Source organism: Zootoca vivipara, chromosome 7 (assembly GCF_963506605.1).
Source record: "Zootoca vivipara chromosome 7, rZooViv1.1, whole genome shotgun sequence".
NCBI classification, from domain to species: domain Eukaryota; kingdom Metazoa; phylum Chordata; class Lepidosauria; order Squamata; family Lacertidae; genus Zootoca; species Zootoca vivipara.
The window spans coordinates 42999503-43071088 of record NC_083282.1 but is presented as its reverse complement, the minus strand read 5'-3'; the positions used below and the strand labels follow the sequence as shown (position 1 = coordinate 43071088).

At 42.6% G+C, this 71586-nt stretch overlaps 3 protein-coding genes across 7 annotated transcripts in view; 1 reads left to right on the top strand and 2 right to left on the bottom strand.

The window, feature by feature from the left end:
* TAL1 (TAL bHLH transcription factor 1, erythroid differentiation factor) overlaps nt 1-9141 on the bottom strand; it is a 25305-nt gene extending 16164 nt beyond the window's left edge. The window contains exons 1-2 of the mRNA XM_060277473.1: nt 9069-9141; nt 1-93 (exon numbers count right to left, since the gene is read on the bottom strand). The exon at nt 1-93 is cut by the window's left edge and continues 516 nt beyond it. Coding sequence (XP_060133456.1) covers nt 1-93; nt 9069-9082 — 107 coding nt within the window. The 5' untranslated portion in view covers nt 9083-9141. The remainder of the gene's footprint in view (nt 94-9068) is intronic.
* A 2943-nt stretch (nt 9142-12084) lies between these two features.
* STIL (STIL centriolar assembly protein) lies at nt 12085-31694 on the bottom strand. Of its 5 annotated transcripts, none has more exons than XM_035122551.2 (17): nt 31334-31694; nt 28985-29053; nt 27618-27722; nt 26671-26786; nt 25671-25858; nt 25002-25249; nt 24689-24772; nt 24404-24490; nt 23636-23783; nt 22740-22849; nt 22524-22623; nt 20479-21549; nt 19594-19756; nt 18667-18883; nt 16974-17166; nt 15721-15977; nt 12085-14806 (listed from the first exon to the last, which is right to left on the bottom strand). In XM_035122551.2, the coding sequence occupies exons 2-17, from the start codon at nt 29017-29019 to the stop codon at nt 14005-14007; spliced, it is 3924 nt and encodes a 1307-aa protein (XP_034978442.1). In that variant the 5' UTR covers nt 29020-29053; nt 31334-31694; the 3' UTR covers nt 12085-14004. The 5 variants fall into 5 exon arrangements, with proteins under 5 accessions (XP_034978442.1, XP_034978441.1, XP_060132902.1 ...); XM_035122550.2 differs by having other exon boundaries at nt 22512-22623; nt 31334-31693; XM_060276919.1 differs by having other exon boundaries at nt 22512-22623; nt 31434-31693.
* Nucleotides 31695-32645: 951 nt separating this feature from the next.
* CMPK1 (cytidine/uridine monophosphate kinase 1) lies at nt 32646-45300 on the top strand. Its single transcript, XM_035122556.2, has 6 exons — nt 32646-32964; nt 37405-37551; nt 39000-39152; nt 39992-40068; nt 40153-40249; nt 41737-45300. The coding sequence occupies exons 1-6, from the start codon at nt 32773-32775 to the stop codon at nt 41776-41778; spliced, it is 708 nt and encodes a 235-aa protein (XP_034978447.1). The 5' UTR covers nt 32646-32772; the 3' UTR covers nt 41779-45300.
* Nucleotides 45301-71586: the final 26286 nt, after the last annotated feature.

Below are 71586 nucleotides of genomic sequence, written 5' to 3'. Positions count from 1 at the left end.
CCCAAATCCGGCTCGCCGACGCCCTCCGCTGCGGCTCCGGCTCCGTGCGCGGCATCCCGCGGCGGGTCACTGGGGGGCCTCTCCATCAGCATCCTGGGGAGAAAGAGGGAGAGGAGAGCCGTGAGGGAGGGAGGGGCGCGCAGGGAGGGGGGCCGGGGGAGGGGAGGGAAAGGAGGAGAAAGGGAAAGTGGAGGAAGAGGAAGGAAGGAGGAAGATGAAACGGGAAGGGAGACGAGGGAGGAAAATTGCGCGCAGGGTGAAGAAAGGAGAAGGGCGAACGAGACGAGCTTCCAACCCAAAAAAAGGGCTGGGAGGAAGACTGGGAGGAGGAAGGATCGGGAAAGAAAGCGACGCCTTCCCCGCCCGCGACGTCGCCCGCTTGTCATTGGCAGCGCAGCGGGCGCCCAGAGGGGTTGGGCACCGGTGCAGGGCCGCTCAGCAGCCGCGGAGGACAGTTGCGCGGCTGGCAGGGCGCGCCACGTAGAGCGCGCGGCCCTTGTGTGGCCCGGTGGCCGGGCAAGCTCGGGCGGGGACACCCACGCGGATCTAAGACGGGGGAAGAGGGCAGAGCAAAGGGGGTCCCTCCCCCAACCTACGGCTCTGAGACTTCCCTGCGCCCCAGAAAAGCGAAGGTATTTTCTCTTCAACCTGCCCTCCATCCTCTTGCGGAAAACTCTTTGCCAGCCCTGCCCATATCTCGTTTCTGCTTTTTAATTCCACACACGCACCCTTCGGACTTCGTGGCAATCGGACGCGCATACCGCGCAAAGGTCTTGCGCGGGTGCGTTTCCTAAGAGAGTGCGGGTGGTCTCGGGGAAGTCATTCTAACAGTTATGAGGTGGGTGGGGAGAGCGGCCGGAGAATCAGATATCTACCATTTGGTGGAAGAGGAGGACGGTGGCAGAGTGACAATGTCAACCAAAAGAGGAGGAGTTGTGCAGTGGAGAGAAGGAGACGAAGACGAGGGGAAGCCAGCATAGCATCTTTGTTGCTGAAAGAAAAAGAAAATCGCCACCGTTCGCTGAGGCAGCCTGCTCCGAAGAGAAACTTTTTCATTCCACATTAATGCCAGGGATAATTGGGGGGGGGGGAGTGTAATAAGAAATTTTATCACAATGGAAGAGTGAACAGGAAGGAAGGAAGGAAGGAATTCACCTATCTGTAATAACCTCTAATAAGCAGCGCTGTAACTGGATTTCCATCTCCTTTTTTATTTATTCTACCGATCCAAAATGTTAAAAAAAAATGAAAACTCGGGTGTTTCTTGAGTGAATCGCAGTGCTAATGTATTCTGTTATGGTGTATTTGCGGATATCAGCTTTTAAATTAACTTTGCATAGCCATATCGATGCCTTCAGCTAATAATACTTTGGGGGGCTAAGTGTCCTGAGTGTCTAGCCGACACTTGCCTTGCCTTCCTCGCTGCAACCAATCGCGAAATAAAGGCACTTTCCAAAAGTCGGTTGCGCTCAGGCTCTGAGAACAGAGCCAGATTTGTTAACCTCCAAGCGCTCCACAAATACTGTAGATGAATTATCCCGATCCGGCGTGCGCTCCAAAGCTGCTGCGCGCGCGCACGCACACACAGCGCCAGTTAAATTCGAATATTTGGGCTTCACGACACATTTAAACTCGAATTCTCCCGATTACATCAATAGGCCTTTCTCCAAGTAAATCTTCCGATCGGCGATAGTATTGTGATCAGCGGAACCAAACGCGTCTCAGATCCAACTCTTCTGGCCGCCGCCAACACAGTTTTATTATAACGAACGGAGGCCCTCCCCCTCGATCGCTTTGCAGCCATCAGATTTCTGGGGGTCGCGATTAACTCTAAGGCTATTTGGCGGTACAGACCGCTGCGAGGGTGGGGAATGGCTTCCGGTTTGATCCAGAAACGCCAAACAACACGAAGCGAAGCTGTCTATGAGATATAAGCCCAAACTCGGTTTTTCCAACTATCTCCATAATACTTGCAAGGGAGTAGCCGTGCTGATATCTTGACACCTCTCCCCTCAGCTTAAATACTTGGGGGGGGGTTGTTGTTTTTTTAAGACCAGGTAGCCCTTTCAGATGGCAATCCGATATGCACTAAATTGGAAGCAAGTCCCACGAGAATTAGGGGTGCTATCTTCCGAATATACACCCCTACTAGAACCGTCGTCCACCCCCCCTGCACACACACACACACACACACACACACACACACACATTTCGCTGGGGTGATTTTCCCTCTGAGTCCAACGAGATTGGTTCCCGAGGACCGAATGAAATATGTTCAGGATTTCAGCTTCAAACCGGCGGTCCTGGTTAGTTAGTGAATGGGTTGGTAAGGTTTCGTTTAAGCAAGCAGTGATCAGGGCTCCCGTTTAAAGGAAGTACAAAACAAAGCACGAAGAAATACGTAGAGGCGTTTGAAACGCAATACAGTATATATTGGGGCTGATTGGCGATGGGGCCTAGAGAAATCCATATTTTATGGAGTTTCGTTTAAATCGCTTAAATGCAGCGGGATTATTCCCGTCCGGCTTTCTCCGCTGAGCTGCAGGCTGTTGATTTCACGCCTCGAGTATAAATCCGGTCAGCGCCTCGCTCGGCTGCATAGAAAAACCGAGGCTTAAATTGGTTGCTGGCGAACTGAAACCACAACAGCCCCCGGGGATCAGCCGAGGAGTTGTTTCTGCCCACCCAGCGGGGCTCTCCTCCGAAGGAAGAGCAGCGCCGAACAGCGCAAGGCGCTAGTCCGCAACATTGGCATGTCGAAAGGCAAGCAAGGCCAGCGGCTGCTGCCGGGAGCCCAAGACCGTTAAGGACGGGTGGCCTAACCCAACTCCTACGCTTGTTGGACCTCCAAGGTCAAAACGCCACACTGAGTTTCTCGAGTACATAAAGAAGGATTATCAACGCCTTGGCTACTAGTGCATAGGGTCTTAATAATAATAATAATAATAATAATAATAAAATTATTATTAATACCCCGTAAGGATAGCATGGAGAACGTGTGGGTAGAATACCTAGCATTCAGACCTGCCCGACTGTCCCCAGACTTACGCTGCAGCCCGTAAGCTCGGTAGTATTTTATCATTTATCTCAACGATTGTTATAGCGCTTGATTGCGGTTGTCTCTGTGTGCAGGAGACCTAACTTACCATAAAAAGGTGAAAGCGAGTTAAAAGTATAAAATCATAATTCAGTTAGAAAGCCTGCAGGAATAACGACGATAATCTTCAGTAAGTTCAGGGGTGGAAGGACTTGTTTGGCCTCAGCTGGGAGGGAGGCTCAGGAAGGTGCACAAAATTAGGCCCCTCAACGTTGAAGGCAGGAGGACTCTTTGTGGTTACAAGTTGTGCATCATCCCAGCCACCGGGGACCCCCCCCCCCCAAACAGTGATTTCCCTGAAGACCTCAGTGGTCCAGCAGGGATATAATGGATCTGGCGATCCATGATACCTCTGGACCGACCGAAGTTGATAAGGGCCTTGGGAATTAATACAAAGACCATGAACCTGACTCAGCAGCGAATATGACAAGTGGCTTATGTATGCGATTGCCGCTTTGCTGCTCGGAATTAATCAGTTTGTATGCTGTGGCAGCAAAGCATCATTTAAACCAAGGGATCTGAAGCCGATTTCAATGCTTTGTGTAGGCAGACGGACCTGCCCAAGCCCGGCCCAACCCTACCAGTGAAGGCTTTGCCGTTGTTTCCCAAGGACCACGCCACCAACAATGTCCTAAACGCCCGCGACACCAGCAGGATTTCATTGTTGTCAAAATCTCCGTTTGGGACCGGGGCTTTCCTCTCCATTCCTTCGGGCTCTGCCGGGATGGGTTGGAAGGAAGAGGGAGATCTTTGGATGGCAGCTTTGGAGACAGTAGAGGGCTGGAGGGGGGCGTCGTGGAGAAGGAGGAAAGCGCCATCAGAATAGCACGACTCTATCTTTGACCAGTCACGACCCCTCCCCTGCCTTCAACTGCGTCGGCGGCAGCACCCACCCAATCCGGCCGTCTCCTTCCTCCTTTTAATTGGACTTTCTGATACTGTACTGTCAGATGTTAAGCAGCGGCAGCCCCTCGCCTCTTGCCTCCACAAAGCCCCTCTCATTGTCAAGGCCGCCTCTCCTCCTCTTACCTCGAGGGGGCTTTCATTTAGGGAGGGGCTAGCCCAGGAAGCTGCCTCCTGCCATGGCTTAGCCTTAAGCAGAGGAAGAAGCATCTCGGATCAGTAGGGATCCGTCCCGGATATGGGGCCGAGGAAGTGGGGTGCGAGAGAGATATTTAGATCTGGACAGGGTAGGGGAGCATATTTAACTTGAAAGCCAGAGGAAAATGGGTGTCTGTGCAAATGGGTCATAACATAATATTTCACATCAATGCTCACATCCTAAACGCATTCTCGGTCTGAAATAAGTACAATTGATTTTGATGGGGTTAGTTTCGAAGGAAATGTTAAGGTTCGCAGGCTGGTTTCGATTTCCGGTTCATGCGTCAATTATCACGTGTATGTGAGAAGTGCCGTTCCTACCAGTAACCACAGGAGTCCAGCAGGAATGGGGGAAGCTTCACCCCCACCTCTCCATTCCCCACTTACAATCTTGTCTCAAAGAAGCCAATCTCACCAATGAGAGAGAAGTCATCTACCACTGGTATGCTTAGCCTGGTAAGGGAGACTGAGAGGAGATATGATAGCCATCTTCAAATATCTAAAGGGCTGTCACATGGAAGATAGAGCAAGCTTGTTTTCTCCTGCTCCGGAGGCTAGGGCCCGAACCAATTGCTTCCAGCTACAAGATTCCGACTAAACACCAGAAATAACTTTCTGACAGTAAGAGCTGTTCGACAGTTGAACAGACTCCCACGAGAGGTGGTGGACTCTCCTTCATTGGAGGTTTTTAAGCAGAGGTTGGGTGGCCATCTGCCATGTATGATCTAGTTGAGATTCCTGGATTTAAGGAGGCTGGACTAGTTGACCCTCAGTGTCCCTTCCAACTCTACAATTCTATGATTCCATGACAATTTAATTTCGCTTTATGTACTCCTAAATATTTGCCGAATCACATTTTGAGATGGGAAAAGTCTAAAGGAACGGGATAGCTTCTATCTCTTTACCACCCCCTCCTTCTAATTGAGTATGCTTTTGCAGGCAAAAAAAAAACCCTACCCACAATTTTCTTATTATTATTTGTAGCTTCAGGCCTGGTGAAGATTCCTGTGCGACTCAGAAGCTTGTTTTTTGTACCCTGCCTTTTGTATTCGCTCTTGGGCGCAAAGGAAACGAACGTTTTCTTTCCTTCGACGCTTCCTTTCCATTGTATTGTTGTGGGGGAGAGGTGTGGGGCGGGAGGCTCTTCCTCTTAGAAGGAAGCCGCGATCCCTGCATTAGTTGTTCGCTCTGCTCCTGACACAAGCCCTGGATCTCCAGGAGCTTTGAGTCTATCCAGCAAGGGAACTGCGGGAGAAGCAAGCGGCCAGCAAATTGCAGATAAGTGGCGGGGAAAGTCCGGCGCACGTCAGGATCTGAAGGAGTGAGCTGCGTTTGGGGTTTTGTTGTAGCTACGCACGCTGTATCCAGAAAGAAATGTATGAAACGCGAAAATTCGTGTGTGTGTGTGTGTGTGTGTTTTGGGGATGGGGAGAGAAGTCTTCGAGAGAAGTGGATTACACGCACACACCATACTGAATTCACCGTCAGCGTATGCGCTGCTACAAAATCGAGAGATGGCCAGGAGACTCAAGTTTGTGGAGGAAGATGACGTCTGTTAAAGGTTATCTGCGGAGCTTTCATTTCAGAGGCAGTCTACCCCAACGGGATGTCAGAACAAAAGGCAAGAGAGCGGTATTCTCTCCGCTTGCCTTTTATTCTAACAATAAGTTACCAGTGCTAAATTTAATTATGTAAAATTTACATGCCCGGGCTGCTTTTAAAAGACAAAATAAAAGAGTTACAAAAGATCATTAAGACATAATAAGGATGGCATAGGACACCATTTAAAGCTTAAATTAAATTAAACGAGAGTTGTAAACTAGAGAGGTATCCAGCTGCATTAACAATTTATTTATTATTGGGCTTATTAGTCTTTCTTACAGACTATAAACTCAAAACAACTTACAATGTACAGTAATCGGAAAACTAAAACCAATATAAAGTTTCAAAACAACAACGACACCGATATACATTAAAAGCATTCTAACACAACTGACCACAATAGCTAAAAGTCTCCAGGCTAAAGGGGGGGCACGTTCGTGATTGGCTCCTAAAAGCAGCCAGTGATCGCATCAGGCGCAATTCCCTGGAGAGAGCGTGGTGGGAGCCATCACTGAAAAGGTCTTCTTGTTGTCACTCTGCAGACCTAATTCAGAGGGGGCGAAAGAGCTCCCGTGATGATCATAGGGCTGGGGTTGGTTCACCTGGGGAGAGGCGGTCCCTGAGGCACTGGGGTCCCGAGTAGCACAAGGCTTTATACCGTAGGTCGAAACCAGCACTTTGAATTGAGCTGGGAAACTAATTGGCAGCCAGTGCAGTCGTGTCCGAATTAGCTTTATACGTTCAGACCATCTTGCACCGGTCAGCAATGCGGCCGCGGAATTGTGGTTTCCGAACTGTCTTCAAAGGCAGCCCCAGGTATAATGCATTGCAATAATCTAGCCTAAATATGCATACTTCTGATATATTCTGCGGCATCTGTCTGGCCACAGTTGCAGAGAGGCTGCTGAGCCGATGGGCTTGTAAAGGTCATTCTATTCTTAAGCATAGCTTAGCAGCCTTGAGGGGCCGTGGACGTCCTCTCCTACAAAGTTATCACACATTTCAAGCAAGATGTGGGTTTCACCATCAGGACATCGTGAGGCCTGCTTGTGTGTTTACCTGACCTGTCTGTCAATAAATAAAGGGCGGAAGCGCGAGTGGAAACGTCTACAGCAGGCATAGGCAAACTCGGCCCTCCAGATGTTTTGGGACTACAACTCCCATCATCCCTTACCACTGGTCCTATTAGCTAGGGATGATGGGAGTTGTAGTCCCAAAACATATGGAGGGCCGAGTTTGTCTATGCCTGGTCTACAGGGAGGAAGCCTCAGTACAGGCTTCTACACGATCTGGATTTTTTTTTTGCGTGTAAACCAATACACGCAGAGGGAAGGGGGAGGAGCTGCTTGGTAAGGCCCCGCCCCCCGAGGTAGACCTATGCGACCTTTCTACATTCCCACACAAACGTGTTCTTTCTTTCTGTCTGTCTGTCAATCTATCTATTATCTAAATGCAATGTAATCTTTTTCTATCAGTTCCTAAGCGCAGGTGCCATAATTGTGGTGTGCATATTTTGATGCAAATATATCACTTTTCTGCCGTACTGTGTGACTCACAACGCTCCCAGTATTAGGCAGATGATAGTCTATTTTATTTATTATTTGTACCACGAGGAATTAGAGGGTTGTATGCACCAGCCTGCTGGCTGCAGGAAACAGCACGAAAAAAGAAAAAGAAAGGAAGCATTTGAGCATTTGAGCAGGCTAGCGCCTCGCCTTGGTTTATAGGGCTATAATATTCAGAAATATTCGTATGGGGGAGGGGGGAGTTTTTAAATTTTATTTTAAGGAACCCGTTTTACAGGAAATGTTCAGAATCGGAATTCATAAAAGACGAAGAAGGGAGCGGGGCGCGACAAATTCCAGTTCGAAATATGTTACATTTTCAGCCTTCCTCTGTTTTTTATGCACACGTGCATTAGCTGAATAACACGGTAGATCTTGGCAGCATCTGAATTGGGAGAAACGAAATCCCCACCCTCTGAAATATTGCCCGTCTGCAAGTAGGTTCTATTTTAAGTTAATAAATAATAATCATAATTGCACTGCACCAAATGAGCTTTCTTAAAGAATCCACCTTGTCTGTTCCCAAACCTTTAGCTTTCTCGCGAAAAGCAGGGGACAACAACGCACAGAGGGCCGCCCAAGCCTTCTCTTCGCGGCCTGTTAGGCTGCCACGCACTTCGGTATCCGCTTAAGAGAGATTCTGCGCCTTCTCAGACAGGCCGCCTACACATCTTTCCTGGACGCTTCCCATCACTATCCCATTAATACCTCGCACCTCTCCGCGCAAAATACGCATTTCATTTCCACCCCTGCAAATCCAAGTATCTCGGGGGAAAGAAATGGCGACGAGAAGCGGGAAACGAGTCTGAATTCTGGGATCTGAGCACCCGAATCCGCCGGCTAACTCGGTTTGCCGCCTGCGGAGTGGCTTGGCTTCTTTTGTTTACCCACCACCGTAGACATGTCCCCCGCCTTAAAATACCGGGCCAAGCCTGAGCTTCTTAGTGCTGGTTATATACAGTAACAGGGATAAAGTCCAGCTGCAGTCTTCTGTACACGCGTGCCGGCAAGCAGACGTGCAGAGAATGCGGGACCTGGTTCGCATGGAGCCACCCCGCCTCCCGCTTCCACCTTATTCCGCATTTGCGTCTGGACTCACAGCAGGCCGTTTGCTGGGTGGAAATGGGCTCCAGCACAAAGAAAAATAGAGAATTTTAATAATAATAATAATAATAATAATAATAATAATAATAATAATAATAATAATAACAACTCCCAGATAGCAAAAGCAGCCGAAGAGCAGCTGCCCTGACGGATAGCTGCCTTGTTTCGTTAGCTAACCTGAGAACATCCAGGGGTTTTGCAGTGGGAAGGCGAGGCAGCGAGCGGGCAAAGAAATAAAGTGAAAATACACGTCCATATAAATTTATATTTCTTTCATCCTGCTTTCCTCCCTTCCTCAGTGTGTATATGGGCGTGTGTGTGTGTGCGCGCACATATATGTATATGCACACGTGCGCACGAGAGCGATCTCAGAGTCTGGGAATGGCGCAGGGATATATATATATTTCTGTTTGTTTCTATTACTTCTCTGACCGCCTCCTATCCTTCTTCTCTGTTTGAGGCAAGGCTTCCTAATCCGGGCCCAGTGGCAGGCTGGCTGAGGAGCGAAGATACCCCCCCAAAAACATACACGCACGCACAAAATAACCCGCGAAAAAACAATATCGAGCGCGTCAAGATCGTCTCTCTCTTTTACTCACCATTTGCTTTTCATTGGTGAAAATGACTGGAGCCATTTTGTGGCCTATTCATGGCGGATGGATGCAATTTTTTCCCCTCTCCCCCTTTTCCTTTCCCCCCGCCTCCCTCTACCGTAAAAAAAAAAGAAAGAAAAAGAAAAAAGATAAAGAAAAAAAAGGAGAAAAGAGAAAGAGAGTGTTGGGTGGCTTCGCAGCGCCGGGATCTCATTCCCACATCACGTCCAGTTTCCTATTTAGTATGGAGAGCGGAACACCGGAGCAATGTGGCCAAGAGAGATAAGGCGCTGGCAGTGGCCCGCCTGCCCTGATAAGCCCCTAAACCCATTATTTATGAAATGATTCATTATTATTTGGCAATTTTATCGAAGGAAAGCGGAAAATTATTGCAGGGATATGCAGAGAGGGGGACTTTGGAATGCATGCCGGATTGCTTTTTTAGACGGGTGTGTGTGTGCGCGTGCAGGGGCGCGGGGGCGCGCGTTCAGATGCGCTTTAAAAAGAGAAACAGAAAAAAAAACCCGTGGGAGGGAAGAGGAGGAATAAAATATTCGCCAGGACTGCCCACATTTGAATAACGATATTTTCTTTCAGCTTTCTTGGTGGTTACGATTCTCCCCCACTGGCTTCCTCTGCGTGCCCCCCCCCCTCGCCCGCACGCCTCCACCGCACACCCGGCATTAAATATGGAACACCTACTCGGCTCTTAATTTAATTTAATGAGCCAAAAGAAAATGGATCGAGATACTGAAAAGGGGGAGAAGTGTGCGAGCGTGTAACTAAATGGCTGAGGGGAGTAGCATGTCTGGGTAAACAAAGGGAATGGATATAAAAAATCCTTCCCTAGCCAATAAATAAAGAAATAAATAAAATGTGTGGGCATAAACTAGCGATATTTGCTGGTTTAATTTGATATTCGACGGAGCGAAGTGGAGCCAATTAAGGAAATCAGAGGTGGGGGTGCTGTTTAGGAATAAAAGCCCATTGAAGTGCGCAGTTATGGTTATTTTTTAATAACCCGTCAAATATGTAACCTTTTCATGGGCAGGAGATAGGCTAATATTCCGGAGGGGGGCATTAAGGCGCTCAGTTGGGCAAGGGACTCAGAACCATCACTGGAGATAGATGCAGAATTGAGTTGGCGGAGCTAAGATCCATAAAGTTCAGAGGCGCTGGTGGATGGAGGAAAAACAAATAGAGCCTTTTTATTCCAGCCTATCCTCTCGGATCCTAAGCACGTATTAGCAGGATGTGCGTCCCATTCATTTTAACAGAGCATCGATGAGCAATAAATGTCACATTTCCAAACCAAATTTCGTCTCCTTTCAATAGAGTCGTATGTGTGCCAGCAGGCGCGTTCTCATTTGCATCGAACTACTGTAGGCGAAAAGCACTCAGGGCTGATTTCAGAATGGATAGGTTTGATCTTCTTAGAGTCCCATGGACTGCAAGAAGATCAAACCCACCCATTCTTAAGGAAATCAGCCCTGAGTGCGTCACTGGAAGGACAGAACCTGAAGCTGAGGCTCCAATACTTTGGCCACCTCATGAGAAGAGAAGACAGATTGGGGGCACTAGGAGAAGGGGACGACAGATGGTTGGACAGTGTCGAAGCTACCAACATGAGTTTAACATGAGTTTAACCAAAACTGCGGGAGGCAGTGGAATACAACATATATTGTTACTTAGCTTCTAGCGGGGTAGTCTTCTGACGCAAAAAGCAATGAATATTATTGTGGCACCTTAAAGACGAGCGCATTGGTTGTGGCATAAGGCTTGGTGGAGTCCAGTCCACTTCATCAGATCAGATACACCCAGTCCATTAAAGCTTTTGCTATAATGCGTGGTCTTTATGACCTTATCTGCGGTAGTCCCTCCTTTTTGGAATGCTCCCCAGGGAAGCACGCCTCCCCAACTTTGCTATCATGTTTTTATCATGTGTTATTGTAGATCTCAGACATTAAGAGATCTTTAACATAAAATTACAAAAGCAAAAACATTGGATTGGATAGCTTAGTTGATAAGAGCATGAGACTCTTAATGTCAGAGACGTGGGTTCAAGCCCCACATTGGGCAAATGATCCCTGCATTACAGGGGGTTGGGCTATATGACCCTCCTTCCAACTCTACAATTCTATGATGACATACTAAAAATGAGAACAAAAAGAAGCCAACAATCTCTCCTCCCACTTCTATCGTATCTTTCTGAAAGTGGCTGACCAAAAGGGGAGAGAACTGGAAGACTCAGCAGCGATGAGCAACCATTAAACGCGGGAGTCGGTCTGTCTGTCAGTCATCCAGACATCAAGGGGGAACTAGGGCTTCGTGATCCAGGCAAATACAAAGAGCCCGATCAGCAGATTAGGCCCGCTTCCCTTAGACGCGAGGATTTCCCTAATGATGCTGCTTCAAGGGAACTCAGCCGCCGCCTGACGTTTCGAAGCACATCCGTCTCTAAACCAAGGTTCCAAGATCGAAGGAAGGAGGCCGAGGAAGAGCTTCCCCCCAGGGAGGCAGGCCGCTCACGACGCTGCTGGGAAGCCAGGAAGATCAGCCCCAGAGCAGTCACGACTTGTCCGCCAGGCCTGTCCTGCACGCTGCATCCGGGAAACACGAGCGCCACTTCCTCTCGCCAGAGAGGAGAGAAAACGAAGGCAGCAGAAGGAAGCGATCGCAGGATGGGGATAAATTAAGAGTCACGTCTCGCACTCCTTAACCCGGCACAGATCCTAAGAGAGTTCCATTTAGGCTGGAGGGGTGTCTGCGCTCCCATATGACATCGCCACAATGGGCAAAAGTAGTGCTCCGAGTATGTGCAGAGTGCTGCAGCCTTGTCCCTGAAAAGCCACATTTAGGCACTCCCAGGGCTTGACTGCACCACCTTGAGCTGCAATATATCTTGTTATACAGAAGGAACCAGCTGGCACATGGTGACTTGCAGATCACCGTAACTGTGAACTAGTATAGTATGCAATCATATTTCAGCTTTAAGATGCAGAGGCAGTGTGTGTGTGTGTGTGTGTCCTGTCAGCATATCTACAAGAAACCATCAATGCAATTCTAAGCTTATTCATCAGTAGTTAAACACTTGACATCTTATAGCATCTTAACTGAATTCCACTCAAAACTTCCCTTTGGCAGGGTCTACTCTACAAGCTCCCATTGCACTCTTCAAAACACTTGCTACATATTTCTTGGGGGACAGGAAGTATGCAAGAAAAAGGCAATAAGGCATCTAAGAACAGCACAGATTGGGGTAGAGAAGCAGGCCATCTCAGTGCCAGAAGAGATGGCAAACAGCAGCAGTCTCAATGGAAAAAGCATCTCTCACATCCCTCAACCATAGACAACTTTCTCATGCATCAATATAGTCTCAGCCATAATAGGGCTGGATCTCAGGTGCGTAAACGTTGCCAGAGACTTCAGTCCTTTTCACATACATGCTCCCCATATAAAAGGGGCAACCTCACTTTTTGCACTATGGAACACAGCTTGGAATTGCAGGGCCAGTGGTAGTAGTAAAAGAAAATAGAAAAAGAGAAAGCAAGGTTCTTTTACACAACACCTTAGATAAGGTATTTCTTCATTGTCACATAAAATAAACATTTTAAATACAGTACGAGGGAATACAGAGGAAGATGAGAATTAAGTTGCTATAACAAAAATGAATGTGAAAAGTGCATGAAGGAAAGGAACAGTAAAATACAAAGAGGTGGTGGTAAAGCTTATGGAACCGATTTTGCAGAAAAGGGGGGAAGTTATACCTCTGCAGCCAATGTCTGTATTTAGCTTGAGGAAAGCTGAAGTATGGAACTCCCTGCTAGAGGGAAATTGCTGTAGCAAAGAACTCAGCAATTTCCAGAGGGACTGGATATCAATAGTTGACAGCTAATTATGTCAAACTCCACCTATTTTTTTTGGCTTGTTCTGGCTCTGCCAATTTGTGCCTAGTGGGCTTCAGTAATTTTCAGCTTTCTCAAGTGGCCCTAGGAATAGGAAAGTTTGAGAATCCTGTTTTAGGCAATTACTAAGAGTCGTAATTTTTGCTAAGCTAATATAATGGATCTCCCCACCACATTCAGCAGTCCCCACTCTGCATATACCAGCAAAAATATTATGAAGTGAGGGACATCACTGTGCATAATGATATTATTCCATTTTTTATTGGAATAAATAATATAAAACAGGCTAAAGGACCTTAGGCCTTCATGGAAGATAATGAATTAAGACTATTATGGTAACACACAAAGAAATAAAATAAACCAAATTTAATTTTAAAAAACCCTGAGTATAACAAGTCTGCATATTACAAGAGTCAAGTACATTTTATTTAGACATTCAAAAAATGTTAATGATTTCAAACACAAATAACAGATAAGCAGTTCAGCCATTTATCCAGCATTTGTTCTTCATGTTCATGCTATAAGACAAAAAACAAGGATGACATTGGCTGACCTTGTTTTTGTTTCATGATCATAGTAAACATTATGAAATTTTTATTTCAAATTTGTGTAAGAATCGGGGTTGTCTAATGAAGTGCATTACTCCAATGCTTGAATGGACTCAAAAAAGGTTAATGGTTTAAACTGAGTAACCAAAATAATCTCATCCTAAACCCTCTTTCCACTTCAGCATTAAGTTGCCAAAGTCCATTTTACAATATTCATACACATTTTAAAAAGTATATCCCATTACATATGTATTTGCTGACCATTAAGAGCATACACATCAATACACATAAAGGTGCAAATATTTATATTTGAGATGACAGTCAAGCCATCATACCAGACACACATTGAACCCTTTCCTCCCATTTAGTTTATTGCCAAAAGCACTTGAAAAGAGTTGGTGACTTCTTGATTAAATTGAACTACAGAAAACTGGTTCAACTTGTATTGAAAAGTCCTGCAAGGAGTTGGCTGCCAATAAATCAGACAGGTTAAAATAACTTGGGTAACTGTCTGAGCTTTTGTACATCAAGGAAAGTACCCACTGAATTCATGTTGTCCACTTGCTTTAAATTATCTATAGGAGCTTGATGAGTTTCAGATACAATTTGATTATCTAGATTCTCTTTGTCAGCATGCTGAGTAAACTCTGCTTTTCCAGGTAGAAGTTTCATTTGGGGGTTAAAGTCTTTAAAAAATGGATGTGAACTCTCATCTGACTGGTGAAGGATTCGAAGTGGAATGACTGCATTTGTAACATTTCTTAATATGGGGCCCTCTGGATTAGATAGTTCAGATTCATGACGTGCTGGATTAACAGAAAGTCTCTCACTTGCTCTTTTGTAGGGGTCTTTCTGGCAGCTAAAGCCATCTAAAAGAGGGTTTAAATTGAGTTGCAGAACCGGTTTTATGTTCTTTCCTCTACTGTAGTCAGTCTGTTCTTCCTCTTCATCATCACTGCCATCACTGCTTTGCAATAGTCCATACCTTTTCATGTACTTCTTGGTTGCAAACGACATATTGCTTGGGGAAATTAAGCCAAAGCCCACCAAAGTCTTATCAGTATTAGTGTGCAAGAGAGTCTGTACAGATGAAGCCATAGAATTTTTTTGGCTTGAGTGACTCAGAGAAAGCTGTGACAGTTGACTTTCACTTAGGTACTTGAGTGCAATAGCATTTGCTTCCATACTGAGATCTACTCCATTGGGAGTTAAGCCACTCATGCCAACATTAGCAAAAGAGATGTAGTTTAGACCTGGGACTACAGCTTCAGGATTAATACAGGCCAATATACTAGAAGAAAACAAAGAAAAACAAGTTATTTTAACTTTATGCAAGTAAGTATACCTAATTGTAGCCATCAGGTCAAATGTCAATGTACTTTTAAAGATAGGCCATCCTACTAGCTAAGGAGCTGACGACAGTATCTAAGGCTTAGGTTGACAAGTCAGTCTTTGGAAACCTAGTTCTGTCCTACAGATATAGTAGCTGCTAACTATGGCTTACTAACTCAGACAACATTGATAAATGCTTTTTGGGTCCATTGGAAACAGACTGCATGCCAATTCAAACTGCCAAGGCTTGTATCCAATGCTAATCCTACACAGAGTAGAAGCATTCAAATTAATGAACCTAAGTTACTCATGCTATTAAGTCACTAATTTTAATGGGTCCACTCCGAGTAGGACCGGGATTGGTGAACCATAGGTCCTACTCAGTGACCCATAGGTCAACTCTGACAGGTGGAAGGGCTTCTCTCTCCTGCTTTAGATTATGCTCTTTCCAAAATGCCGAGTTACATGATACATAAGTGTATCTATGCATATTTTAGGATACAATGCACTTAGAAATGCATATTTAGAAAGAGAAAAACCAAAATCTTCATGCAGATTAAAACAACTTTAGATTATTGTGGGGTTGAGCCTAAATAGACCTCTGAACATACACATGTGACACTAACAAGCATGAAAAGGACACCAACATGAATTGACTGATCTATACATCCCTACCCACAAAAGTCAATATTTTTGGCCCTTTGGAGTATGGATATGGGAAGCCCTCCAGATGATGTCTACAACTCCCATCATTTCTGAACACTGACTGTGCTGTTGAAGAATATCCGATTCCCATCCCTGCTTTAGAGGAATGAAGCCATTTATAAGCTCAGTCAGACTTTTTTGTTCTTTTATTTAGAGCAATCTTTCTACCTGGCATTCTCTACTTTGTGTGCATTGTTTATCATCTTGTCAGGAGAGTCAAATTTTACTCCAAGGTTCCTCAGCTGTTTCAAGGTTGCATTCAGAACAATATCTTTATCACTTAGGAGTGGATCAGGATTGACTGAGCCTCTTCTTTCTGTCTTGCTCATTTTTGAAGTTGTGGTACATTCACTGCTGGTACTGTCCTTTTGTACTGAGGAACTGTTTTCTTCAGAAGACTCCTTCAAGAAGTGGTTCACTTGACCCTAAGGAAATGTAGGAAGGAAGGTACAGAGAACTGTAGAAAAAGCTAATCAAAGCTATAGGATACTAGCTGTCTCATACTTAGCATGCTTGGGAATAGTTTTGTATATCAAATATTCACAGATCAGAACTTATTTCATGATTAAACTTCATTTTAGATACTCAGAGTGACATCTGACTAAGTCATACTCAGAGTAGGCAAAGTACAACTTAGATATCACCCCCAGTCATTGCAATCTTAATTTTTTGTTGTGCCACATACTATTTGAATTAAAAGATGTATGAATTACATCTTGAAAAACTATTCTGGCATGTAAAATATCAGAAATGCCTACTATGGACTATAAAACAAAACATGAAGGCTCAAGAAACAGTTGGACAACACAAATCTGTTTTTTAAAAACTGCTTTTTTTTAAATGAAGCCTGGTAGCTTCTCTGCTAATACCACTAAGAAGCATAGGGTTAAGGAATGATACCGTGTTTCTCATATTATAAGTCATGTCTTATATTAATTTTTTCCTGAAAAAAACACAGCATGACTTATTTTCAAGGGATGTCTTATTTTTTAATTAAGTACCAGTACCGGTATCTGTACAGACCACAGACCTGCTCCCACCGGGTCTTCGCGCGCGGCAGGCAGAGGCTGCAGCCGGGTCCTGGGGCTGCGCGCGCGGCAGGCAGAGGCTGCAGCCGGGTCCTGGGGCTGCGCGCGCGGCAGGCAGAGGCTGCAGCCGGGTCCCGGGTGTCCACGCGCGGTGCGCAAAGACTACAGCCGGGTTCTGGGGCTGCACGCGCTGCGCGCTGAGGCTGCAGCCAGGTCTCGGGGGTTAATGCGGCAGCAGCAACCCTTCTTTGCCACAGACCTTCTTCCACCACCCGGCACGGCTTATTTTCGAGGTATGCCTTATATTTTTCCACCTCAGGAAAATCCTGCCATGCCTTATTTTGTAGGGATGCCTTAAAATATGAGAAACACGGTACATTGAAGCTAACTTACCAATATATCCTGATAAAACTTCTGGTCATCTGGTGGGGCATTTGGAAGGTAAGTGATAACATGCTCAGTATTTTGTTCATTAGCTGCTACCAAATGACTGTCAGCTTTCTCTGATGGGCTGGTCTGCATGCACATGCTAACACTTTCATTCACTGATGAAATTGGGGGAAGTCCTGAGGCATCTGGTCCACTACTAGAAGTAGAGAATAGTGAATTAGTAGAGAAGATTCAAATGAGTTGATTTTGAACAGAAGTGGGAAAGTGGGTCAATACTAGTGTGAAGGTTATAAAATGGGATGGTCACTATCAGCAATGCCATAGCAAAATGCAAAAGCTGTATTACGTTGAGTATTCAACCATATTCTACACAGCAAGTTGCAATAACTTCAGTAACTGGAGGAAAAAAATAGCACTATGTTGCTGCTTAAGTATATAGTACTCTTGTCATCCCGAAACCTCAAGCAGTTCCTTGATGGAAGAAGTCTTGCCCTAAGCAACCAAGTTAGCAACACCTGTACATTTACTGCACAGTAAAGAAATTATGCAGTCCCTTAATTAAATAAGTCTCAACGCATATTTGCAGATCACAACAAGAATTGCTATTTTAACAGCTAAGGCTAGAAACATGGATAATTAATGCCAAAATGCCTACTAGATCATCAAGTGACCTGAAGAGCAACATAGGTATTAATGGTATTCAAATAATGCAGCTGAAAGTAATCAATTGTGTATGTTGAAAGAGACAAGATAAAATCATGTACTGTCATTACAGCTTATCAGTTACTGCCAGAGAAGTGATTTTTTCATCACTCAGAAAATTTTTGAAAGCTCAGTATGTGAAAAATCACTTTTAGCAACTGGGAAGCAAGCTTCATCAAGAGATTGCTTGCTTGATTACAGTAAGTTCTGTATGCCCATGACTTGTTTCTATAATTTGAGATCCTAGCCATCAGTAAAACTTCACATGAAGATGCAGTAAGGCAGACATGCTCTTTTTTAAAATTCATCTTCTCCACAAATAAGCAATCCATTTTTACCCATGAAAAGTAAAGTTAGGGTTGATTAATGGGGCTGCTGCACTGTAGCTGCCACTTAACTCAGTCACTAGCATTTCAAGCAAGTCGTCTGCAGTATCTGGTCATATATGAGGAAAACATCTGCTGAAGATGCACAACTTTGAGTGGCTGTAGATATATTGTAGAATCTGCTGCTTAATTCATTGCTACAGTCAGCATTCTACATGGTTTTAGCTGCTATACTGTTTATTTCAAACAGTGAACATAATACAAAGTCAATTAGACTCATTTTTTGGGGGAAAATAATGAAAATAGCTTTTTGAAACCAACTCAAATTCTTAGAATTAACATTTTAGTTCTGACAGGTGACAAACACACATAAAATGGCTTGTTCTGAGGCTGAGCAGAGAATACAGATGTACAACAAAACAATTGTGCACGAGAGATCACTGAACTTAAGTGAATAATACAAACCACTTCAGCTCAGGCAAACAAGGCTGCCAACTGTGGTCACCTTTTTCTACAAATATATATTACTGAAGGCAAAGGGAGGGAACTGAGACAAACCAATGTGGTACTGTATGCCTCCACCAGTATACTCCTGAAAGATCAGATAGGTTTCACAGTATATGTAGGTCATTAAAGTATGAAGAAATTTAAATGAGGTTTTTTTTTACCGGAGTCCAGAGGGTTGACTAGCTCCTTCTACAAGAGGAATACTATCCACAAAACTGGGCATGTCAACAGCATTTAATGAAGAGGCAATGCTTGCTTGACTCCTGTTCTTCTCAGTGTCCATAGAAATATTAATGTCTTCATTGGATATTTCAACATCATCTTGTTTCACATGCTCATTTTTATTTTCCAAAGTAGCATTCCACATCAAGCTAGCACCTAAAGTAAAACAGGAAGAAAGCTTTGGTTGAATTTAGCTAGGCTGGTGGTACCACTCTCTCTCTGCATGTATTGTGTATTCTATCCCAGTCCCAGATGTCCATCAACTTCATGCATTATAGCAAATCACTGGTACAGCTTGTTGCAATTACTAGCAGGTTGTTAATGTGACACTCAATGTTTAAGTAACTGAAAAGGACAAATATTAGCAATCCTCTCACGGGCAGTTTCACAACATGATGAGCTTGTGCATTTCATACAAATTTGGTATTCTAGGTAATACCAATTTTGGACTCTAGCAGCAGCCATCACAACACACTGAAGTGTGATTTGAGGCTGTGATGATCACATTAGTAACTTCTCTTTAGCAAGACAAGATCCACTGCACAAAAAACCCCACAACTTTAACATTGGAAGATTGCTTTGAGCAAACCAACTAAATCACATTAATTCTTCCACAAAATTTACAATCTTTCAAGCAATTAATGTTCAGTTCTCAGTCATACTATACTGTATACTATACTGTATAGGAATCTACCTTGATACAACAGTCTGGGTACAGGACCCAAGTTTGTTAGCAGAGTGGATCAAATACCATAGGAAGAAAGCAAAGCAGACTCTGAACAGCTAAAATGGTGCCCATGTCAGGTATTTTCCCACTGCTGAGTTATACCAGTGTAACTTCAAGAAGGTGTACAATAAACCGATACCTGTGCTCACTGCAATGCTGACACTTTTCTTCATGTGTAACCCTGTGGATGATTGGGTTTCCATGGCAACAAATTCTAGTTGCTTCTCAGACTGTATGCTACTGTTTGCTATAGTTTTGGTTGAACAGGGCTGAAGAGTTTGTGCTTCTAAAAGCCGCTGAATCTGTAACCATGTAAGATCAGTGTTAATTATACTGCCAAGATAATAAAAGTGGGAGAAGTAAATTAGCAAATATCACTGTCATATCAATTTGTCTCTTATGAATTCAGAACTGTTCTTTCTTTAAGATGATTAAAGGCAGCATCTTTTAAGTCCCCTTTAAATAAAAATGTAACACTGGTAACTGTAGAATGGAGAAAAGCACATGACTATTGCCACATGACCTGGAAGCTGTACGCCGGCTCCCTCGGCCAATAACGCGAGATGAGCGTCACAACCCCAGTCGGTCACGACTGGACCTAATGGTCAGGGGTCCCTTTACCTTTTACGCTATTAAAACAGTTGAGTTTCATTAATTAAAACCTAGTTCGTTTCTATTCTGAACTGATCTTAATTCCGAACAACTTAATGGCTCACTAAATTGACTAGTAAACCTGTCAGCTTAATTCTGAAAGCATAGCTAACATGCTATGTGAAATTGTTACAAAACATACTGTCAACCCACAATGTATTTCCACTAGACTCTGAAGAGGCCACTTATTAACAGACAAGTACACAAGACCAAAGTTGTAATCTGATAATATCATAAGTACCATGAGTGTAAAGACTATGTTCCTGTGATTAACCTAGTAATATAATAGTAATAATTGATTTTTACAAAGACCAGTTCAGAAATGAACCTAGTAAATTCTAAGCATGTAGACAATAGATTTAACCAAACAAACCTGAGCTTGTAGCAGTTTGATCTGCTTATCTTGTTCAGCAAGAATTTTGTAAACATCTGAAGATAAGTTCATTATTCCATTATTGGGTTCCAATTTTGATGCAGGAGTGTGCACACAAGCTGGATACACTGTATGTGATTGTGCACTGCCAGGGTCTGAAGGGGAAGAAATCTTTACTGTAGCTGACATGTCATCATTATGGGGGCAACACTTTCCCATTATTCCATGATGGCCAAGGTTCATAGGGCTACTTGTGGCACATACTGGGTTGCAGCAAGGATCTATATATTCTATATTTTGCTGAAACATTAATTGTGTACTCTCCTGGGAACTACTTGACTGGATTTCAGGTGTGTGACTGCAACCCACTGTAGACATCCCTTGCCAAACATTTGTTGGACTATATTGCATATGGTCACGTAACTGGCAGCTGCAGACACAGTGAGGACAGCAAGGTGAGCTCTGAGATGGTATCCGAAGTTCCATGGGTCTCCTCATGTGTGGAGATGACAAAGCACAGCTGTGCCAGGAAGGCTGGGAAGCTAAATGAGATTGTTTAGAGTTAGATGCTGAGGGTCCATTAAAAGGAAGCTCTCCTTTGCTTTGTGTAGGCTCATTATTTGCCAAGTGTTGTTCTGATGTTCCAAGCTGATGGGATGATGTGTTGGGAGAGAACCCGCTACAAGGAGTTGAAGGAGAAGAAGAGGAAGAAGACCCAGAGCTCTTTCTCGCTTGAGATCCAACTACACCACAGTTGGACTGCTGTTGTAGTGGAGGTTTCTTTCCATTGGAAGATTTTAAAACTGGAATTCTCTGCTTTATCTGGCTTGGTAACTGCCTCGGAGAAGGCTCTCTGGCACAGAAACCCAAGCTTTGTTTCCCAGAATCACAACTCTGAAATTGGTGGGGTGGATGCCCTATGGGACATGCCATCTTAGCAGGTTGATGTCCCAATGAGGGTTGGGTTTTTTTATCCATCACCATGACATATTTGGACGCTGACACAGATTCTGTAGAGATGCCATCAAACACAATGGACAGTTCAGGAACCGAAGGCTGGATCTCAGTCATCTGGAAACAAGGACAATATAAACTTAAAACACATGTTGATCTATGTTATGTTACAAATTTAATTGGAATGTTCCTCCTCCACCTGAGAAACTGTTGTAGCAGCTTCCACTACACTAGGAGAACAAGAAGGCAGACAGCACTATATTATAAGTCATACCCCATTGTAAAGGAAACCTACTTCTACCAGGAGACCTTTAATAAGATATTATCCCAAGTCCTGCCAAAATAGGAGTCCTTGTGCCATGTTAATGGAACCTCAAATATTGACACTATACATGTACTGTAGGCAGATGCACAGGTGCAAGTGTTTCAAAGGGAAAGAAAAAGCTATTGCAGAAAAATACTGTTTCTATTTTGTCAAAGTGCATAGAAGTCTCTCTATAAAAACACTACCGGTACTAGCACAGTTATTGTCTACATCAAGACAGTCATTGGTGCATCTTTAGCTTAGGAAGCAGAAAAACTGAAGGCAATCAACATCCATTTGCATTCTTAGGTAGCCTATCATCTGTACAGCTCAACCATTATTTCTTCTCCCTCCTTTAATGTGCTTTTGGAGGACCTTCTTAGTAAATTAAGTCAAACAATGGAGCTATGGGTCAGCTGATTTATTTTTCTACATGCTTCCCATAGTAGAATATGAAGTCTCCTTAAAAGGTTTCTTTATACTGTAATCTGAAACATGTATTTGCAGCAATAAAGGGTTAATAACACCACAGCACAACCTGGTGGTAAGAGCATGGAATACAACTATCCCGACAGCACTGATGCAGAAGCTGAGTGCTTAAGAATTACTACCAGCTACCCAAAGGTACAAGACAGTGCAAGACAGGAGTGCCTGGCGTGCTATGGTCCATGGGGTCACGAAGAGTCGGACACGACTAAACGACTAAACAACAACAACAACCCAAAGGTACTGATATTTTCTCTAAAAACTTGAAGATACTAAATCTTGGAGATACCTGCTGACTCACTGGGTGAGGACGGGGAAATGGTCTTGGGGATGCATCCTCTTCCACACCAGAGTCATGATCACTAACAGAAAGTTTACTAGCTGAGGAACCTTGAGATGGGCTAAAAAATAATAATAATAAAGTTTTAAGTTTTGTATTACATAGAAAATGTTTTGATAGCATAATAGAAAACAAAAATGTCTGATTAAATGCATAAGAATTTGAAAAAGGTCTCACCTGCTAAAGGAAACATTCTTTGAAATTTTACTGAAGAACTCCACTTCTGCGTTTTTATTTTCTGAACTTAGTTCAAATTGAATATGGTATTTATCTGATGGCTCCACGTTCTGAAATGAAGTAGATGTAGTCAGTAAGCTCCATTTAACAATTACTATACAACTTATCCCAACCAAAGTCATGTAAGAACTCCTCAAACAAATCCTAGTGGTGGTGCTACCTTCTTATTCCTGTGAGTTTTTATATTCAGGGGACCCTGGACTGGAGTAAAGATTAATGTTAAGCAGGCAAGAAGTTAGAAGTTAAGAGCTAGAGTGAGCAGTGGTTGCCAGTTGGTGGTCCGCGGACATCTGTGGCACATACCCATCAACTATCTGGGACATCCCATTTGGGGACTGTGCTCTTGGATGGGTCATGGGACTCACATGGCAGCCCAGCCCAGAAGATGCATGTTTCTGAAAAACAGGGGGTACACAGCTGATTGAGAACCACTGAGCTAGAGGATCATTGGATACAGCAAATCCTCAGCTACAGCACCAGATCTAGTGTACACAAGTATTTTGGCACACAGAGAACTGAGCAATACTTCCCAAAGGGAATCTGCCTGTTAGAACAGGCTTACCACATTCACAGTCCTGAACAAAAAGCATGGGCAGAGATATTGGAATACTTATTTGCTTCCTAGTCCTATGAGGCTGTTCTCACTATAAACTCCTGATTGTTAAAGACATGCCAGTACCTGGCCTACACATGATATCACATATGACTTCAGGTATGGGGAATGGTTAGTCAGGAATGGCTTGCTGGGCCAACTTTGCCCCTGTGATAAACAACCGTTGACAAGCACCCCCTTGTAGCTGCACAGCCAACTTAAGTAGGGAAATCAAGCAACTTACTTTGAAGCAACGTAATGTTTCTTTGCTTGTAAGTAGCTGGAAGCCTAGTTTAGTATGTCCACCACAAGGAAGGCATTCATAGAACTCTGGATCTTTATGCGTCAGAGAATAAAGAATTACAAGGAAACTTCCTGATTCTGAAAGTACCCTGAATAAAATAAAATAAAATACACTCATTAAACAGAAACAATAAATAAAAAATCATTTGGTGATGTGATGTACTGAATTCAAATGAAATATTTTTTTAACATATATCTTCAGCAAGTTGCCCAGCTCACTACCTGAAAATCATATTGCTCACTTAGTTCTGGGGAGCATGAAATTCTGTTATAGAAGCTATAAGGGCTAGCAAGTACAACAGTTTCCAATTCACAACCCAGGCTCAATTGATAGTGCTGCTGATCATCTTTGAATGGTTTGAGTCAGGTTATCTTAAATATTATCTTTTACTACATTAACCTACTTAGATCTGACTGCAACAATCAAGCAATCTCCTGCTCCCTGATTTGTCCTGCTCCCTGATTTATTTAATCTCTCTCTCACACACACTCATTCTCTGTGGTTTCTGCCACCAACCAGCAAAAAACAGAAAAACCAAGGGTGTAAGGAAGGAAGTTGTTTGGATAAGTGAATCTGTGGGGCATATAGTGAGGTTTGGTCATAACTCTTTACGTGTGCATAAATGAATTTTTGATAGCGAGCTTGCAGGTGGCGGGACCTTTGTGTACTTATCATTTATTGAGAAAAGTTCACTTTAATTATTATCACCTTTCTTGAATTGAAGAGTTGAATAAGTAGCGCAGGCTGCAAGTCCAGACTTGTGGACTGTTGATGTGAGAGATTCCACTCAACCAACTAAAAGGAAGAAAAAAATAGGTTTGATGCTATAAGCCAGTGCATTCTCATGTAGCATATATATTTTACTCAAACTGAGTTATCCAGTTTAAGATTAATATTTCTGCAGTAAATATTAAAACATTCTGCTTTTCTGGTCACTGCCAAGCTCAAAGAAAGAAAAATAGAGGTAAACTTCATATTTATCTAAATACTTACATGCCAATCAGTGGCAAAGTATAAGCTTTGGGATCCGATTCAAGAACTAGCAGTAGTTTTCTGGTCTGGTCCATTGTAAGATAGCTGTAAATAAGGGGAAAAAATCAAAACTGTTTGAAAAGCTGTCTCAGTCACTTAAGTCAACAAAAAGCTAGCCTTAAAAAAACCCCATAAAACCCTTCTTAAAGAGACTGGAAGCTACTTTCCAAGTCTCCTTAGAAATTATGCATTGATGTATTTTACTCCTAGACCAAATGAAACAATACAGACAATTGAAATTTGCCAAAGTGAATAGCAATGAACCTTAACATACCCACATTTGCAGGTACCCTGAACTTGTGTAATGCTCATGTGGCTGCTCAGATTTCTAGCAAGAGCTGTAGGAATTATCGGAACAGAATTCACAGGAGTGTATTTTAAGGCATTGGCAAATGTAACAGCTGCCCAGTGAAAGTCAAAGTTTAGGTTGTCCATATCTTCTGTTGAATAAATGTGAACTCTTAAAGTCAGCAATTTGGAAGGTTCCAAAGAATCTTGACTGTTCAAATTCTGTTGCAGTATCTATAGAGGAAAATTATGTCCCAATTAGTCTCAGACACAAGCATGTTAGTAGGGTTTGTTCAAGAACTGTAATGGCATTATTTTTAGGCTAGGTGTCTAAACTTCTGAAAAGGAACTTAGCTGGTCAGAGCTGTGATATATGAATATTATTTTATTTCCCCTCTCCTGTAAGAGTGCTCCAGAGAAAAAGATGGGAGAGAGTGAAAACAGAAATAAACAGAAGGGAATGTTAAAGGAAAAACACTCGCCCTTTCCAAACTTATACTGAATAAAAAAGCTACACCCAGATACAGCTTTTAATGTCTAAGCATATACCACTGTCTGGGACAAACTGAGAATAGCCAATGGATATTAACATAGAAAGACAGCATTTATTCAATATACAACCTTTGTGTTAAAATAACGGCCCCAAGTTTCTTACCTTAAAAGCCAAGCTGAAATCTTCAGAATTGTGCACTATGACATCACCTGATGAAAATCCCCAAGCACTAACAGTACATGGAATCAAAAAATCTCCCGGAAGAGATGCTGTTGGTATTTTCCCCAAGCCACCAGTTACTTCACGACCCGGATCAAAACGATCTATTGTTAGTGATACACCTTCACCATCTGTGCCAGAGAAGTTAGGCAAGTTAGAATACATGCTATGAAGATGGCTCACTGATCCCAAATTTCACTAAGGCTTAAAACAAGACCGTTTGTTAGACTTATCCAGCACTATGATGCTCACTCACACATCAAGGTTCACACAAACCCTTCCCAAAGTAATTAGATAGCTGTAATTTTGATGAAGTCATATTTAAGTGAAAGTCATCTTCACATTCAGCAGGTTGCTGGTTCAACATTTCCAGTTAAAAGGATATAAGGTAGCAGAACAGAACTAAGATATTTTCTTGAGGTTACAAAGTCACTGCTAGTTACAACAGACTAGTAGACCATTGAGCTAACACTATAAACAGGATTGCATGTACTTAAAATAACACAAGACATTGAAATGCACAGTTCAGAGAAATAGTCATCAACATGCCATCACTGTACAGTGGAACCTCAGTTGTCAAACATAATCTCTAGTTGAAAGGGTCTCAAACAGCAGGGTTGGGAATGTCACCTCAGACCTTGAAGAGCCATTGCCCGTCAGGAGAGACAATATTGAGATAGAACAGGTGTAACCAAGAGGGTCCCCCTTCCCGATAGTTGGATTACCAATATTGTCAGTGGCAAGGGACATTGGAAGTTGTAGTCCAGCAACATCAGGAGAAAGCAATGCTGATTCCACTAGCCTAGAAGGATCAATAGCCCAACAATGTAAGGCAGGCTCATGTTTACACCGCTTGGTATCATTCACAAAATAATCACTGCTGTGAAGTTTATTTGTTGAGTCAAATAGAATGGTTTGCAATGGTCTCTAACAAGATACCTACCATTATCTACTGCAAGATTTCCAACCAGAAAACATGTGAAGGGTTTTCTTCTACTCTGCCTAGCATGACGATGGGTCAGTCGCAGTGTTTTCTCATGTATTATCAGTTTAGGATTTCTGAAGAAACACAAATTAAAGTTTCAGTACTTGAGTTTACTATTTCTAAGTATCGAAGACTGATAGCTATCTCAAATAACAACTCACTACTGCCACAAAATACAAATGATCTATGTTACAAAAAAAAAAAAGGAAAGCCAGAATCATTGTGGGGAAAATTGGAGAAGCATCTTGAAAAAGTTGCTTAGGTTTGAAATAGTTCATTTATGTGTTATTAGTCCAAAATCAACCATGATGCATTGTAATTATTTTGGATTTATTTTACTACATAGAGAATAGTTGAGTCAATCAGTTCTGAGTTGTTTATTGATTTAAAAAAAAACATTACACTTCAATGAAATTATCTTGCTCCATGTATGGCAGAAAAATTAACTATGTCACTCTTGTGCCACATTACAGAAAGCACGAAATACAGTCTTAGCTATGGCTTCTTAGGGACACTTTTTTCTCCACCCTAAATACAATTTGTACTCGCCCAATGACTTTTTTTTGGGGGGGGGTGCTGTATGATTTGTTGTTCCAATGGGTAAAATTGAAGGAAAGCAGTTACTGGCAAAACTTTAGTAAAAGCTTCCTTACAGTACAAAATTGTTCAAACATGGAACAGATCGCATAGGGAGGTACTGGGCTTCCCTTTACTGGAAGTATTTAAGTAGCAGGTAGTCAGCCATCTGTCAATAATACTACTGTTGCATCCTGCATTAAACAGGACTTGGACTAGATGACCTCTAAGGTATTAAAACAATTGGATTCATAGTGTGAGGAAGAGTTATTGGTAGATGAGTAAACAGTTCAGGGCAAGAAAAACTTTTAATCTATGAGACGCCATACCTATAACACAGGTGAGAGACAATGCTTTCTCCAACAGGAGCTGGATTCCAAAGTGTACATTTTGATGCAGGAAAGCTGAAAGGCACCATTTTCCCCAAAACACCTCTGAAAAGACATACAAATTTACTACTCTTTATTTGGGTACAGTTGGAGATAAGCAGAAGACAAGTTTACCAAATTCTCTCAAAATGGTAAGGAGTGAGCTCCTTTAAGATGGAAAATGTGGACAGACCATTTATTTTTCTCATTTCACCAGAAAAGGGTATGTTTTTCATATTTTCTTTAAATATATGTATTTCAAAGCAGTGGGTGGTATTCACCTAACACTTACTCAGAGTAGACCTCCTAAAATGGCTCTAAATTAGTTATGTGCATTAATTTTAATTGGCTAACTCTGACTTAAACTTAGTTGAATACCGCCCATTAACTACTTTTATGGTATTTTGCAAAAGAAGCCATTTCAAACAGAACACTTTCAGCTTAATTCAACCCAGTTGTAAGCAGTACTGAATGTTTCATACACAAACATTCATGTTTCATACACAAAGTTTTAAGTTAACTCCAGGGCACACTACGACTGAGCTGAAGGAATCAAACATGTCCTCAAAAACAGTGCAATGGGAAAAAGCTTTGGACAAGTCTGCTCCTTTTTGTGGGGTGGAGGATTGTGGTTGTCTTATTTTACTTTACAAATTCCCTGAGGGGAGCTTTATTTTTCTTTAAACATTATGTGTAAGTAGTGCAGCGCTTCTCATGCTGGCATCCACACCAGCAACAATTCCTGAGTTGCCCACATGGTTATGTCAGGAAATGCTGCCAGGCTGGAAGCTAGCTTGCAGAGAGCTCTGGGCTGCTACGAGTGCATGCAAGGCTTTAAACACATGTGGCACAGTCAATGAACATTAATATGATAATCTCAAGGAAATATCAATATGATAATCTCTGGTTTTCCAGCAAGTAATATCAACTATCAGGAATAAACACGCACCAGATACATATTACTGTTACACACATAAACAAAGCCAAGCTACTGGAACATATCATGCTGTCCTGGGTTCCTTAGATGGTAACGCAGAACCTAACTTTAACAAATAAAAATAAAATAAATATCAGTGACACATTTAGGACTCAACTGTTACAATTAACAAGCAGTACGACAATTTCTAGCTATCCATACTTTTCAAGGTCTTTGGCGTACTCTGTTCTATTTGCCTTTATAGTGACTGAGTCAGAATCAGGGTCTCAGCAAATAAACAAAAACACCTGAACAAAAAAGGAAAAGCTGCTGATGTGTGACTTGGATCTCTCATGTGACAGGCTGTAAATCATATTCATATTGAAACAGAACAAAATTTCTACAATAATACCTTTGGTTTTGAGACACAGGTGAAATTAGTTCCATGAGGCTTTTAAGTATCCGATTTGATCACTTTGCCCTATGAGAAAATGCAAGAACAGGTATAAGATCAAAGATACAGTTACCGTAAGTACCGTAAAGTAATCATGTCTGATACCAGTATTTTAGCATACATTTCTGATATATCAAAGGTAGTTATTTACTGTCTAACTTGTAACACCTAATTGCAACCTACCAGCAACATTTTTCCCCTAGTCAAATAGTTGTACTGTATCTTGGCTCTCAAGTTTTACTTTTACATTATACCAGTGCTAGGTCTGCCTCTACTTACGAATTTAATGCGTTCCGAACGCCCATTTGTAAGTCGAAAAAAATGTAAGTCGAATCCCATAGGAATGCATTGGGAGAAAAAATTTGTAAGTCGAAGCAACCCTATCTAAAAATTCGTATCTAAACCGATAGAAAAAAATCCTATCTAAACCGAATCAAAGATGGTGGATGGAGCTCCGTTCGTAAGTAGAGGTACCACTGTACATAACACCAACGTACATAAAAACATAACAGCCTGCTGAATCAGGCCAATGGGCCATCTAGTTCAACATCCTGTTCTCACAGTGGATGAACAGTACACCACTATCATGGCTATCACAATTTTGTGGAAAGGCTTTTATTGGTCATGGAACTTTTAAAGGGCAAGTAGTCAATGTGGTGCCCTCCACGTGTTCTTGAATTACAAGTCCCATCATTCCTGATGACTAGTACTAGTCATTCTGGCTGGGGCTGATGGAAGTTGTAGTCCAACAGCATCCTGAGGGCACACTGGCCAACACCATTTTAAAGGCACAAATTTAAAAACTCTCATTCCCCAGCATAAGTTATTGCTACTGTGTTCTACCGTTTCTCCCAACTGCTTAGAATCACAGTTATGTTTACAGCATAAGGTGACTAACAGTCATAATTTAAAATTTTGAAACAAAAACTTTCGTTTAAAGCAAATATGAGTTTGCTTTCAGAATAGAACAATTTCTGTATTTAAAAATCAGTGGTGAATGATTCTACACACCCCAAGAGTATGTAGTCAAAACTCCATCCATCTGACCTGCTCATTTCTGCCTGCCCAAGATTTCTACTTTTAAAGATCAGCATCACTTTTTTATTGTAATTCAGTGGTCTTGGGGGCCTTTGTCAATTTTGCCCAGTAAAAGAAGCATTGCACTCAAGAAAACAAACAGCAATGCTAGCTCAAACCACTGCTCTCAGACTTCCCTCCCACCAGGTCACTAGAACCACCCCCCACAGGTCAAATACTAGTTGGCAATCATAAGCTTAATGTGATGAATTATTGAAATCCTATTGAATTCATAGGTAGCAAGCAACCAAAAGATGGGTTAAAATGGTATTTTTGAGCCAATTCATAATCAAAAGTGATCAGTATTAGAGGAATATTAATTTATGAACATTTTATATAACTGGGTGGACAACATCACCCTAATTTCAAATATTAACTGCCTCAATTTTTATTACTGCTCCCTCCCAAACTCATTTAATTCAAGGTTTCCAATTCATTTTCCACTGCACTTGACTTCTATATAGCTTCTATAAACCCACCCATATACATTTTTTTAAATTTAAAACAAGTTTATTTAATGAGGTTGTTCATTGGAAATGTAACCATCTGAACTGAAAAACAACTGTGCTTATTCAACTTAAACGCCCCCCCCCAATACTAACAATTCATTCACACTAAAATACACAAAACACTTTAGTTGACAAATTCCTGCTGGTTGGGGAACTTCCCGATTTCCCAAACCTTTCTTTTGAGTTCCCGCCTGGAATTAGGGCAGCTCCCCCTAGCGAGGAAGCCTGGCTAATGATCTGGTCGTCCTTCTGGTGCACAGTATTCTTGGCATATGCTTTTATTCTTGTTTTTGTATGCTATTGTGCTATTTCATAACGGTGAGCCGTTTATACCTAACAACAACAACACGGATCTGAGCCATGTTTTCCCCAACCCAACCTTCACGTCCCAGCCCCTACTGCGCCTCACGGCCAGGCAGAGGGCAGGTGGGGAGACGAGGGGACTTCACCTATTGAACGTCCACGAGGCCCACAAGCTGTGACAGAAAGAGACAGAAAACGCTGATTTGTGCGTGGACACAGCTCTGCGTTTTTAAAGAACGGGGGAACAACTTATTTGAAAAGGGAAACACCTGGTCTAATAGACAGAAGCGGGTGGGGGAGCTAGTTATGAGGGAAGCGTACAGGGAACCCAAGGGGTGGAAAGGAACCGGCGGACGACGCGGGCACAGAGCCCTGTGAGAAAAGCCACCCAACTCAGGCGCAGCGGCACCCCACCTACCTCACGACTCCTTGCCAGAGCCCCCTTTTCCACGCGCCGCCAACGCACTCTCGGCGCTCGAGAGCCTGGCGCGACGGCCAAGATGTAACCGAATTCCTACCTCCTCCCTGTTGTGGCGGCTCCAATGGCGGCACGGTCGGCCAATCAGCGATCCCTCTCCCGCGAGGTCCACCCAGCCAATCGCGGCTCGCGACCCCCTCTATTAATCGCTGACATCGCGTCAATCAAACCCGTCGCACCCGCCCAGCAGGTCTCCGTAACCAATCAAAAAGCCCCAAGTGAGACTAAGGCCCGTTGCGCGCGCGCGAAGCTCTTGTGGGAGGGATATTTAAAAAAACATGGCTTTGTTTTAAACGGTCGCAGCAAAGGAGCCATCGCGCAAGCGCAGAGTCTGAAAGGGGAAAGAGCGTGATTCCTTTTGTTACCTTAGTGATAACAGATACCTAGGCTTCGAGCGATGCTTCAGAAAGTGCTTGGGTAAACATAGCTGGGGGACGGTCTATTAAAGTCAAGTTTACATATAATCTTGTACATGTTTTCTTGGAAGTAAATGCCGCTATATTTCAAGGGATTCGCCCCAGTAAGTACCTCCGAGGGTCGTTGGTAGAACTGCTCGGCATGTCTTATTCAGGATACAGGATGGAAGCCTAAATAGATCGCAGCAAAAACGTTACTGTATTTTGGCGTATTTTAGCGGCATCATCTGCAGCCTGGTCTACTTTCAGCTGATATATGTCATCCCCGGCTGCAAGATGCTTCCTCTACTACACTCTCACCTGCCAACTAGATTGCATCTGAGGAAGTGGACTCTTGTCCACAAAAGCGGGAGGCGGCCACAATGTTTCGGCTTTGTGGTGCTTTGTCTTTCCCTCTTCCCAAACAATGCCAACATAGTAGCATTTCTGCTGCCAAAAGTTTGCAAGCAATCGCAGAAAGGACAGAGACCTACGAGAAGCTCCTTTCGGGCGCGCATGCATGCATAAATCCATATATCTCTATATGTACATCCAAACGAGAATAGGTATTTATATATGTCTGTCTTTCTGTGTGTATATGTATGTATATATATGCTGGGGGGGGGCGCGCGCGCACACATACGCGTTTCTTTTTTAGATGTTGCTGAAAGTGTCCCCTCCTCATCCACGTAGGACTCCTCCTAGACAAGGCGACCCGACCCCTGTCTAAAACATCCTCTCCTCCGAAGTCCTTCAGCGGGCACAAGCGCGTGGCCCCGCCCTGTCCCCTGTCCCCGCCCCTTCTTGCCGCCATCTCGCCCCTCCCCCAGCAGCAGTAGCAGCGAGAGTGACCGGGCGGGAACCCGGAAGCGCTTTCCCTTCCTGGTGACACCTCAGCAGCCACCTCAGCCGGAGGAGTGAGGTGGCGTCGGGACAGTTAGCGAGCCCACCATCCCTGCCGGCGCGGCGCTTCCCCCCCGGCGTATGTTCTGTCGCTGCCTCTTGGCTTCCGCGGCTCGTGTCGGTCCCTCGGCTCTTCGGCTGGGCGCGGCGGCAGCGTCCTTGGTTTCTTCCGCCCCTTCCCCTCGCTTGCTGCTCCTCATGAAGCCGGTGGTCGTGTTCGTTCTCGGCGGGCCTGGCGCCGGAAAGGGGACCCAGTGCGCTCGCGTTGTGGAGGTAAGGGACGGAAAGGGCACCTTCTCCCTCTTTCTTCCCTCCGCGATAGAACTACCATGCCTAGCAAGCAGCGCGCCCGTAGAAGCGCCCTAGTCCTTGTCAACCGGCGCCCAGAGGATGATGGGGGTTGTAGTTGTGACCGGCTTGGCTTGTGGCCCTCGAGATTCTCAAATGGGTTGGACCCGACTTGATACCGGTGGGATCAAATATGCTACGAGTCTGGCGTTGAGGCTTGGAGCTAGAAATAGTAGCAGTTGCACAGTAAGCAGGGCAACGGATCTTATAAGATACACGTGATAAAAAAAGAGTCTTTTCTTTTCAACAATAAACAAACAAACAAAAGCTGTAGACCTCTCAGGGATGCTTCAGGGGAAGGTATTCCACAGTCAGGCACAGAAAAGGACCGATCCTCGGTAACTAGGCAGGTGCTTATGGAAGGAGGTGGTGATTATATTGTGGGCTAGAAAAATCTTGTCTTCAATGCTCATCTAAACCTCTAGCTTGATTGTTTCTGTTGGTAACTTATGAAGATCTTATGTTTGGAGGGTAAAAGGAAAAAAGCATTTTTGTGCACCTTTGCATTCATTCTGTAATTGGGGAATGGTTCAAGCTATTCAGCTATTATGGCTTCCAACTACGGTAATTAAAAGAATCTTCATAATCAATAAGCTGCTGGTCTTAAGAATCATTGGGAGATGCTGTTGGGTTTAAACCGACTTCAATTTGTAGTGTAAATATGCCCCTAAGTTCTAGACACTCACATAAAGGTGTAAAACCATGTCCAACTTCAAGGCTACAATGACACGTTGAGGGGGTATGAGGCAAGTACACACAGCACTTCTGCCTTAGAAAGCTTGTTGGAAAGAACCAAGGAGTGGTTAAGACTCTCTCCCTTGAAGCAGACAGAATTTCCTTTGCAGTCTTGGAGACTGCAAACTTGTTAAAAATAAAGGTTGACATGAGTCACAAATTTTCTGGCACTATATAAAACCTTAAAAGTCCCTCCCAATTCGTGCTGAAATCAAAAGTTGGGAGCACAAGTCATAAGTGGTATAAATGCATGTTGGGTTATGTGTTCTAATACTTTATTCCACTCTGAATATTTTCTGTGTAAGCTGTGGTGATAATGACAGCATACATTGCGGCTCAGTGCTTAATCCTTCAGTTTAGCTTTCAACTTATTCAATTGAAACAAAAAATAATTGATTTTGGCACCTTCTGTTTTGGAGACCTCTGCCATTGTATTTTTGAACTTTGTACAAGTACAGTGGTACCTCGGTTTAAGAAAAGTACTGTTTACAAATGATTCAGTTTACGAACTCTGCAAAACCAGAAATAGTGTTCTGGTTTGTGAACTTTACCTCGGTGTAAGAACGGAATCCAAACGGTGGAAGGGCACTGGCGGCGGGAGGCCTCATTAAGGAAAGTGCACCTCGGTTTAAGAACGGTTTCATTTTGAGAACGGACTTCCAGAACGGATTAAGTTTGTAAACCGAGTTACCACTGTATGCAGAACGGAGCCAAGTTTATGTTGCCAACCCCCATGTGAGCACTATGATTTTGACTAGTTTCTCAGTACCTTACTACTAATGATAATCTTACACCACATACAGTCATGAGTATGGGTAGGCAAGCTATGGCCCAGGGGCCGGATCCGGCCCAATCGCCTTCTAAATCCAGCCTGCAGACAGTCCAGGAATCAGCATGTTTTTACATGAGTAGAATGTGTCCATTTTAAAAAAAATGCACCTCTGGGTTATTTGTGGGGCCTGCCTGGTGTTTTTACATGAGTAGAATGTGTGCTTTTATTTAAAATGCATCTCTGGGTTATATGTGGGGCATAGGAATTCGTTCACCCCCCAAAAAAATAATACCGTAGTCTGGCCCCTCACAAGGTCTACCAGCTCCCTACTGAAAAAGTTTGCTGACCCCTGGTCATGAGCAAAGGAAGGAATAAGGCATAGGACACATGTCACAATGATTCTTAGTAATGACTTACAGCTTGGGTGTGGCTCCCAACTGTAAAACTACTTTCAGTGCGTCACTAAGATCCATTATTTGTATTGGCAAAATGCTGACCAGAAAAGATTTGTCTTACAAGGCAAGGAATGCAGTACACATTTTACCACAGCCTTTTAAGATCTCCGTAACTGAGGATTTTGAAGGAGAGAGCACATTTTGGCCCTTGTTGCAAAAGTGCCCTCAAGTGCAGTAATTTGCTTGTCTGAATAGGTATGACCAGAAAAAAAACTTTGATGTATATAGGATAAAGTAAAGGGATGCAGTTTGTAATACAATCTGTTCCCTGCTTTGGATGACATCACTATTTTGAAATACCGTAAATGAAGCAAGGACAAGACATTCCATATACAACTATGTCACATCTTTCATTTCAATCCTGGCTGCATTTACAGCCCTAGCCTAAATGTTGCACAGCAGTATGTCCCACAAAATGTGATTACGTATCCAATTACATCATCACCACATTACAATTATCTGGGTGGTTGTAAAAACTGAGGTCTACAGTTGCACTCTCTGCAAATATAGTGAATTCTGGAAGTGGAATAAATGGCTTGATACAGGCACATTTATTTCAGTGCAGTGCTTTCAAGAAAGTATACATAAAATTTCATCTTTAAGGTTTTTTTTTAATAAAAGTTCAATGTATAGTACAAAGCAGTTAAGTCAGAATATGCTAACTGAGTTGTGGGTTAGATTTACAGATACATAAATGGGTTCCAAATAGAGATTTATTTCTGCCGGTTCTCTTCTATAGAAAATGTTTTTAAAACCATAATCCTCAACTGCAGGCAGAAATACTGCATGCCGGTATGAGGGTTTTCAGGGTAAAACTTCTTATGAAAAGCTTTGATTTAGGTTATAGCTTCTGTAGGGAGTATTAGGAGTAATAGACATATTATTTATATACAACATTAGTTTAAAAATATGTAGTAAGGCTATGGAGCACACCACTAGGATCCTTTGAGAGATATCAGTATGCAAAATTTTGCCTTGATGTTTTACAAAGTAACATACATCTTACTGAGATTTAGGTGAATGTGTACTGAATTCCTAACGTCGTCTTCTAGCATAACTTTATTTTAGGCCTCTGTTGGCGGAACACGAATACAATGAAATTGTTCCTGCTTTGGCATCTGTTGGGTTGGTGTAACATCTACATATTGTGCTGGCCAAATTAACGTTCTAAATTCAGAGCAGTAAACAGTAATTATATAAACAAGCAGAAACTTATGGTGCAATTCCCCCCACACACCCTCACACCCTGCTCTTTAGCTAGGTAGCTTAGTAAAGGGACCCCTGACCATTAGGTCCAGTCATGACCGACTGGGGGGGTTGCGCGCTCATAGCTTACAGAGCAGTAAAAGCAAGGCAAGGTAGACTCCTGCCCTCAGGCTTGCAATGTAAAAGATGCATCACAAAAAGAAAATGGAGTGGAAGGAAGGAAGGAGAAAATAAGCAAGCTTGGATAATAATTCTAAGTTACAAGTTCCTGTAATGATTCGTTAGAATGGAAGCAGTTCAGGAAGAGGGGAAGCCAAAATCTACTGCTCTCCATTGCCCTGCATCCTTTCTTTTTTTTCTGCTACAGCTTGATGGAATGATTCTGTTCAGGTGACAGTTGTATTTGATAACACTTGTGACAAAATGATAACCTTATTTTCAGTTAATTGTTCAGAAGTTATCAATGGCTATTAACAGTTATGATTGTTGCATGCTACTTTCAAATTCAGAGGCACAATGCTTCTGAATACTAGTCACTGGAGAGTGAGCAATGTTGGAGAGGTCTAGAGGCCAATTGATACGCATCCAATTGACACATGACCTTGCAAGTGTGCATCCCCACAACCTGGAAGTGGCTGGGAAAGGGAATGGGGCAGGCTTAATGTGTGCTTCACCAACAGCAGGGGGTCAGGAACACACCCCTTGTGCAAAATGGTTGTTGCCTATATTGTCCTTCTTGTTGTACTTGTGGGCTGGCCACTGTAGGAAGCAGGATACTGGACTAGATAAGTCCCTTGTCTGATCTGATGGGGCTGCCCTTATATTCTTAACATTGCCACCTTTCCTTGGCACCTGGGTTGAATCGTGAGTCATTTGTCCAAGTGAGCTTGGTACAAGGGAAATTCTGTGTATTTTAAAATCCTGTTGATTGCATGAAGGTGTTGAGGAAATGGAAGACATATTAACTAATAGGTTTCTGCAAAGTTCCATGGAGGAAATAACTCCAAATGTGAGAGTTCTTACAAAGTTACATATTAAAGCCTAAAGGAAAATGTTCTATTCATATGTGGATTGCATGTTGTCTTTTAGTAATAGTGATGCATGTGGTGCATTTAAAAAGAAGAATAAGTATCAATTTAATTTAAGATGTTGCTTATACTTACTTTAGAGATATTTAAATGTATATTTTTCTTTTAGAAATACGGTTACACACACCTCTCAGCAGGTGACCTGCTTCGAGATGAGAGGAAGAGACCAGGCTCTCAATATGGAGAGCTCATTGAAAGTTACATTAAAGATGGAAAAATTGTTCCTGTTGAGATAACCATCAGCTTGTTAAAGAGGGTAAGATTTTAACACTGTGCTGACTATTCAGTTTTCCATGGGGGGCCATAACAAAACAAAACAGCTTAAAACAAAACTTTAATGTGGTTAGATAAAATTTTGCTTTCCCTTTGTTAGTAGCTAATAAAAACATGCAAGGCCAGTAGGGGGGTGGGGAGCTTTTTCAGCCTGACTGCTGCATTCCCTTGTGGGTTGCCTTCAAGGGAGGCGCACATGCTGTTTGTGGGCGTGTCCAGAGGAAAAAATGCCCAGAGCCATTTATGTGGCTTTAAACTTTGTTGAGTAAGGTACGTTTATACATGTGAAAGTCAGAAGTTTCTATGCACATCTCTCCATCCCAACGAGCAAGAGACATTATCACAGTTCAAGGACACATTCCAGCCAGGCAAAAGAACTCTCAAGGGGTGTGTGGAGCAGAACTAATGATAAGAAGAGGCCCAAGTGCCAGGCAGAGAGGCCTGGAGGGCTACATTCAGGCTCCAGGCATGAGATTTCCCACCACTGTGCAAGACAGATAGATGAATTACTTTTGTACCTGTATGTTTTTCACAAAAACAATGCTTTTCTCTTTAGGGTTGCCAGAACCCAGAGATAGGCAAATCACTCATCTACGAGGGATTTTTGTTGTTGTTAATAAATGCTGTATTCAGTTGCTGCAAGTAATTGGACTATATGGGCTATATATTTAGGATTCATTTGGCTAGAGCAGTGTTTCCCAACCTTGTGCCTCCAGCTGTTTTTGGACTACAACTCCCATCATCCCTAGCTAGCAAGACCAGTGGTCAGGAATGATGGGAATTGTAGTCCGAAAACAGCTGGAGGCACAAGGTTGGGAAACACTGGGCTAGAGCATGATGCTGATAATGTCAAGGTTGCAGGTTCGTTCCCTGTAAGGGACAGCTGCATATTCCTGTACGGTATTGCAGGGGGTTGGACTAGATGATACTCAGAGTCCCAGTTCTTTGATTGGATCCAGAGTTGCCATTATGTGAATGGAAGTGGCTGAGATCCTGCAAGGACTCCCTTTGGAGAAAAGGAAGGGAGAATCAATTCTCTTTGGTCCCTCTTGTAGCTCTCATTGCCATCTCTTATTCTGATCCATGAAATTCTCTGCCTTTCAGAACATCTTCTCTCCAAGCTGCAGAGTGAACAAGGAATCAGTGAAAACTGTCTCTCACCTATTTTGTTCTGTGTGAATGTCCCATCTATTTTATTATTGTGGTAGACATTTGTTCATTTAAATGCTTTTCCAGTTGTACCATAAGTATATTGGTATTAAGATAGTATGGAATTAACTTTAAGGTTGCAAGAAATGTATTTGGTACACCTGTAACAGTTCACATGAAAAGCACATGTGTATTTGTAGTACAGGGGGATTATTACTTAGATGTCACAATACTACGCTTGTAGAAAATCATGTTTAATATGAGCTCTCTGTTACCCATCAGGCTATGGATGAAACTATGGAAGCCAACGCACAGAAGAATAAATTCTTAATTGATGGATTTCCCAGAAATGAAGACAATCTTCAGGGCTGGAACAAAACCATGGATGGAAAAGCAGATGTATTGTTTGTTCTCTTTTTTGATTGTGACAACGAGGTAATCACAGTATCAAGACACTTGCAACTTTCCTCTGTGCTGTATGAAGAGAGACAATGAAAAGTGTTCCATTGTTCCATTTCTCTTTTCCCTTCTATACATTTGATACTAATTATGTGTTAATTGGTTCCATCCCACAATAAGCCTAGATAATTTTGTGGCAAAATTGTATCACATTTACAATTAACTGACATGTTGAGGAAATGTTCTATTGAATTGTCCCATAGCGGAAAGAAGTATTGGTTACCAGAGCATAATTAGAATTGTAGAAAGTGGGGGATATCTTTTTTTCCCTTTTGCTTCCAGCAGTAAATAAGTCTTTGCGAGCACTGATATTCTACAATATTCAGGCAAAATTAATTCTCATATCAACCATCTATTTCCCCCAGTTCTGTCATCTTGAAAAATCACTTTGTCCTTTGCATTAGACAGGGTATTCTCTTTAGGGAATAAAAGACAGCACACATTCTTGAATGCTGTACCTAAAAGATAGTTCAGTGTGTGTTGTATTTTGCCTGGTACAATGAATTTCAGTGGATAATTAGACTTCAAGGGCTTTTACCACAGTATGCTAGGTCCATTTTGGATATGCCTTTCTATCCTACTGATTGTGAAATGTTAGATTTCACGTGGCTGTAATAAGGTCTAAGTTTTTATTTCACTTAAAAGTTTACAAAAGTGGTGTTATCAATATACAGCGTAAGTAATTGAAGGTAAGATGAATATATTCATGCAAAATGTTTAATATATAGCTTTAGTCTTGTACCTTAAAAAAGCAAAGTATTTTGTTTACTTCTAGTGGCTTCATGTTTCAATAACCCTTTTATTTTTGTTTGAAGGTGTGTATTAACCGTTGCCTTGAAAGAGGAAAGAGCAGTGGCAGAAGTGATGACAACAGAGAAAGTCTGGAAAAGAGGTACTATGTCCATGCATAATTTCTATGTTAGACTTCTTGATGCTTTTCAATTTCATGACTTTGCTATATCTTTTTTCCCCTTAGAATCCATACGTATCTAGACTCTACCAGGCCCATAATAGACCTCTATGAGAAAATGGGCAAAGTTAGGAAAGTAGATGCCTCTAAATCTGTTGATGAGGTAAGTTGTGAAGAGAGAAGGTTTGGTTTTGAATTTCTTTGCAAGACCTATTAACCACACACATGGGCCAGGATTTTCTTAGGGCTCAAATATCCCAACTCTTCATTGGATTTCAAATTATCTTCTTTCTCTTACATGGGGAAGATACCAGGTAAATCTGTGGCCAGCGTTAAAACAGAAATGTCTGAACAGTCAATCAATTTACACCTATTTTCAGTTCATCAATTCAAAACAGCTTAACCCACCCAGATCCCAGTCACATTAGATGCTGCACATTAGATTGAAGGTGTGTGCAGGGGGTTTCTTCAGGGCACCATGCGTACAGGAATAGAGCATGGACCCAAGTGCACTGTACTTCATCCTACAATTGGTATGCCCTTATTGTCTAAGGCAGGATGGCACAATGGTTGATGTGGTTGGCACAGTGAGACAGAGCTGCAGCAATAGCATTAGCATTGCTTCTACTTACCAAGAGGGGGAGCGCTGAGGTGACACTGAGAATGGAATTTTGAGAGCACATTGACATGAGCACTGGATTCTCTCTGCCTGTGTGTCCATGCAGTCCTGACCTCCCTGCCACTTTTCCCTTCCTCTTCCTGGTAAGTGTTAGTGACTTGGCTGCAGAATCCTGAGCTTGCAATCCGGGATCACACTATAAATTTGATTGCCAGGATTGGGAGCTCCTTGAGACCCTCCATTATAGTTTCTGATTTTTGTACTGCAGATGACATTCAAATGTTCGAATCAGTGCAATGAAAAATTATTATCAAGGGAACAATTTATATGGTGAAGACAGGTGGTTGAAATACAACTATGGCCTTCTGTCAGGAGAACAGACACCATTAGTTTCCTTCTATCCCCTGAAATCCTCTATGCACCCCCCAAAAGCTGCAAAAAGATTGGGGACCCTTGAGCAGATATGGGGGACTGCAGAAGTAGGAGAGGGGGAGAAGTCCCATTGTGTGATTGGAAGTTTTCTTGTGCAACACTGGGTATCGTCCACAGGCCTCACCTTAAATTCAATGAGAGATAGAAAATACTGATTCCACTGTCAATCCTGTCCCTTCTGTGTTTCATTGATTACCTGACTTCCAAGCTGCCTCCATCACTTCTCTAAAATGTTTACATCTGTTTTCATCTCTAATTGCCTTAGACTGGGTGCTACACCAACCTGGCTATGCATGGTGGTAGATTGTAACTTGAATAGGCCTGTTGAACACAGTGATTATAAGAAACTCACAGTTCCATCCCTGCTGTACTTTTAAGGCTCTGAACACTTTGCGTTAGTGTTTGTCCTGCCTTTTTATACTATGAATGTGTTTTTAGCTTTTACTCTCTTTTAGTTTTATGTTCTAATGTGCAGTGTGTGCTTTTTTGATACATCATTTGAGTTAATTTTTTCATTTTTGAAAAAGCAGCTAATGAGTGCAATAAATAATTTTTTGCAGTATTTATGAAACGTGCTTGTAATGTCTTTTCTTTTGCAGGTTTTTGGCAAAGTCGTGAAGATCTTTGATAAAGAAGGCTAGTTCTCTACTTGAACACTGTTTTCAAACTTGCTTGAATCTTGCTTTAAGAGCTGCTACTATAGTTCATTTTATAATGGTGATAAAATATGCTTTTTTAAACACTTTTGTGTTGAAATCCGTTTTAAAATGGTTAATTCGAAAACCTGGTTTGAAATATGAGTTAGAATTAGATGTGGTTTGTCATTAAGATAGATACAGTCAAAAAGATTTGCAACTGGTAAAGAACCCCAATTGCACAACAAAAATAGTAATTAAATGCTAATCCTAGCTATTTTCAGAAAGCATCTGGTGATCCCCTGAATTTTTCTTTTCTTACTGCCAAAAGCCATGGTTTTTTTTAGAATCCAACATACTGAAATTGTAAATATAAGTAAGAGGGCCTGTTGATTTTTTTTTTGTTTCTTTTTCTTTTAGTTTTGGACCAAATAAGGGGAAATCGTATGTGTTGTTGTTTTTTTATGATATTTGCTGTTTTGAATGACAGGCAGTTGCTGTAAGCAAGTTTTAAACAGAGTATCCCCTTTGTATTGAATAGTTCGGTTGAATACTTGGTTGCTAATAAAGCAATGACCCTCATGAGGCACCCCAATATTAACCACACTACTTGAAACTTGTCCCGTTGCTTTGACATTTTGGTGCTCCCTGTATCCCACACATGCTTGAAGGCGAAGCCTCTGAGAAAAGGAACCGCACAGCATGCAGAGTGTGTGCAAGTGTGGCAAGAGGGAGAGCTCCTTTTCCAAAGATAATGAGGAGCAACAGTATCTGGAAATCACGTACGTTATAGTTTATAATCGGTGGGTTGGATTCAATCTACGTTGCACTTAGGTCCCACTGAAATCCATTTGAAAAGTTTAGTCATGATTAATATTAATCCCGTTGATTTTAATGGGAGAATGCAATCAGCAGAGCAATCCTTAACAGCTCCTCCAGGACCCATCCTGATAATCCCATTTCGCTAGTTTTGCACTGTCTACCCCCCCCCCCATGAGCACAGCAGAAGCCTCCACCACAGCAAAACCAGGCAAATACATACCATCTCAGAGAGTTAGGACTGCAGCCTAATTTAAGTTGGGTCAAGCCTAGTGCATTTAGGGCTGAGGTTTCAGATTATGTAGGTGCTGCACACATTTAGGTGTCCGTGTATTTGAAGTAATATGGGCATTTTTTATTTGCACTACCCACAAGGGTTAAGGAATCAGATATTTGAAAGCAGCTATTACGGTAACATTCACTTGCCATACAACTCTAGCTGCATGATAAAATTAATCTAGAAGCTTTGTAACAAAATTATTTATTCAGTGATTTGAAGTGTATGTTTTGAGATAGCTTGGAGGAGAAATTCTTATGATTATATTTTCCGCTAAAATTGTATAGCTTGAACATTTTGGCTCAATTATACGTTTGATATGGTTTGACCAATATAAAATCATACTAGATCTGTATTGTTTAAATTTAATGTGTTGCTGGTGGCAGAAATGAGTTTTTAATAACTTGATTAATTTGGATAACAAAAACATACTGAAAGGCTTGCACAACTGTTCTAATTGCACATTTCTTAAATTTAAAAATGGCATAAAAATATGGGGCTGGTTACTTAAATCTGTGGGATTATTATTCTTTTTAATTTTCTTAACATGCCCATTGAATAGGATCTGGGAAATGTGATGATGCATACTTATTTGTGTACTCATTAAGGTTTCTTGTGATGGTTGCTTCATAAGCTACCATTTTAACTATGTTTACAACTATTATTTTTCCTATTTATGTCTCTCTCTCACAGAATAGCTTTTAGTGATATATTTTGTCTTTTAATTGAAATATAATTAAGGAACTGCAATTGACTTTGACCAGCTGAACATTTGTGCTTTGACTTCACCGGTGTTCTCAAGAAGTATAAAGCCTAAGTGAAAATGTGTGGTATTAGGATGAGATTTTTGCATTAAAATACACCATGTTATTGAGATTCGTCGCAAAAACTTTGAAAGGTGCAGCTATTTTGTGGGGGGAATCATGGCCAACTTTTCTCAGAGCGTGTACAAACCAACACATAGTCTTATTCTAGAGAATTGGCTTTTCAAGTTACTTCCCCACAGGGAAACCTTGACTGTCTGCAAAGAGAGCCCTGTATATCTGCCATAGAATCTGCTTGTTGCACAGGATTCTGGGGAGTATTTTGGTGTGCACTCGACTCACAAAGGACTTTAGGAAGGTTTGTTGCAGCCCAGCTGTTACTCCTTGCAGACTGAGTACTCCATGTAGGACACACATTCCAGGAAACCCTCTCCTGATCCATTGTTATCAGTTTTGTTTTGTTTTACTGAGGATAATAAGCATCTATGGAACTCTTGGTTCCTTATGAACATAGTTTGAACCATTGCCCCTAAGCATACTGCCCCTACTTGTAGTAACAATCACTAAAGCTGATTAAAATCACCATCAATTCCCCCCACAAAAATCATTCTATATACATCTTTGAAAATGGGAAAATCTACTCTTCTCCCTTTCTGCTGTGAAGGACAATCTCTGCGATTTGCTTATGCCTTAGTAGACATGCTTATGGCCTAAAATAGTGAATTTGGGAGCTGGGATCCTTCTTGTTGGTAGCTGGCTAGCAAGTATTTCCTGGAAGTGGGGGTGAACCTGGTGTTTATAAGCATACTGTGTTCTTGGACTTGTCTCTCCCAAAAAGGAAAGGTAATCTATTTGTAGTGATTGTCTGCTACAGCAGGAAGACAAAAAGGGATTCAGTGGAACTAAATTCAGGCCTGAGTCAAAGGAGGCTTGAAGATAGATGGGTGCCCAAAGGGCTTCTTCAAATGCTCAGATAGGAAACCTGTATAACCACAGTTTGTGTGCAGAATGCTGCCACATGCTTTGATTGTGGCATTTCCTACACTTCAATGTGCTGGGGGTAAAGGATCTATGTATGCTGATCCTGTCTGTAGGCTATCAAATAAGCCAACATAGTATCAAATGGCCTGAAGTGTTACCAACAAAACCTTTTAGAAAGTCCTTCCGTAAAGTTAGTCATTAGATAAGAATCCTCATTGTAGTGATATTGCGGTGTTTGAATTTTACGAATATTAATCGAAGTATGTTTTCTTGCTATGTATTCTGCTATCCGTTTGAAAACTGAAACTAACAACTATATATTTTATTTTTAAAAATATGCTACCAATATTGAATTTGGGATTTAATCGTGTTGTTTAAACAATTGGGATTGGTTCCTTTTGTCACTCTTATTGATGCCATGAATGCAGTGTTTTTCTCCAAACTGACTTCTCTCTCTCCAACCCCAATTTGGAGCAGCAAATTGTAAAAAAAACTTCTAAAATGTACACAAATAAAATTTTGTTCTCAAATAACCTACTGGTGAATTATTGCCATTATGTGTCTGCAAAACATAGCGGCTCTACCACTGTTTTTTGTAGGAACACATGTGGGGGAAGTAGGGCAGGGCTGTCTGAAAATCCAAACACCATCCTAGTGATATTTGTACTCGACTACAGATGGGAGGGGGGAGTGTTTGATTTGTAGCTACAGTATGCATTTTGGAAGAAAGCCCTGCTACCGTAAATGCCGTAAATGACAAGACTCAGAACGTGGCCGTACTCTTCTTAATTACTCCACTTTGCCACAAGGAGGAGTGCTTGTTTTGTATAGAATGGCTAGAGCTCACAGGTGAGAGGTTTAGGCTCTGTATATTACTGCTAAACAAAAGTTTGTCTTAAGTGTTCATCATCACAAAGTAATGATGTGGTTCAAAGCTGGTGAATTTCCTGAGCCAATAACACTTTTTAAATGATTTTGTGGACTTTTCAAACTGCCTGTGGAATCTACGGGAAGTCTCTAGATATGAAATGCAAGATCAATAAGAAGAATCAAGTGCTTCAGTGTAAGCTCTAAAGACTTCCATCCTACAGAGCCTCCAAATCACAACTTGGGAAGTTTGGTGTACTACGCAGCAGCAAGCAAGAGCAATGCAACAGGCCAGGTACAAGTACTTTCCCCAGACTCTCCTCCAGAACAGCAGAGAAGGGGGTGTTGCTGAGTCTGGGAAGTAGAAATGCTTGTGCATGGAGAATTTCTCCCCGTGTTATTAGCAGTCATCAACCAGAGTGAAGAATCAATAAGAGATATTGTGTTGCATGTCTATGGGACTGAGCTTCAAATGAAGATCCCTTGCTTGAGTCTTGCCACTGCCATGAAGTTACCATATTTTTTAAAGCCAATATGTCTCTAAGCCTCAGACTCTCTGCAATGCAGAGCTAATAATACTGACCTAACTTACAAGGTTATTGCAAAAAGTACAGTAAGGTGATATTTTTATTTTATTTTATTTTATTATTAAAATTTGTATACTACCCTTTATCCGAAGATCTCAGGGCAGTTCACAGCATAAAAATACAATATAAAACAGCAAAAACAAAAACAAACCAATAGATGATCCTCGTGATCCCTTCCAGCTCTTCAGTTCTATGATTTTGTAATAACCCCTCTTCCCTCCCCCCTCCCACAAGCACATTTAAAAGGATATAGGATGTAAAATGCTAATGTTTTGATGGTGTGGCAGCACTGCAGGGCCAACCTCCTGACACAGGGACCACTATAGTTTTATCTGTTTAGTGCAGGACAGTAGTAGTGATGTGTTGGGGCTGCACAGACACACCAGCAGGAGTCCCAGACTGGCTCTGCCATGACATCTGTACAGCCCTGTTGCAGTAAACCGTAGCAACTCAGAGCTTGTAAACCACTTGGAGCCTGGAGCTCACTTTGTTGCCTTTTGGGCTTGGGGGTGCCCTGCCCTGCCTTTCCTAGAGATAGAAGCTGGTACCTTTTGTAGGCAAGGCATGTGATCTATCGCTGAACTACAGCCCTTTCCTTTCCCAACTATTTGGTTCCATTGAGAAAACTTCAACCCTCCCATTTGGGGCCATTAGCCGCTACAGTCATCTGCTTAGGCAAAGGAAAGTTGGTCAGTCACTAACAATATTAGTTTTGATTAATCTGGAGAGTCTTTTCTTTTGTAATGCCTATGAGACATTAGGATAGGAAGCTTGAGGACAGATGCTTTGAACTTGAAATGTCAGGGTTACTGTAAAGACAGTATCATTTTTGTTGTTGCTGTGATTTCCTTTTTGTGTCTGGAGAAAGACATTGTGCCCAGGATGGGGGAAGGATGCGAATATAGTGCTTTGCTTTGCATGAAAATGAAAGATTTGATTATTATAGTTTGGATGACATGCTTGTTAAAAGTTAATTAAAAAGGCTCTCTTAATTAAAGTGATAAGGCACAGGTGACCTTAATAAAATGTCTCTTCAATATTAAGGTAAAATTACTCATTTTAGGGATAATAAAAAAATTCCTTCAGTAGTACCTTAAAGACCAACTAAGTTTTTATTTTGGTATGAGCTTTCGTGTGCATGCACACTTCTTCAGATACACACATTTAGGGATGAATGTGACCTTCTCCCCCAGAGATCATTCACGGTAATACTGAATGTTTGTGAGTTTCAGACCTTTGATTTCTACAGTGCTGAAGTGGGTTACTGGTTACCAGATCCTTATTTGCACGGAAGTTTGAAACACAAAGGAACTATTAATAAGGGCAGTTACTGAATTGTTATTTTTCTGTTGGCAATTGTTCATTAATGATGGATTTTGTTATTTACCTTATTAAGAGAACTTACCTTCTTCTTCTTCTTCTTCTTCTTCTTCTTCTTCTTCTTCTTCTTCTTCTTCTTCTTCTTCTTCTTCTGTTCTTAAATATACGAATCACAATAATGGCAACCTCTTTCAACTGAGTCAGTTATTCAACAAAACGCCAGTGCGACATTTGCTACAGACCGTTCCCCTTACATTGCCTTGAGTGGGTGCTACTGAGGAATAAAATGATTAGTAATCTTACAATAGGAATTCGTCACCAGAGATTACACTGGACCTTCTCTTTGCTGACGTGGACTTTTAAAGCTCTCCTGGTCCCTGAATAATTCGAGGAAACTCAAAATTTGAGTCCTATTTTGTGACATTTTGATTGGCCTATTAAAGGTATTGCCCATTTTAGATCCCCCCCCTTATGTGCCAGTACAGCTACCTTTTACTGATGTGTTATTTTAGTCCAACTTCAGCTACTCTTAGATTATATTTGATGCAAGTCAGACTAAGGAACACAAGTAGGGTTAGACTGAACACTGAGGTTTACTGGGGGACAAGCATTGTGGCTGAATGGGCTTAGCTATAGAAATATCTGGGATCCACTGATCCCAGGATCCACTTAAGCTGTTGTTGAGTGCTTTGCATGAGAAACAGGGAGTTGTATTTTTACCTCCTCTATTGCTGCCTGTTGTCTTTGTCCATGGAGTTTTCTTGGCAGGGATACTGGAGTGGCTTGCCAGTTCCTTCTCCAGGTGGATCACGTTTAGTCAAAACTCTCCACTATGACCTGTCCATCTTGGGTGGCCCTGCATGGCATAGCTCATAGCTTCTCTGAGTTATTCAAGCCCTTTCGCCACGACAAGGCATTGATCCATGAAGGGGATTTTAAAATTTTAAAAGATGATGCTGTTAAGGTGCTACACCCAATATGCCAGCAAGTTTGGAAAACTCAGCAATGGCCAGAGGATTGGAGAAGATCAGTCTACATCCCAATTCCAAAGAAGGGCAGTGCCAAAGAATGCTCCAACTACCGCACAATTGCGCTCATTTCACACGCTAGCAAGGTTATGCTTAAAATTCTACAAGGCAGGCTTAGGCAGTTTGTGGACCGAGAACTCCCAGAAGTGCAAGCTGGATTTCGAAAGGGCAGAGGAACCAGAGACCAAATAGCAAACATGCGCTGGATTATGGAGAAAGCTAGAGAGTTCCAGAAAAACGTCTACTTCTGCTTCATTGACTATGCAAAAGCCTTTGACTGTGTCGACCACAGCAAACTTTGGCAAGTTCTTAAAGAAATGGGAGTGCCTGATCACCTCATCTGTCGCCTGAGAAATCTCTATGTGGGACAAGAAGCTACAGTTAGAACTGGATATGGAACAACTGATTGGTTCAAAATTGGGAAAGGAGTACGACAAGGTTGTATATTGTCTCCCTGCTTATTTAACTTATATGCAGAATTCATCATGCGAAAGGCTGGACTAGATGAATCCCAAGCCGGAATTAAGATTGCCGGAAGAAATATCAACAACCTCAGATATGCAGATGACACAACCTTGATGGCAGAAAGCGAGGAGGAATTAAAGAACCTTTTAATGAGGGTGAAAGAGGAGAGCGCAAAATATGGTCTGAAGCTCAACATCAAAAAAACCAAGATCATGGCCACTGGTCCCATCACCTCCTGGCAAATAGAAGGGGAAGAAATGGAGGCAGTGAGAGATTTTACTTTCTTGGGCTCCTTGATCACTGCAGATGGTGACAGCAGTCACGAAATTAAAAGACGCCTGCTTCTTGGGAGAAAAGCAATGACAAACCTAGACAGCATCTTAAAAAGCAGAGACATCACCTTGCCGACAAAGGTCCGTATAGTTAAAGCTATGGTTTTCCCAGTAGTGATGTATGGAAGAGCTGGACCATAAAGAAGGCTGATCGCCGAAGAATTGATGCTTTTGAATTATGGTGCTGGAGGAGACTCTTGAGAGTCCCATGGACTGCAAGAAGATCAAACCTATCCATTCTTAAGGAAATCAGCCCTGAGTGCTCACTGGAAGGACAGATCCTGAAGCTGAGGCTCCAATACTTTGGCCACCTCATGAGAAGAGAAGAATCCTTGGAAAAGACCCTGATGTTGGGAAAGATTGAGGGCACTAGGAGAAGGGGATGACAGAGGACGAGATGGTTGGACAGTGTTCTCGAAGCTACGAACATGAGTTTGACCAAACTGCGGGAGGCAGTGGAAGACAGGAGTGCCTGGCGTGCTCTGGTCCATGGGGTCACGAAGAGTCGGACACGACTAAACGACTAAACAACAACAACTATTGCTGCCAATTCTGAAAAAGTAATACTGCTTTATGTCTCATGCATGTGAGGGCCACTGTCTACATCACTTGTTTTTACTTTCCTGGTGTGCATCTGCTAACTGGTTTAATACATTTACAGCACCGGGGGTGGGGGGGTAGATCACCATGTTTTGCATGTTCCAATAAACTTGTGTGGCTCATGGCATTTTCACTACGGCATTCCATGTGGTTGTATCTCATCACCTCGTGTTGTTTAATACCTACACGAAGCTGCTGGGTGTGGTTGGCTCTGGGATTTATTTATTTATTTTTTTAAAAATTATATACCAGTATATCAGAAAAATATATCAGAAAAATAACAACAATATATAACCAAAATCAGACAATAAAATCATAAAAGTTAAAAAGAAGTTAAAAGCAATCATTTAAAAAGTGAACATAATAGACTGTTGTGTGTGGGTGTGCTCTTTAACTGCCTGCTTAGGCCAGGCAGAATAGATAGAAATTCAGCAAGCTTTTAAGAGTTGGCACAGAGGCACCCACTGAATCTCTATTGGCAGGGTGTTCCACAGGACTGGGCTGATAACGCTAAAAGCTAGCTTTCTCATTGTCAAATGAGCCTCACCAACTCGGAGAATTGCTGTAAGGTGCTGTCAATATGTTGATAAAAACCCAGCTCTGTTTCCCATTTCGAGCAATCAAAATGTCACATTGTATGCCCTGAAAGGGACATGGGTGGCGCTGTGGGTTAAACCACTGAGCCTAGGGCTTGCCAATCAGAAGGTTGGCGGTTCGAATCCCCACGACGGGGTGAGCTCCCGTTGCTCGGTCCCAGCTCCTGCCAACCTAGCAGTTCGAAAACACATCAAAGTGCAAGTAGATAAATTGGTACCGCTACAGCGGGAAGGTAAACGGCATATTCGTGTGCTGCTCTGGTTCGCCAGAAGCGGCTTTGTCATGCTGGCCACATGACCTGGAAGCTGTACGCTGGCTCCCTCGGCCAATAACGCGAGATGAGCACCGCAACCCCAGAGTCGGTCACGACTGGACCTAATGGTCAGGGGTCCCTGTACATTTACCTTTATGCCCTGAAAAAAATCACAAAGTAAAAGACGGAACGAAGGCTAATAAACTGAAGCTACTGTTGGTCGGTGAGATGTTCTTCATCCCAGTCAAGATGGGGTTGTATCTCACCCATTCAAGATGCAGTTCACATGATGCCAATGCTTTTAGATCCAGCCTTCCCTGCGGATTTGATTCCCAACAGCTGCCAAGTTGGGTTTGGGTATAGCCAGCTGCCCAGTGCGGAATTAAAGATGCGACCCTAGTGCAAAGTTGGTTCTCCATCTCAAATATGGAGCCACATGTTTCTACAAGCCAAATTCCATAAAAAGGAGAAATCAAAGCTCCAGCTATGTGTCTGGGAAGAAAAATGCCATAAAAGCCTAATAAAGTCAAAAGCTTTTTATTATTCTAAAATGAGCGGCTCTGTGCTTTTGACCTTTTAGTACATATTGAAGACTTACCTGCCATAAAGATTTAGTCTGGGCCCAAATCCCATCACCTCACTCCTTTCTTCTCCAGAAAGAGAGCTGTCATCACATTGCTGAATCTTTTAAGTCTTCCTCAATGCTTGTCGTCTCTCTTGCTTAATAATAATAATAAAAAGAGGGATAGGAGCTATGCATTAGGTCACCCTTCTCTTTTATGGTGGGCTGCTTTTTCTTTTACTATTTTCCCTGACCGCCTGCTTGTGGTAATTCTGTCAAACAAAAATTCTGATTGAACGGCTTATTTTAACAGAAACAAAATAAAAAAAACCAAGGGATTCCCACATGCCTCGATGCAGGATACGTTGGTTCGGCTGCAAAGTGTCTCTCTCTAATAGCGAAAATGTATTTAGAAGTTTGCTGCGTTTTATTTGCTTGTTCCTTTTTATGATCACTTTTTTAAAAGTCCCCCCACTGCCACAATATTCTAGTTTTATACTGAGGCCACTTCGGAAATGTGTGTCAAAAAGGTGACTGACAAAAAGCTGCAATCTTGCACGGAATAGAAAAGAGAAATAGCTTAATGCTCTTTTGTATACATCGATCCATAGGTACGTAATTTTATTTGTATGCTGCCTTTTCACAGTTCGAACCATGCTCAAGATGGCTTACAGCTTGAAAAACTACATAACTACAAATCTCAAAAGTAGTCAGAAAGATTAAAAAATACACAAATGGCACAATTTCCATATAAATCACAACAAGATCTTAAATAAAGATTGGGGGGAAACAGCAGCAGCAGCAGCAACCCCCCCCAATATGTTCAGTAGCCTTAGGTTTTTGTAGCTGGAATTAGTCAGGGCCCCATCCTCTCAGGCCAGGTGGGAAAAGACCTGCAAGGTAGGGGAGCAGGTCTTCCAGGATTCACAGCCAAGATGGCATACTTTGATCTGTAAAGAAGGTTTTGCTTTCTCGACTCACCAAAAGTAGGTCTAGCTTTTTTATTAAAGGAGGAAATTGTCAACTTAGTTGTACAGGGAACTTAGTGGGGCCTGGAGGAGAAAAGGAGAAAAGGAGAGAGGGAGCAGCACCAAAAGAAGGGATATGTGGAAGAGGAAAGTGTACATGCACATTTATAGATAGAATGGACTCATGGGATTACTAAAATTTATCAGAGTACTGCCAGAGGAAGTTGAAAGCTGCATTTTCAGATTACCCATAGAAAAATATGAAGAGGACGAGGTAAAATCAACAGATTTCTTCAGGTAGCACAATGCTAGTAAGGCAAACAATAGCTTCTGAGGTGGAATTTATTATTTAATAAATACTGGAGGAAAGTAAGTTTGATTATAGGTCATATATATTTTCCTGTAGAAATTAAGCCTTCTGGTATAGCTGTAGTGATTTACTGACAGTGTTGGTTGTTCAAAATGAGCTCTATAAACCAGTGTTTCTCAACCTTTTTTGGGCCAAGGCACACTTGTTCCATGAAAAAAATCACGAGGCACACCACCATTAAAAAAGTTTAAAAATTTAACTCTGTGCCGCCCTATATTGACTATATAATTATGACTGTAAGAAACACTTGCCAATTGCTGTGTTGGTTGCAATCTCCTGTAATAAGGCTTCACAAGCCGCTGATTTCTCTGCCAGCACAATCCTTTGCTCAGCAAGTTTCAGGTTGAGCTCATCCAGCCAGCTTCTTTAAGTTTGTCTAAAACCACCCTCCCGTGGTGGTGGCTGTTGAGAGCTGCGCTCGCCCCGCATCGTGACCCGGCCGGCTTCCTTTCCAATGGGTCAGAGTTGTTTATTGGCGGCCGCCAGGCACGTGACAATGCAAATCGCCCTTCTCGTCGCTGCACGTCGCGGCACACCAGCCAGCGTCTCGCGGCACAGCAGTTGAGAAACGCTGCTATAAACTGTATTCACGCCATATTTAGGAAAGGAAAGGGAGGTGTATTGCCTTAATTCGAACTGGAAGCTCTTTATACAATGTTGAGATAAAATACAATCAAAACCAGTGTTGGAATCAATTCACAAACTCTGCTTTCCTGTGTAATGAATATTCCTTGAGGCACATGCCCTCATTTTACTTGTATGCCTTCTTGTAAGATGTAAAAGTAATTAATAACATATTATGGTATCTGGCAACTAATCCCAAATGTTAGATATCTGACACTGACACAAGAAAACAATGTTTTGTTGCATGTCAAGAGACTGACATGTCAAAATCAGCCTTGAAAGCCTTTAGAACACAAGTGACCCTGTAACAAGACCTCCTGGGTTGACTGGCAGCTTTTAACTTCAGCATTCGAGATTAGCTGACCTTGTTTATCCAAGATCCACCTGAGATATAGCAGACATGCCCATGTCTATTACGTTTCATGCTGTAAATGTTTGCTCAGGTATCAGAAACCAAGCGGAGTTAAGGGATCATAATATCCATTTGGCCTCAGTTATAGGTCCTTGAGAACAATGCTTAGATGGTCTAGCATCAGTCACAGACTAATGGAACAGTTAATGGTCAAGAGAGGCATTGAAATGACAGTATTGCGTCCAATTAAACTTTGCCCCACAAGTATCAGCAGAGATTTTGGAACATACCTGCCGGGGAACAGAGGTAGTCTTGACCTACAAGCTGTTAGTCTTGGGAGATCTCACTGCCTTGACAGGAGCCAGTCTTGACAGACTTCACGTCTGTTATGACAACCCTGGGATTGTCTCAACATGTGATACTTAATAGTTTATTACATTTGTACCGTATCCCTTCTTTCCTATCAAAGGAGCCCCGGGCAGCAAAATCTAAGAATTAGAAGCATCTGAAAACATTAAAAAACAATTAACATCCACATACAATCACATACCCCCCTCTTTGCCAAGTGCTACAGCTGGTCCTGGTGATGCGCGAGGCGCCCAGGACATGGAAGAAGCAGAAGCAGATGTGCTCATGCCGACTAGATTATCGGCACACTGCCCAATAATGTGATTCTGATGACTCAAAACAGGCTTGAGTTGTGGAAGAAGGAGGTGGAGGTAAAGGCTGGGATATCTCTCCAAAACAAGGGACATCTCTCCAAAACAATAACAGCTACATTTGTATATCTCCCCCTAGTAAGAAAGCCTGTGAGCAGGGAATCTGTGGCTATTACCTGTGTTCAAGTTGGCAACTTCAACCCTTATCAAGGGACAAATCAATTTTGTGTGATTGTTTTGACAGACTCCATGCCAAGCCAGCCCCAGGCCCTTCTGGGCTATTCCCTATCCCTGAGACACAATGAATGATGGCTCCCCACAACATCAAGAAGGACCTGATACATTTACTGTATACCAGGGGTCAGCAAACTATTTCAGCAGGGGGCCGGTCCACTGTCCCTCAGACCTTGTGGGGGGCCGGACTATATTTTGGACAAAAAATATGAATGAATTCCTATGCCCCACAAATAACCCAGAGATGCATTTTAAATAAAAGCACACAGTCTACTCATGTAAAAACACCAGGCAGTCCCCCAAATAACCCAGAGATGCATTTTAAATAAAAGAACACATTCTACTCATGTAAAAACATGCTGATTCCCGGACTGTCCGTGGGCCGGATTTAGAAAGCGATTGGGCCGCATCCGGCCACCGGGCCTTAGTTCGGGGACCCCTGCTGTATACAGTACAGCCAGGTATATGTGTTTTAAAGGAGCTATTTGTAGTTACTGCTTGTGGCCACAGGGTGTCTTACCTGATGAATTATTGTATTTTAATATTTTGCTGGAAACCGCCCAGAGTGGCTGGGGAAACCCAGCCAGATGGACAGGGTGTGTGTGTGTAAAATAATAATAAAAATTATTATTATTATTGTTATTATTATTATTATTATTATTATTATTATTATTATTATTATTATTATCTCCAGTCATCTGTAGGGCTTTGGATGCCACTCTAATAAAATGTATAATGTCTTTGCATTCCAAGCAAGCTCAGTGTCATAGAATCATAGAATTGTAGAGTTGGAAGCTACCTGAGGGTCATTTAGTCCAATGCAGGGCCCTTTTGCAGAACATGGGGGCTTGAACCCACAACCCTGAGATTAAGAGCATTGTGCTCTATCAACTGAACTACTTGTTCTCTGGTTAATAGCTTGGGAATGTGGATCAGGTCCCATTTGTTTCTCTCCCAGCCCTCCGTTCTTACTGAACACACTCACTAACTACCATTTAATCCTTTGTTTCTCCTGCGACCATTGCTTTCACATAACGCAAAAAACGGCTTCATGTTAAGTTGACCCCATTATAGTTGAAAAATCCTGTTGCACTGCAAAGTATCTTTTACACAAACAAGTGATTCATGGTGCAGGACCGGAAACAGGCTAAGCGCGAGCCTTTCCCCTCCTGGCTCTGGATTACGTTTGTGGAAACGAGAAGCCCGCCATTTGGATATTTATTTAAGAAAATAAATATTATTATTTCAGGCGTTGGTAGCCTTCGGGGGGAGATACACCAGTGTGTAACAAGTGTGTGTTTAATGCAACTCTCTCCACTTGGATGTTATTTTCCTTCACAGTCAGGCAATTGAATTTAAGACAACTCTGGTTCCCTTGAGCAAACAAGAATGGTTGCTAATGCTACTAATGGCTCTACACTGGGAGAGGCAACTTCAGTGCATCACAGGAACTGACCTGATGCTATGCTTACCTCCTGAGCCTCTCTGTCCTATCTGTCCCAACTCCTAGGGGCCGGCTCCACCAAATAAATTTTTTGAGGGGGCTGGCCCTGCCAAAGTTGAAGGGCATTGCCATTCAAATGGTGGGTGGGTGCCATGTCATGTGGTTGATTATGTGGGCCAGGGCTCACCTGCACCCACCCCAATATTTAATTCAAGTTGGCACCCCTGCTCAAAGCTGTGGGAATATTAGGGTTGGATGCAGACTGAATTATGCCACATGGAAATCTATGAGAAAAGTTAGTAATACCCAGGGCTTTTTTTCCCAGCAGGAACTCACCAGAACTGAGTTCTGGCACCTCTCAGTTGGGCCCCACTGCCATTATAAGAAAACAAGGGAGATGTTCATAGTTCCAGCACCTCTTTTTTAAAGAAAAAGAAAAAAGAAAAATAGTGCTGGTGATGACTAATTTAAGTCCCACTGATTTCAATGTGAATCATATGTGACTAACTGAGGCTGTAATCCTATACTCACTTACCTCCAGAGCTGGCCCTACCATTAGGCAGAGTGATGCACTGGTCTATGGATCAGAACAGTGGTGTAGCACTGGGGTGGGGATGGGGGGCTGTGGCCCCAGGCTTCATTTGTCAATGAACCTATCCTCTGCTATTTGCTTTGTTGCATTCAAGAAACTGCTATTATTATTATTATTATTATTATTATTATTATTATTATTATTCCTTCCACTAGCTAGCACCTTAGAGACCAACTAAGTTTGTCATTGGTATGAGCTTTCGTGTGCATGCACACTTCTTTAGATACACTGCAACATAAGTAACCAGATACTTATATATAGTGAGAGGGTGGGGAGGGGTATTACTCAGAAGGGTGGTGGGAATGAGTGATTGGCTGATAGGTGTGGTAAACCTGTTGACGACTGTGCTACTGGAAGGAATTTTTTTATTTTGTTTCTACTATGTCAGACCAACACGGCTACCTACCTGTAACTATTATTATTATTATTATTATTATTATTATTATTATTATTAATGTTATAGTCAAAGGCCATGACAAACATGTCTTAAGCAATAGTATATTTTCTAAAACATCTACCCAGCCTTTCTGCATAGAACTCAAGGCAGTTTGCCAAACAGACACACAGCACTGCATTAAGAAAGCATACATTACTTCTGTGTAAACACTTATCGGATTGTGCTACAAATTATCAGGGCAGTCTCAAGCAGGTCGGCCGCCCTGGCGCTGAGGGGCAGAGATCGCTCCGGCGCCCCCACCCTTGCAGGGCGCAGCATGGTTTCCGCGCAGCTTCGCCGTGCGGCGCCCAGCCTACTGGCCTGGCGCCCTGGCGCACCGCACCACCGGGGGTCTACCTAGAGCCGGCCCTGCAAATTATCAACCAATACCAGAAAGTGACTAAATATCTTGCCATGTGATATAACCTTGGGATAAAGAGGACAGTGTGAGACACAGCTTTGAAGAAGGATGCCAATTAGAGAATGGTATAATGGTAGCCCCCCAGGTATAGCTTCCCTTAATGGTGCCTAAAATACATAGCTACCAGCTTTGCCCAGTGAAAGCTGCTGGCATTATCATTCCTTCATTTGATTTCTTACCCACCCTTCGCTCAGGGCAGATTATGACAATTTGAAATTCAATATTAAAAATGGTTTAAAACAAATTACTCTAACCACCACTAATGAAGGTGCCAGTGTTACTCTAACCACCACTAATGAAGGTGCCAGACTCACCTTTATGGGTAGAGAATTCCATAGCCTAGGAGCTGCTGCAGGGAATGACATCTCCTGGGCCACCCTCACCTGCCTGAACCTCTGAGGGCAGTGGAATTACCAAGAAGGTCTCCTCTGCTGATCTTAACACCTGAGAGGGTCATGAGCTGTGATGCAGCTAGTCCTGCAGAACCAATGGGACTTTGGCCTTGCCTGTTTATCAAACTGCCCTGAATGCTGCATGGCAAACAGCTTTTGAAGTTTGTGATATGCCATAGAAGTGGGCTGTAAACACACACACACACACACACACACACACACACACACACACACACACACACACACACAGTACATGCATGGAGAAATATCAGTGGAAATGCCCACGCCATTGGACATGTCTAAAGTAGATACCTGGACAGTTTAAACTGAGGTTATTGGGCATATACGGGGTTTAAATATGCATCTCTCTCACACAAACACAAAGATCGCAGATTTTGTGTTTTGCTTTTAAAGAAAAGCAGCTTGATAAAGCAGGGAGCACTTAGCCATACGCCTGCCTGCCTGTTACTTCTTTGCTCTAAATTCCACTTCTTAAGTGGTTTTTCTTTTTTAAAAAATAATAACGCTTCAGGACCTTATTGCATGTGTTTGAGCATAATCTGTAGTCAGATCCAAAACGCAGCAGGAAGAGGATTGTAGAGGAAGAGATATTTTTGAATGAGGCAGCATTCCAGATGTGTGCACTTAGCATTGTAGGGCTGATCCTTTAAAACAAAACAAAAACTATTAGGAGCGTTGTATTTGGAAGGGGTTGGAGTAACCTGATTTCAAATGCCATCACTGCCAGGAACTTAACTGGCTTTGGCAGCTCACTATCTCTCTGCTTCCCTTTCCCATCTGTGAAACAAGAATGACAGTGAGCAGCCTCCACTGGTTCTTCTGGAGGCAAAAGACACGGCAAGAGAAAATGGTGAAGCACCCTGCAATTTAGGATTAGGAAATACCACTGTTGTTCTTTATCCACCGAGAAATCTTCCCATTTGAACAATGCTTGCTAGGACGGTTTTGGACAGCTTCATATCAGAAAGGATGCTATATATATAAAACACCCTTTCCCCACTAGGTAAATGTCAGTGTGAAAACTCAGGCATAATTACTATGTTCTCCAAATCTCTCCCTCCCTCCCTCCCTCCCCCCTTCCTTTTTTTTGTAATTGCGTGTCAGACCAAGTGCACTCCAAATGTAAGCACCGTTGGCTACAAGGAGAGTGCAACGAGATAATCCATGTTTTCATCATTCATAGGCCACTCTTTTCACAAGCCATGGTCCGTACTTTATTAGGTTGAGCAGCTCTGGGTCTGCAAGAAAGACCCAGGCCTTTCTCATCAGTATGAGAACGGCCCAGTGAATGGTTTCCAAGTGTTTACTCAGCATTTGTCTCGTGGCTCATCAGAGGAATGGGGAGGGAGGTGCCGACAGATCTTTTGTCCGACTGAACTGCCTGATGTGTTATGACAATGTTCCATGAATATGCAGAATGGCAGAAGGGATTAGGACCAGTACAATTCCCCCCAGGCCTCTTTTTTTTTTTTTTTTTTTGCCTAGGATGTTCAGAGCTTTAAGGATGACCTGTTCTCGGTTAGGGCACTAAACACCAGATTTTCCTGCAGATAGGAGTGTAAAAATCCCACACTTGTCCAAAGCTGTTAACATCTGACTTGAAGGTCAGCCAGTCTTATTCACAGCCCTCTATCATTTTCCAGCAGGCAAAGGCAGCCTAATCAAAGGCTTTGTTTCAGAGGAGACATGGAGATGGTACATTGTGAATGGCAGCCTCGTTCAGCAGCACATATCCAGCCAAATACAAAGAGGGCTAGGCTTCCTTGCTCTGAGCAGATAATAATATTCTAGTCATCTACTGTTACATATCTGTATGCTGGCTTCCTGCTGCCTGATACAGCTCTTCTCTCAGTTTCCAATTTCAGGTTAGCCTGGAACTAAAATGCCTACAATAACATTGTGCTACAAGAGCGTGCCCATCTAATAAAGGATCTGGGTGCTCACAAAGAAATGTGATAATATGCTCTTTCATTTAAAAGGAGGTTGTGTTTATAGCTCTCAAGATTTTATGGGGGGCAGACTGGAAATGAGAGGGGTGCTGGCAGTGGCAGACTTTGGGCTCTTAAATTTCAGCAGGGCCCTCTGCATCACTAGAATTTGTGCCCCCCATCTCTTGTGCTCCATGGTGGTGCATTGTTGTGCCTCCTGCAGCCTGACACCCAGGGAGATGGCGCCAGACACACTACCCTAAAACCACCTCTGGTGCAGTGTTGTCTGTAAGTATTTTGATATCCTAGGCAAAAAGCCAGCCCAGCTATCTGGTTCCTTCTTGTGGGATGGAACACTGGGGCAGACAAGTCACAACAGTTCCTAGAGTGTCCACTAACAGGAACTCACCTGGAGGGACACCTGACTACAGGTCAGTTCCTGTTCCCTCAGACATGCAAATGAGTTGGATTAGACAAAAGCCCTAGCCTGCAATCACTCTCTCTCTTAGATACTTCCTCCTTCGATGGGAACACATCTCAAGAGAATCTCTAGTTAGCATGGTTCTCACTCTAGGCCTGCAGCCAAGAGTGAGACCAAATGGAGTCTTACTTTACTAAGTAGTCTCTAGATATATATATACTTGTAACTTTTCTAAGCAAGCCTGCCTTTCTGAGATTATGCTGTAACTCAGGATGAAACTGTAAGTAAACTCTATCTTATTTTATAAACACTGTGTTGTGTATTTCTTTTAAGAGGGACAAAGGGGACCTTTGCCAGGAAGTGTAATATTGAACTATAAAGTGTAATATTGTTATAGAGATTCTAGCGAATCTAACGCACATGCTTTGCTGCGCACAAAAGGGGAATGTCACTCTGCTAATATTGGAAGCTTGCTAACACAAGCTTGGATAGGATCTATCTAATAATATATCCTAATCCACATCCCTAACATTCCCATAAAGGGTTATTACGGCCCAGGACTGCGTATTTTTGAAGGATTGCTTTGGATTGTGATTTTGAACTGAGTAGGATTTTTTCAGTTAGAACTTCCTGGTGAGCACATGGTCTATTGTTCTCCAGTGTGCCTAGGGGATTAGCTACCCCTCCCCTCCCTCAGAGTTTACAGCATTGAGAACTCAGAGGCAGTGAAGATTATTTTGCATTTTGAGATATTTTTAGAGATTTTGATTTTGGAATTTTTGGCAAATTTTTGAATTTTGAGAAATTTTTAGAATTTTGAGATTCCAAGATGGCTTTTGCAGATTTTGATAGTGGAGTTAAGCCAGGATTCATGGCTCTAGATGATGACAATTATGTATTTTGGAAACAACGCCTGATAGCATTTTTAGATGCAAGGAATGTTTTGGATGCCATTGAAAAACCTATGCCTACTGGCACAACAGCAGAGGATTTAGCCAAGATAGCAAATTGGAAACGCATGAACAGCGAGGCCAGATACATAATTTTGAGTGGACTTCGCAACAGGCATCTAACATCAGTTAATAGAAAAGATGATGCAGCTAAAATCTTAAAAGATATTGAGCGCAGGTATGGGAGCATCTACTAAGAACTCCTACAGGAATTTGATGAGCAAATTAACTGCGCTGAGGATGAATTCAAGAGAAGAATTCACTGACCATATCAGCAAATTTAGTGAAATTGTTCAGAGGATTGATCTTACTCCTAAAGCCCTTGATGAAGAAACAAAGGTTTCATTTTTGATAGCATCTCTAGGACCAAGCTTCAGTTCATTCAAGAGTTGCATGGATCACAAAAAGGACCTGACTTTTGAAGAACTGATTGATCATTTGAGAGAGGAATGCAGAGATTGCCTTGATTCTTTAGAAAGGAATACAGGGAGAAAGGACACTAATTATGCTTCCAAGCATTTTCAAAGGTCCAGACAAACGCCAAAGGAAATAATTTGCTTTAACTGCAATTTAAAAGGGCACATGGCGAAGGAATGCCGGGCACCTAGGAATGAATCCCGCCCCTTTCCACCAAAAGGCGAAAAGAAGGGGGGTCGTGGGCGTGCAACGATATTGCAAGAAAGAAATGTAGCTTTCCAGAGCTCTGAAGGAAAGCGCAATAAGTGGCTTCTGGACAGTGCAGCAAGCAGCCATTTCTGTTATAAAAGGGAATATTTCAATGAAATAGACAATAATAAACAGTCTGAGATTGAAATTGCTGATGGAAATGTTATAAAGTCAATAGGTGCAGGATCTTTGAACTTGAATTTCAAAGTGAACAATGAGTCTTTTGATACTACAGTGAGTAATGTTAAGTATGCACCAAAGCTGAACTGTAATCTAATAAGTGTGTCTAGCTTGGACAAGAAAGGTTTTGAAATTATATTTAAAAATGGACAATGCAATGTGATAAAAGATGGTGAAGTGTTTATTCAAGCCAAACTAATCAATGATGTGTATGAGATTGATATTTCAGAGAATGAGTCTGCAAGGGTTGCACAACCCAGCAGAAAGGATCAACCAGATCTGGAACTCTGGCACAAAAGGCTTGGACACAGGGACACCAACGTTATCCTGAAAATGCAGAAGGAAAATCTGGTAAAAGGTCTACAGGTAAAGAATTGCAGTACACCAATGCCAAACTGTACAACTTGCATAACTGAAAAGGCAGTCAAGCCTTCCTTCCCACGTTGTACAGAGAAGAGAAGCACAAAAGTCATGGACACTGTTCATACTGACCTATGTGGTCCGCTGAATGTACCTTCCCTAGGAAACAATAAGTACATTCTGATATTTATAGATGACTTCTCAAGATATTGTGTTGGATATTTTCAAGAAGAAAAGAGCCAGACACCGGAATTGTTCAAACTGTACTTAAACATGGTGAAGAACAAATTCCAGAGAGCTCCTTCCACCTTAATTTCGGATAATGGTGGAGAGTTTTGCTCACGGCAGATGAAGGCCATCATGGCACAAGAAGGCATAGCACATGTAACTACAGTTGCTTACACGCCTCAACAGAACTCCATTGCTGAGAGAAAGTTTAGGTCTATTATGGAGATGACAAGGTGCATGTTAAAAGAGGCCAACTTGTCACAGAAGCTATGGGGTGAAGCGGCGAATACGGCGATTTATTTGCAAAACAGATTGCCTACAAAGGGTGCAGAACGCACACCATTTGAACTTTGGCACGGGAGAGTCCCAAGTCTGCAGCACATACGTGTGTTTGGAAGTGTCTGTTATTACCACGTGCCCAAAGAGCGCAGACACAAGCTTGACTCCAGAGCAAAAGCAGGTATTCTGGTTGGATATGCTCCTGGAGGAAAGGGATATAGAGTTCTAGATCCAAAGAGTGGCAGAGTAGACCCATACCATGTGGTTCATTTTGATGAACTAGGAAAGTTTGATACAAAGAACACTGTTATTGACTGTTCTAGAGAGTCACCAGATGAAGAGTTTATAAGTTTTCCTTTAGCACAAGGAACTAATATACCTTCTAGTGTCACAACACCCCCTACAGGCGACACCCCAGAAGACGCAGAGGTCCAGACCCCTGGCGGCACCAGAGACGAAGAGGAGGAGCTGTACGTGGACATGCCAGCGTTGGAGGAGGATGAGGATGCTGATGCGGTTGCACAACCAGAGGTCAGATGCTCATCCAGAACCAACAAGGGCGTTCCGCCACTACGACTGTCCTACTTTGCAGGGTCGGCGTCTCCACCAGAACCTTCCACTTGGGAAGAGGTAGAGCAGATGCCAGCCACCGAAGCCAGTCTCTGGAGGAAAGCCGCGCAGGAGGAGATTGACGCACTGCACAAGAACAAGACCTGGACACTCACAGAATTGCCTGCTGGTAAGAAAGCAATTGGGAGCAAATGGGTGTTCAAGGTTAAAAGGGGTTCAGAAGGGGAGGTGCAACGTTACAAAGCAAGACTAGTGGCACAAGGTTTTTCACAGCAATATGGCCACGACTATGACCAAGTCTTTGCACCGACAGTGAGATACAGTAGCGTAAGATTACTTTTAAGCATCACAGCATCTAAAGGGATGGAGGTGAAACACATCGATATAGCTACTGCGTTTTTGCATGGGGAAATTTCTGAAGAAATTTACATGAAGCAGCCTAAAGGTTTTATAAAGCCAAATGAGGCACATTTGGTTTGCAAGCTTCAAAAGGGACTGTATGGTTTAAAACAAGCAGCCAGAGCCTGGAACTTGAAATTGCATGGAATGCTGGTGAAACTTGGGTACAAGCAAGGTGAAGCTGACAAGTGTTTGTACACTAAGCAGAGTAATGGACAATTTTCTTATATTCTTGCCTTCGTTGACGACCTTTTAATCGCAACGTCAAATGACAGGGATTATAAAAATGTAGTCCAGCACCTCAACAAGGAAGTGCAAGTGAAGGAATTAGGACCAGTTGAGTATTACCTCGGGATTCAAGTGGAAAGAAAACAGGATGGTTCATTTCTACTTAATCAGAAGCAAAAGATAATTGAACTGTTGGAGAGTATGCAATTGCAGGATGCAAAACCCGTCGACACCCCGATGGCTACAGACTTCTTAAAGAACCAAGAGGATTCGAAGCTGCTGCCAAACAACACCGAGTATCGTTCAGCGATTGGTAAACTTTTGTATTTAGTTACCACGTGCAGACCTGATTTAGCCAATGCAGTAGGGATTCTCAGCAGGAAAGTGAGTAGGCCCACTGAGCATGATTGGGTTGGTGTGAAGAGGGTGGTTCGATATCTTAAGGGTACAATGGATTGTAAATTAAAGTTACCAGCTGTCAGTGACCCTAAACTCATTGGGTACACTGATGCTGACTGGGCGGGTGATAATTCTGATTATAAATCCACAAGCGGGCATGTCTTTATGTATGGGGGCGGAGCTATCACATGGGGCAGTTATAAACAGAAATGTATAGCTTTATCATCTACAGAATCGGAATATGTTGCGGCTACAGAAGCGTGCAGAGAGATTTCCTGGCTGGACCAACTCCTAACAGACTTTGGCGTGGAGAGAAAGGAACCTATAAGCCTGCTGGAGGACAACCAAAGCTGTCTAAAGCTGGCACAGAATGAGAAGTTCCTAGCACGCTCAAAACACATTGGGGTCAGGTACCACTACGTTCGCCAGATGATACAAGATGGACTTGTCGAACTGTCGTACTGCTGCACATCGGAGATGACAGCAGACATCCTAACAAAACCCCTGCCAAGACAGAGTTTCCAGAACCTGCGTGTCAAGCTGGGACTCTTGGGTGGTTGAATAAAGTTGCTTATGTTTTGTTTTGTATGTAATGAATGTTGTGAATTGCCTGAGAAGGGGTTTGTGGGATGGAACACTGGGGCAGACAAGTCACAACAGTTCCTAGAGTGTCCACTAACAGGAACTCACCTGGAGGGACACCTGACTACAGGTCAGTTCCTGTTCCCTCAGACATGCAAATGAGTTGGATTAGACAAAAGCCCTAGCCTGCAATCACTCTCTCTCTTAGATACTTCCTCCTTCGATGGGAACACATCTCAAGAGAATCTCTAGTTAGCATGGTTCTCACTCTAGGCCTGCAGCCAAGAGTGAGACCAAATGGAGTCTTACTTTACTAAGTAGTCTCTAGATATATATATACTTGTAACTTTTCTAAGCAAGCCTGCCTTTCTGAGATTATGCTGTAACTCAGGATGAAACTGTAAGTAAACTCTATCTTATTTTATAAACACTGTGTTGTGTATTTCTTTTAAGAGGGACAAAGGGGACCTTTGCCAGGAAGTGTAATATTGAACTATAAAGTGTAATATTGTTATAGAGATTCTAGCGAATCTAACGCACATGCTTTGCTGCGCACAAAAGGGGAATGTCACTCTGCTAATATTGGAAGCTTGCTAACACAAGCTTGGATAGGATCTATCTAATAATATATCCTAATCCACATCCCTAACATTCCCATACTTCTGAGTCTAGCATCTTTGCTAAATCTCACCAGCCCAGCCTCTATGTACTCTTAGAACCCATAAGGACCTCATTCCTCTCGTTCCTAGAAACTCATGGCTCAAAAATCTTCTGTTTACTGAAATCTATTTCTTTCTCCCCTGATGAAACGTTGGACCCTGGATTCCAGGGCTCTCCTGTTCATTAAGCCATGCCTAATTCCCATCAGTAGGGACGTGGGTGGCGCTGTGGGTTAAACCACAGAGCCTAGGGCTTGCCAATCAGAAGGTCGGTGGTTCGAATCCCCGCGACGGGGTGAGCTCCCGTTGCTCGGTCCCAGCTCCTGCCAACCTAGCAGTTTGAAAGCACGTCAAAGTGCAAGTAGATAAATAGGTACCACTACAGCGGGGAGGTAAACAGCGTTTCCGTGTTTCCGTGTGCTGCTCTGGTTCGCCAGAAACAGCTTTGTTATGCTGGCCACATGAACCTGGAAGCTGTACGCCGGCTCCCTCGGCCAATAACGTGAGATGAGCGTCGCGACCCCAGAGTCGGTCACGACTGAACCTAATGGTCAGGGGTCCCTTTAATTCCCATCACTACATACTGAATTCCTCAGTCCACTGCACTGCTGTCGGTGAATGTGGTCTCATGTAGAAAGAAAGAATGGAAGAAATACGGTGCTGTGGTCCAATGACACAAGCCTGTGAAGTATGGATTGGCTGCTTATTTGAAAGGTGAAGCTATACAGGTACCTAATAATCATACAACCTGTGGCACCCCACTATCCTCACCAACAGATTCATGGCAGAACCAATCTGCACAGCCCTGACCTCACCCCCACCCTGCCCCAGCCCACCTCTGTCCAGGGAAGCTGCAGTGACACTGGTGGAAAGGTGTTGAAAGAGCCAATACAACACCCGAAAGGGGATGGACCTGTTATCTAAGGTAGGTATTGAGAAGAGTTAATGGAGAAAAATGAGAACTGTCTGCAACGGGGGGGGGGGGAATTGGAGAGTAGAATGGGCAACTGTGGATAGAGTGGGATAGAGTGACAGCAGAGAAATGAAATATGAACTGATGTCTTGTCCCAATGCAGGGTACCGTAATACTTTACATGAAATTGGATGCATAATCTGAAAATTATTAACTGTTTAAGTTTGCACTTAAGTATTATTATTTATTATTTGTACTTAATTGCCTTCCCTTTAAGTTACACTGGTGTACTTGCTGTACGCCGGTAAAAAAATATTACCAAAAGGTCAGGCAAGTTAAGGCACAAAGTTAGGGCAATTTTCATTCTGCCTGTTAAGGAAATTCAAAATTCAACAATGCTATCAGTTGTGAGTTTTGTAAAATCTAAAGGGCACCCTGTCCAGTTTACATATCAATACTGAATACTGGTGAATTGAACAGATTAGCAGATTTCCAGTGCAATATAAGTAGGTTTGTTTTTAATCCATGTTGCCAGGGGCGGGCAGTCACTGTAATTTCCACCAGACTCCTTTGGGGCTATTGTCAGCTGCCCAAAATGAGGAGCTAAAATGATTAAAGTTAGAAGGATGTACCTCTCTGTCACTCCATAGGGGTACACACAGATCTCTGTGAAAGATCCTGAATAGAAATAGTGTGTCTTGTGGCACCTTAAAGACCAACAAATATATTACAGCATAAGTTTTTGTGGAACAGAATCCATGAAATCCTAGAGATCCTTGTTTGCCAATCACTGTTCTACAGAGCAGTAAATGACTTTGGAAGCGTTCCATCTTCCCATCAGTATTATTTTAACAGCTCCATCTATCTACTGCAAAGCAGTGCAAGTCCCAGTCTTCTCTTGGGGATTTTGTTTAATGCTAACGAACTTCCCCCTGCAGTTTTTGTTTGCCCGCAATTGGAAACAGAGCAACGGAGACACCTAGCCAGATAGGTGGGCTTTGGGATCTTGGTTTCTAAACCATTGAGCAATGTCAATACAAGCTTCAAAATACTCGCTGCAGGCTTACTGCATTTAAGATTTGAGACGGGGAAGGAAATGCACCTTGACACACAGATTTTCACAGCCTTGGGGGCAGGAAGAGCCCATCTTGTTACAAATGAACTATATCGCTACTGTCAAGACAATTAGACAAAGAACTGAGACAAGGGGGACCAATATGACAATGGAGGATATCTTAATTAGCAGCCTAACTGCCCAGAAACTTGAGTGTTGGCATCATCAGTAGGCCATGCTGTAATGTGCATATGCCAATCAATCCACTAAAAATGAAAGTGACCTAGGATTCTTAAAGACCTGAGTTCCACTTCCTGGTCTCAACACAGCAAGTTTTTAACTTTTACTAAGTCAAACCTTGGTCCATCTATGTACATTGAGCAAAGCATCTGCTTTGCTTGCAGAAAGTCCTGGATATAATCCCTGGCATTTCCTGGTAGGGCTGGGTAGAGAAATCTGAGTCTGAAATTCTCTGGGGAGGCTGTGCCAGTCAGTGTAGACAATACAAAATTGGCTGGACCAAAGATCTGGCTAAATATGAGGTCGCCTCCTATGCTGCTATACACTTAGCAGCAGCTCTCCAAGGTTTTAAAAAAGGAGACCTTCCTGGCCCTACTTGAAGATGCCAGGTGTTGAACCTAGAAGCTTTTGCATGAAAAAAACAACCCTGGAACGATAGCCCTTCCCCACAACTGAAGCCATATCACAACTTCAGCTTCCATCTATGAAACAACAGTGAGGGACCTGCTTCGTAAGGTTGCTATGGGGCTGCCTCTGAGGCTGGTCTGGAAGCTTCAACTGGTGCAAAACTCAGTGGCATGTTTGTGGTGTGGGACAGCCTCTAAGGAACAAATTAGACCTGCAATGAAAGAATTACACCCAGGGTTGGTCAGTTTGGCCCCCACCAAGGGTACAGGCGCCCCTCCAACCCCTCCATCTCTAACAGGCAAGCATCAGTTAAAAACCCTCTGGTGCGATGAATCCCTCCCTGTTTTTATTGCTGTTTCTTTTATTTTGTTTTGGTTTTATTGTCAACCTGTTCTGGAATGCTGTTTTGGTTTCGAAGTGTGGGCTATATATACTATTTCAAATAAGCAAGCTTATAAAATGTGCTACTTACTAATGGTTAGACTGCCTACCAGCCTCTTACATAATGTCTAGTTGCTGAACTGTAAAACACTTGGAGATGTTTTCAAACAGTCATACTCAGAGTAGACCAGTTGGTGTGTGTGTGTGTGATATACTTGGTTGTATAACATTATTGGTTCCGGTTTCCGCCGGCAGGAATGGCGGACCTGTTTTCCATCTCTCTGACCTTCGTAAGGAATTTGGCGGTTGCTAGGGGAGTAAATGGCAACCCCCTACCCTCTCCGGGGGTTACGGAGAGGGGCCGCTGGCCCGCGATGCCCCCAGACTCACTCCGACTGTTTTTGGAGTGGGGGGAGCTTGGGCTGAGCACTTACGAGGGCCAGGACTCCCGGACGCTAATCTGCATGGCGGGGATTTCCATGGTTAAAGAAGATAATTAGGCTTAAATCTATGGACATACTTCAGAAGGAGGGGAAGAAGCGCTGTTTACTGCTGAGAAATTTATGCTGCTGAGGGAGAGGAGTCAAAGGCTGTATTTCATCTGAAAGAAGGATTGATGGGGACGGAGCGATAAGGGAAGTGAGTCCTTTTTTATTTTTCTTCATATGAGTTACTTCGTACCTTCCCAGACGCGATGTCCTGGTTTGTTTGGAGTGAAAGAGAAGCAAAAGACTGTGTGAGTTGAACTTTATAAACTGTTGTTACTCAGCATATTTTTTAAAGATGTGGAGTTGCCGACGAGAAAAGCCCCCCTCTAGTTGGACGGAAGGAGTCCTGGACGCGTTCGGAGGATTTATGAGCTGTGACGCACTTTGAATTGGAGCAGCGACCTGAAGCTAAGTTCAGCTATAGGGCAAGGAGATCCATTAATTTACCAAGAGTCTATGGTTTGATGTTTGGGTCTTCTGCCTGGAAAAGCTGTAAATTTTATAAAGATCGTTAATCTACCCGGTTATGAGAGAAAACGAAAGTGTTTTGAGTTTTTTTAAGATGGCGCTGCTTCGTGTTGACGCAACAGGGAGCTCCAGACCAAGAAGATTTATGGGGAGGCTGGACTGATTAACCCACACAGGAGAAAGAACATTTGTGAAACCTTGTTTGATATTTATCTCAGCAGCTGGGAAACAATCGGTTGAAAGTGGAAAACATCTATGTGACTATAAGGGAAAGATTCGGATTATTATGAACTTGGAGAGACGATTTGAACTTTAGAAAAAAGACGGCAGTGGACGGTTGCGAGGAATCCCCAATTTCTTGAAGCATGGGAACCCAAAAAAAATTTTTTTAGATGATTTGGCATAATATTCGGTTTGATTGATATATATGTGTATAATTTGAAATAACGAATGTGATATAATTGGTTTTAATTGGAAAATTAATAAAAATATATTTTAAAAAAAGTATAACATTATTCTTGTTTATAAAACCCAATTTTAAAAAAGAGTAGACCAGTTGAAATAAATCGCCTATGAATTTTGCAGATGGACATCCCATTCCATCCATGTGTTAGAATATATTCCTTCCCAATCAGTACCTTCGGATGGCAGGAGTCTTAATTCAGTAACTGATAGCAACTGGGCATATTAAGGCCCTACCCTGTTCCCCCTGGATTTTCTGGCAGGCAGGGAGGGAGGAACAGGTACTCTGATCAGCAGCAGGACCTTAAAAGTCCTGAACAGCAGAAACAGTAGTTATAAACCATATTTTTCATCCCATCCAATCTTGAGAAAACTGGAGGGTGACGCCATGCCCAACTCTCCAAATATGTTCCCATCTGAACAGAGTCTGTTCCCTCCCCTTGCACCTTGACTTCTGCAAGCAGACAATGAAATGGCAAGTGGCGGTGAAAATCTGGGCAAACAGAGGTAAAAACTCACCACTGAGTGAGTCTTTTTGTGTGTGTGCTGATCATGCCAAAAACACAATACAGTACTTGTCTGCAACCATCAGGCCCACTCTGTGCTACCCAAGAGAGTTCACCTGAGTGAGCCTTGGTCTGCAGAGGAATGCAGTGAAAGGAAACATCAGGAATCCACAGTCAGGTTTTAGGCAACTATGTTTTATCCAGGAATCAATGACTTAAATTTGGTGATGTTCAACAGGTCTACTCTGAGTAGGGCTAGCATTGGCTACAACCCTGTGACTCTTCTGCACAGCATTTCGAAGATTAAATCCCTTGCATCCACCTTGACTTAGAATACCATCGGTTAGGCATTTCGGTCTGAGGATGCGTCCAGAGAAGCATCTGGTCCTTATTTTGTTGGATGAAAGTCAGCTGTTGTGGCCTGAGGACTTGGAATAGCCTTGGAAACGAATCAACTCCCATCAGCCCCAGCCAGCACGGTCAGTTGTCAGGAATTATGGGAGTTGTAGTTCAGCAAACTCCGGAGGGTCGGCAACCCCTGCTGCAGATTGTGCTTCGCGCCCATACGCGGAAGTTAAAGCAGGTGCCTTACATTACGATTGCCATGCTTTCTGTGCATGAGTGGAAGTCTAAATAAAATCGTCTGCCGAATGGAAGCTTTTTCTTACGTCCTAAAATAAATGTGTGCTCACCGCTCAGGCATATCAGCCGGGATACCCCGAAGGAGCTCCTTTCTAACTCGTCTCTCAGGAAGTGGAAGGCGATGCGCATCGGGGGTTGCCAACTGGCAATCACTTCGGGAACAGTTCACTGCAGTTGGCACGATGGCAAATATGGGGTGAGAAACGAGAAACAGAATTACTTCGGAGATTTATTTTAAATTAAAGCGCATTTATCACAAGAACACTCCGTCACATCTGGAGTAGTGCGTGCGGTTCTACTGACCCATCCCCCAAAAGGTCATTGCTGGAGCCACAAACGATGGAGACGCGAGCGTGAGTATGAAACTTACTAGCCTATTGTACAAAGGTAATATTGACATGCATTGCTCCACCTGCCTTTGCATCTGGCATCATCACT

Bases quoted from the DNA above. Each gene is read 5' to 3' on its own strand.
- STIL (XM_035122550.2), bottom strand. From the start codon at position 29,019: ATGGAACTAATTTCACCTGTGTCTCAAAACCAAAG. The intron at 26,787-27,617 runs GTATGGCGTCTC...GTGTTTCTTCAG, and splicing joins GTCTCTCACCTGTGTTATAG to AAATCCTAAACTGATAATAC. The intron at 21,550-22,511 runs GTATCTCCAAGA...CCTTGTTTCCAG, and splicing joins CTCACCCAGTGAGTCAGCAG to ATGACTGAGATCCAGCCTTC.
- CMPK1 (XM_035122556.2), top strand. From the start codon at position 32,773: ATGTTCTGTCGCTGCCTCTTGGCTTCCGCGGCTCGTGTCGGTCCCTCG. The intron at 39,153-39,991 runs GTAATCACAGTA...TTTTGTTTGAAG, and splicing joins TTTTTGATTGTGACAACGAG to GTGTGTATTAACCGTTGCCT. The intron at 40,069-40,152 runs GTACTATGTCCA...TTTTCCCCTTAG, and splicing joins AGAGAAAGTCTGGAAAAGAG to AATCCATACGTATCTAGACT.